This window comes from Muscardinus avellanarius (genome assembly GCF_963383645.1).
Source record: "Muscardinus avellanarius genome assembly, chromosome: 1".
NCBI lineage: Eukaryota > Metazoa > Chordata > Mammalia > Rodentia > Gliridae > Muscardinus > Muscardinus avellanarius.
The window spans coordinates 174,200,531-174,271,064 of NC_137786.1; the positions used below are offsets into that span (position 1 = coordinate 174,200,531).

A 70,534-nucleotide genomic window follows, 5' to 3' on the forward strand; every position below is an offset into this window, starting at 1 on the left:
TGCAGAGGGAGAAATTGAGGCACAGGAGGTTTAAGTGAAGTCGCTCCTGATCACATGCAGAGTCCCAGTCCCAGGTCCAGGTCCTGGAGGAGAAATCCTAATTTGCAGTTCGCATGAAGGCATCCTCTTGTCTTTCAATTCCTGGTGCTTCCCATCACCCCCAGCCAGCCCCAGAGCAGAGCCAGCCTCAGAGCTGGGCGGCAAAGTCAGAGAATCCAGCACCTCCAGGCAGGACCACGGAGCGCATGGCCGGCCCTGGAGCTGAAGCTTCAGGTTCCCAAAAGGAACGGCTGCGCTTTCCATTTGCTCTGCACGGAGGAAGCCCGAGGAGGGCACAGGGGAGTCCCCGAGTGGGTCAGGTGCCAGTTCTTCACAAGAGTCTTCCGGAACCCGGCCAGCGCCAGCCTTCAGACACCCGTCCCAGCGTCCTCTCCCTCACCCTCTCGCCTCCTCTGAGGTCTGCCTTCACCCACAGCCCTCCCCAGGTGGAACCTCAGGACAGTCAGATGACCAGCACACTGGAGCGCAAGAAGAAAAGTGGGGGTTCAGGCTTTCCTCTAAACACCCCTGATTAAAACGGAGATCTTTTAAAACAAGCAAGAATACAAAAGGTTGAGTGCTAAAAGGAACATTTTGGTCCAGGCAGCAAGAGGAGCTCTGTGGCTTCCTCTGTTTTTCTGTTTTTTTTTTTTTTTTTTTGGGGGGGGGGATGTCCATAAAGGTACCTCTGATCAGGCAGCAGTTCTTGACCTCCTGGCACCACCTGCCTCAGAGTCCCTCCCAGGAAAAGCCGGGGTCTCGCAGCAGAGAGGAGCCTGTGCCTCCCCCAACTCCCCACGGCCCCTCGGCCCCCCGGCCCCTTCTTGGCCCCCTCCCTCCAACATCAGGCAGTGGAGGCAGGGAGGCACCCTCTCCTCACACATGACCACCACCTCTCAAACCAGGCCTGGGAATGAAGTCAGAGCCTTATCTGGGTATCTGCCTCTTAGAGACCTGAATATAGAGGCCCGAGGCAGAGGCCGGTGGGTCTCCGCCGCACCTGGAGCTCAGGCGCATGGCCCAGTCACTTGGCAAGCCTCTGCTGGATGAGGAGAGAGACGGGGGAGTGGACAGGGTCAGGGGATGATCAAATGCCACCTACACATTTCCCAGGCAGGACTCCAGCAGGTGCCCAGCAAGAGTCCTTTCAAGGTGGTCTGAAAACCAAGTACAGGTGGCAGAGAGGGTGAAGTCTGAGAGCCTGGGGTGGCCCAGGAGTGGGGCTCGGGGACATGGCAGTTCCTGTGTAAACAAGTGACATCGTGGCCCTCCTTGGCAGACAGCAGGGCCTTGGGAAATGTTTTCAATAGATAGAGTCCTTTTGCAGTCGTGCCAGCTGGGGTGGGGAGGAATACTTTAACTCTTATTGGAGAAGACTCCACCATGAGAAAGGAATGCCCTCGGGACACTGAGGCTCAGAGAGGGGCATAGCTCTCCCAAGGTCACACAGCAAGTCAGTGAAAGAACAGGAAAAGGACCCCAGCCTCTGGCTCCCAGGCTGGTCACAGGCCTGGAGGGGACATGCAGGTGATGGTGAAAACTGTTGGGGCCAGGTAGACGGGCAGGTGTCAGACGGCCGTGAGGGAGGCACTGCTGAGGATGCGCACAGCCACGGTGCCCGGCAAGTCGCTGGGCTGCCGGCTGCCACGGTCTTGGAGGTGGAGGGTGTGCAGGGCCTGGAGGTCATCAGGGTCAGCCTTCAGCTGCACCTGGCCCAGGAATTCATCCTTCAGGACTCGGTGGTTCCAGACCTGGGAAGAGAAAGAGGATGGTGGGAGGGGCTGAATCCAAGATCAGGACTCTAGTCTATGGTGGACGTTGGTGATGGCAGCAGGGGTTTGAACCCGCTGCCCATGGTGAAAGGTGGCTGAGACAAATGAGCCCTGGGTGATCTACCTCTCTGTGAGCCTTGGGTAAGGAGGTGCCCCTCCAGAGCCTGGGCTCCCCATCTATCAAAATTCTCTCCCACTTACAAAGTTAAATCTGTTATGACTAGTTCTGCAACTAACCAGGAATGTGCTTGGACAAAAGGGACACCCCTCGCCATAGCTTCCCCATCTTTAATATGAGGGTTAGATTAATGGCCCCCAGGGGTCCTTCCAAACCCAAATCTATAGATCTTTGATTTGATCCAGTGGGACCCAGTGTTAAGAAAGCTTGGAAAATCTACAGTGGCTTCCCTAGGGCACCCAGGTATTTGTTTACAGAGGTTTCTCACCCACAGAGATGCTGCTCTGCGCCTAGGGGACAGAGAGCTTCCTGCTGGTGCGCTAACAATCATGGTGCGCCAGCCAGCCTGGCCTGAGAGGAGGAGGAAGGCTGTGTCCAAGGACATGGGCTTTCCAGTCCCCCGCTCAAGGCTTCTGGGAAATAGCCTCCTCCAATCCCCCGCCACTGTCCAGTTGGATCTACCTTCGGGGGACACTGGCCCTGCTGGGTCTCAGAATCACACTGGCTAGTCCAACTCGCCCACTTACAGAGGGGGCCCTCAAGCGGCCAAAGGCACAGGCAAAAGAACTCCAAGAGAAGCTGGGCACGGTGGCAGCAGGCGTGGTGGTGCGCACCTGGAATCCCAGTACTTGGGAGGCTGAGAGAGGAGGATCGCAGGTTTGAGGACAGTGTCAGCCATTTAGTAAGACCCTCAACAACTTAACATGACCTTATCTCAAAATTAAAATGAATAGGGCTGGTGGTGTAGCTCAGAGGTAGAATGTCCCTGGATTCAATCTGTAGTACAAAACTAAAACAAAACAAAAAACTCCAATGGAGTTAAGGGTCAGGGACAGATTGAGGAGCAGAACCTGGCCACTGTGGGTCCCCACCAAAGGCTCTTCTGCCCTGGGGCCCAGGCAGCATCTCACCTGCACAGTGATGGGCTGTCCGGGCTTCTTGCGGTAGAAGATGCCTTTCACATTGTATTCAGGAGTCGAGGTCCCCTTCTGCACAGCCGAGCGGACCTTGTCCCCCTCACACTTGATGATCACGTAAGAGTTAGCCCCTAGGGAGAGGAAGGGGGAGGAGAGGAAGGGGAGCTGGGGTGAGGGCAGTGGCTGGAGCAGGGCCTGGAAGGGACAGATGTCTAGGAGGTGAGACACCTACCTGGGCTCAGTCATTAATGATACAGGGAGACCGGAGCGGGTCCCACCTCAGGGCCCATTAACTTCCAGGGACAGGCAAGTGGCAGGGTCATATTAGTAAATCCTGGCCTTGTGCCAGTATTGGAAAATTGCTCCGGTATTAATTTCCAAAATGTAAAAAGCAGCTGGGCATGGTGGCGCATGCTTGTAATCCCAGTACTTGGGAGGCTAAGACAGGAGAATCACATAAGTTCCAAGTCAGCCTCAGCTACTTAGTGAGGCTCTCAGTGACTTAGTGAAACCCTGTTTTCAAATATAAAATAGAAGCTGGGTGTGGTGGCGCACGCTTGTAATCCCAGCATTCGGGAGGCTGAGACTAGAGGATCGGGGTTCACGGACAGCCTCAGCTACTTAATGAGGCTTCCTGCAACTTAGTGAGACCCTGTTTCAAAATAAAAGAATAAAAAATGGGCAGGGGGTGTAGCTCGGAGCTCAAATGCCCCTGGGTCCCAACCCCCCCCACACACAAATATATATATGTATGTATATATATATGCATGTATGCATGTATATGTGTGTGTATATGTATACATATACATATACATATACATATACATATACATATATATATATATTAGTTCTGTGGGCTGTGGGTATAGCCCAGAGGTAGAAAAGCCCCTGGGTTCCATCCCCAGTACCACACACACACACACACACACACACACACACACACACACAAAAGCAGTGAGAGCCTGGGTGCTGTGCAGGCGATCAGGCAGGGAGGGGTGGCAGCTGTTACCCTGCAGACTCCCTTCTCTCTGCCCTTTGTTCTAATGACTAACCTGTAGTGAGAATGTAAAGGAAATTAAGGCCTTTAACCTTAGAAGCCCTAGAGATGATTGAAGCTTTTCGCCCTAAAAATACATATAAGCAATCAGTGCCTCTGTTTGCCTCCTCTCCTCTGTGACCTGGCTTGGGTGTAAGAAAGGTAAACTCCCTGTGCTGCTTCCAAGCACCCATCGCTGATGAGCAGCTAACACTGCCCAGTACAACAGAGGCAAAGGCCAGGGAGATTCTTGACCCCTGCGCTTAGTAAGAGCACTATCCGGAGACAAAGAGGCTCCACCTGGCTAAGGAATAAGTTACTAGCCCATTGCCTTGGTAACGCTGATAAGAACATACCAATACAAAATCTACTTAAAGGCTGGGGATGGAGAGGGGGCAGGATTCCATTTTGGGGCTCTCCAGTATGCCCCAGGCATGCTGCCTTTTCTTCTCTTCCCTTTCTATTTCCTACTGATTTTGTAAAAAAAAAAAAGAATTGTTAAAGCTGTGCCAAACTATTAGTTTTAATTTCCCTATTCAACAAATCCTAGTTGAATAGAGGAAAAAGAGCCCGCAGCATCATTACAACTGTAACAGCCTCACTCACTCCGGATGTACTCTGCCCAGACCAACTTCTCACTTAATCTCTCCTCAGCCTGGGGGATGGCCACCTCCTCCAGGAAGCCTTCCTTGAGTCCTCCCCACCAGCTGTCTGCTGGAGGAGCTGAAGTCCCTACAGTGCAAGGAGCTCCCTGGGAGTAGGAGGTAGACCCATGCCTCTCTGTGTGCCCTGCATTACCCCAGGGACAGCTGGTCCTACAGTGGCTGGGGTCTGCACCGGCAGGGAAGGGGCCTTTCCCCAAATGAGCTCACCTGTCGGGGAGTCCTTTAGGCCAGCAGCCCCCAGGACATGTACCTGGGTCACCTGCTGGGGATAGCCACACAGGGAGCTCCAGCAGGTGCGGGAAGGCTCGTCCAGGCGCAGCTCCCTGATCCAGGGACAGAGGAGGGAAAGGAACAAATTGGTGCCAGGAAGAGAGAAGATGGGAGGAGGGTAATTAGTCCTGAGCCGTGCCCATGGGCGGCCCCCAGCCACCCCACCCTGGGCTTCCTGCCTCCTCTACCCCATCCTTCCTCACAGTCCTAACTTCCTGAGCAGCTGACTATAATCTGGTCCATTTTACAGAGAGGAGGCATCACTCCCCATCCCAGGGGAAGGCCTCCGCCCACAGAGCTGGAATGCAGCTGGGATTGGCAGGGTCTCTCTCCTGGGAACGTCCAGTCAGTCCAGGCTGCATAACAAGGTGGGAAGGCCAGTATAGGACACCCAGGTCTGCACCCAGCAAGGTTGGGAACGGCGTTAGCCGCTCTTGGTCCCAGAGCCAGCTCCCAGGCCTGCAAATCAGGCTGGGCGGGGAGGGCAGCCGGACACTACCATGGCTGCATGGCCTTGGGCAGCCTTTCTGACTTCCATCCCTACTTCATCTGTCCACTGGAGTGGCCAGGCCTCCCGCTCAGGGCTGTGGGAGGATCAGTGAGGTGAGTAAAATTTCTTGTGAGCCATGTACCACAGGGCACTCGTGAGCCGTGATTCCTAGTGGCGCCCGTGAGAAAGGAAGGAGACGGGTACGTGGCCAGCCCAGGAGCCTGGAGGCCTGGCTCCATCCCTGGGAGCCTCCAGTGCCTTGGGCGGGCACTGAGCACCGCTGGGGCTGCAGATCCTGCCGCGCCCAGCATGGATGGTGCCCCCCAGCCCGGCCCGCGCAGCCCCGGGTGTCCCCGGGCACCTGCAGTTGGAGGGCACATCGGTGAAGACTCGGAGCAGGAACTCGCCAGTGTGGCCGGGCTCGAAGGTGGTGGGGATGATGACGTAGCGGCCCTCGGCCTGGTCCGTGCGCAGGAAGACGCTGCGCGAGTTGATGTAGATGGAGCTGGCGGCCTTGTGCTGCAGGCTGTGCATGCGGTACTGGCGGTTCTCCTCCACCTGGGGACATGGCAGGGCTGGAACACAGAGCTCCCCCACCCGCCTGCCCGCCGCAGCACCTGCCCTGTCCCCACAGAGGAGGCGCAGCGATGGAACCCATGCATGGGACATTCCAGAACTGCCTTTGTGTTTGCTCAGGGCCAGGAGGAGAGGGCGCTGGGACTATGCGGTGAGTACATCCCATGACAGGGACCCAGGGAGTGGGTCTCTGTGGAGTGATGAAAATTGTTCTCAACTTGTAGGATTCTAAATAAGTCACTAGGTAGTTGAGCGTGGTGGCGCACACTTGTAATCCCAGCATTTGGGAGGCTGAGACAGGAGGACTGCGGTTTGAGGACAGCCTCAGCTATTTAGTGAGGCTTTTTGCAGCTCAGTGAGACCTGTTTCAAAATAAAGAGTGAAAAAATAGGGCTGGGGGTACAGCTAGAAGGTAAAATACCCCTGGGTTCCATCCCCAGTATCGCAAAAATAAATAAATAAATAATAAGTCACTAGGTTATAACTTAAATGGGTTAACTGGATGGCCCGTGAATTATAATTATCTTAATAAAATCCTTTATTTTTTATTTTTTATATTTTGGTGGTACTGGGGTTCCTGGAAACCCTTCTAACGCCGGGATACACTCCTAGACCTATTTTTTTTAACATAATTTTATTTGGAAACAGGGTCTCTTAAGCCAGTGAGGCTGGCTTCGAACCTGTGCAGTCCTTCCATCTCTGCCTCCCAAGTGCGGGGATTACAAGCGTGTACCACCACGCCCGGCTTAAAATCTTATTTTAAAAGCTTTTAATAGCCAGGCATGGTGGCGCACACTTGTAATCCCAGTACTTGGGAGGCTGAGACAAGAGGATCGCGGTTTGCGGGCCAGCCTTAGCTACTTAGTGAGGCCCTCGGCAACTGAGTGAGACCCTGTTTCAAAATAAAGACTAAAAATAGGGCTGGAGGTTAAGCCTGTAGAATTCCCCTGGGTTCAATCCCCAGTACCACAAAAAGCAAAAAAAAAAAAATGAAATGCATACTGATGTGAACCGGTAGTGTTGCCATGACTGAACACATCGAATGCCGGGGACCCAGCCTGGACCAAGCACCTAGTTGAACTTCATCCAGTTCTCAGGGTCCAACAAGTACGAGGGGCCCCACTGGGCCCACTCTCACCACACACCGGGTGTCACTCGGGGAAGACCTCAGTGCCAGGTCAGGGGCGTGGCCTGGGGTGAGCCTCCAGCACATGGAGACAGCCAGATGTAAGAGGCAGGGACAGCAGGGGCCCATCCCACACCCAGGGCCTCCCAGAGCTCACTCCCAAACCAGCAGACACCAGGGTGAGTGCTCCCACAGAAGCCGAGTCCAGGCAGGCCCTCTGTGACCCCGCCTCCCTGGACGTCAGCGGATGCGGCCAGGGCGGCTGGGGTGATGTTGGTGATCAGGGAATTTTACTATGCTCTCCCCAGGCATGGTGCTCCTCACCCCACTCAGCCTCGCTGGTGTAGTTAGATACAGCATGGCCCTGGAGGCACACACTGGTGTTTGGGGTTGAGGTAACGGAGTCAAGAGGGTTGTAATCCCAAGAGTAGGTAACCCATTGTAATGGATGTTTCTGGGTGGTGACCCAGGCCAGTAGGGTGTGGGTGGAGAAGGTGGGTCCCTGGGGTACAGCCTTGGGGACTATATATGGTTTATCTTCTCTCTCCTCTCTCTCTCTCTCTCTTTCTCTATCTCTATCTCTCTCGGCTTTCCATGGTATAAAGAGCACAGTCTTATGCTCTCCCCTCCCTCTCTCTCTTCCTCTCTCTCTCTTCTCTCTCTCCCCTCTCCTCTCTTTCTCTCTGTCTCTTTCTCTCTCTCCTCTCTCTCCTCTTTTTCTTCCTCTTTCTGTCTCTCTTTCTCTCTCTCTCCTCTCTTTCTCTTCCTTTCTCATTCTGTCTCTCTCTTTCTCCTCTCTTTCTCTCTCTTCCTCTCTCTTTCTCTTTCTCTCTTCCTTTCTCTTTCTCTCTTCCTCTCTCTCTCTCCTCTCTTTCTCTTCCTCTCTCTTTCCCTTTCTCTGTCTCTCTCTCTCTCCTCTCTCTCTCCCTCCCCCCCTCCTCTCTTCCCTCCTCCCTCTCTCCCTGCCTCCTCCTCCCCTTCCTGCTGCCATGCTGAGACCCACCGTCCTCACATGGACTGAACCAAAAACTGGACAAGCAAATCTTCCTTCCTCTAAGGTCCCCGGTCAGTCTTTGGATCCCAGCAGTGAACACGCGGAAGAAGACACTCACCTTGTAGATGTCGAAGCCAATGGCCAGGTTCTCGCCCTTGCCCTCCCGGCGGGTAGAGCGCTTTGGCTGCTGCTGGATGCAGATCAGCACTTCATCTTCTGGCTTCTTGACCTCAAAGATGTACTGCAGGTACGACCAAGGAAAGACACTGCGGTGAGACAGTGCCGGAGACGGGCTCGCTGGCTCCAGGGAGCCTGGACGGCAGAGCCAGCCCCAGCCACTCTGGGCTGCATGAGCCTGGTCAGTCCCCTCACCCGAGCTGCAGTCCCTCCTCTGTGACACAAGCCTACCAATGCTTGCAATAGCCTCCCTGCACAAGGGTTGGGAGAACTGAGTCAACAGATGCTCAGCTGGGAGCCTGACACGCAGCTGGAGCTAGATAAAGGCACAGCAAGCGCAAGGGTGAAGCGGTTGCCAAGGGTTGAGACGGAGGAAGCTGCAGGGGAGAGGCCCGTCAGGAAGCCCAGCCGGGCTGAGTTCTCAGGAGCAGGTACAACTGTGCTGTTGTAGAAACCAGGGGTCTGATCCTTGGCTGGGCCTCGAAATGTTCCTGGGACTCTGGACAAGTCACCCTGAGTCCCCGAGAGTCACCATTTCCTCCTTTTACTGTCTGCAGGTCCCAAGATGGGACCCATGTGCCCAGCCAGGCCCGCCGTACAGACAGGAATGCTGAGGCCCAGGGTGGACAGGGAGACCTTGGCACGACAATGGGAAGAGTTCCCACCATCGCTGCAGAGGCCAGCCGAGGGTCCCCGAAAATCCCACCTGGGGGTTCTGGAAGAAGGTGTCCCTGTGGTTGACGCAGCCCCCGCTGCGGTTCTGCCGTGGGTCCTCGTGCCGGGTCCAGGCACCGCGCAGGCGCGCCTCCTCCCACGTCTTGTGGATGCTCAGGTAGGACGTGTTCAGCAGGCGACACTTGATGATATCGGTGAAGTACCGGCACACGTCCTCGAAGGTCATCCTGGAATGGGAAGGGCCCATCACCCCGCTGCGCAGGCCCTCCCTGCACCTCCCTCCTGGCCTCGGCTTCTTCCTTGGTAAGATGGGAGGAACCTGGCGCAGTTGCCTGGCTCATAGGGCTAGGGTAGGATTAAGTAAAGCATAAAAGCACTTAGTATGATTTCCAGCAGACAGCAAGGCTGGCTGAGGCTGAAGAGTATTAATAACTAATGGACGATGAATAGCTAATTAACATCTAATCAATGAATGGTATTGATAACTAGTATGAGCTGCCCTCTAGTTTATAAAGCCTGGGTCCAGCAACTGTCTTCCACACCTGCTATGATAAGCTGGCGGTGGGCACTGGTGGTGATCGTGTGACCCTGCCAGGGTGCTGTGTGCACCCCCAGGAGCCTGGGCAGGGCCAGGGCAGGTGCCCAGATGTGAACACACATGAGAAGGGTCTCAGGAGGAAGCCCTTTCCACAGACAAGAGGTTTTTGCTCTGTTTTTCTTCAACTGTCCCAAGCCAGACTGGACAAAGTGGATTGTGTACACTGGAGCTGACACGGGAGGACCTGGATGGCCTTCTGCTTGGCTGTCTGAGCACCTGCAGGAGGGGCTCTCCCCAGGGTTCAGGGTCACTGCCTGCTGCTCCGGGTCTGCCTGGGGGCCCTCGTGGTGAATGCTTCACACAGGGAAGCCCAAACCCCTCCAGGAAGCAGCTAGGTTTCCAAACCAGGTATTTTGCTGAAGAGGGACACGGAGCCCAGTGTAGAGCAGGCAGAACGCAGGTGGCCTAAGCGCAGGAGCAGCCAGCGGGCTTCTCCCAACCCACCCCCACCACTGCCCCTAGCTCCCCTCTCCTCTACACTCACTCTTTCCTGCTTGTGGGAGGTGTGCTCTCTTGTCTCTGGACTGGGGCTCCTTTGAACCCCAAGTCTCTGCTCAGGACCCAGATCCTCCCTGAGGCCTCTCCTCTTCCTACCTGGGCATCAGACTGCCGGCATGCCCCACCCTCAGCTCAATCCCCACCTGCAGACATCCTGCCTGCTTGCCAAGAGCTCAGCCCGGGGTCCCCTCAGGTGGGCAGAGGGGACTGTGAGGTAAAAGGGCACATTACTGTCCAATTTGTCCCCCCCTCTTTTGGTACTAGAGATTGAACCCAGGGGTACTCATTCTATATTTATTGTTTATTTTGAAACAGAGCTTCCCTAAGTTGCCAAGGCTAGCCTTGAACCTGTGATCCTCTTGTCTCGGCCTCCCAAGTACTAGGATCATAAGTATGTCCCACTGTGTCCAGCTTGCCCAATTCTTTTCAGAAGAAAAGGAGGTTCCAAGAGATGGTGGGTGTGACTTGTCCAAAGCGACATAGCTGGCTGCTGATGGGGCCGTGCTGGAGCCCCGGCTGCTGCCCCCTACCCCTGCTCCCCGCCAGGCCCGGCCGGCTCACTCACCAGAACTCTCCATCGTCCTGCACCGTCACGCCCATCTTCTCCCGCTCACTCTTGCTCACCTTCTGCCACTCCTCTGAGCTGGGGTGTGCAGTTGGGGAAAGGGGTGCAGTGTAAGAGGCGGGGCCCACAAGGTCATCCAGGCCAGGGCAGCGCCTGAGGGACAGCTCAGCGCCAGGCCACCCGCAGGCAGCACAGTTAAGGACACTGGGCCATGCCTGCCCTGCTCCAGAGGCCCTGTCTGCCCTCCCACAGGGAACCAGGGGCAGGTCCGCGCTGGGGCCCAGGGTCTGGAAGCAGAGCTGCAGAGTGAGGGGCATGGTCCCCGGGGTTGGTGTGGGGAGATCCTTTATGAGGGGCTCCACTCCAGCGTGGAGCATCAGCCCCATCCACTCGCGGCTGTGGCCTGCCCACTGGACACTCTGATTACTATGCCCCTGCAGGCCAGCTCACCCCCAGCCTTGCCCAGGCTGGACCCAGTGCCCACACACCACTCTGACGCAAGCCTCCCTTCTTTCCTAATGCCCCCCACCCGAGCCCTCCACAGCCCCGTGTCACCAGCTCTGACGTGCCCGCCCCGTCCTTGCCCAAACCCTCGTGCCTTGGGCCCCCCAGGCCTCACGTGTCACTCCAGGGCCCGTTCCACTCCCGCTCGCCCCAGGGGTTGCGCAGGCGAATCATGTCCAGCTTCTCAGACTTGAAAAAGGCCAGCAGGCCGTGGCCCAGGCGCACCTTGCGCACATCCGTGACGGCGTACGCGTGGCCCTTCACCAGGCCACATGCCAGGCGGGCCTCCATGTCAGCGGCTGTAACGGCCTGCAGGAGGACACAGTGCTCACACAGGTCGGGCCAGAGCCAGAGCGAAGGGGCCACAGTGCCCCTCCAGGACAGGACGGGGAACTGTAGCCCCACAGAGGCCGACCTTGTTCCAGGGGACAGTGCTGTGATCCCCCACCTTTACAACCCCAAGGGCAGGAGTCTGTGGTGAAGAAAAGGACTTGCAGTGGGTCAGCCCATTTACCCTGGTTCAGCTCAATGTCAGCTATTCAGGCTATTCAGGAATCCCCTCTGCCCAGTACTGGGGATTGAACCCAGGGCCACTCCACCACTGAGCTATACCCTGTGCTCTCTTTTCTTTTCCTTCCTTATTTCCTTCCTTATTTCCTTCCTTATTTCCTTCCTTCCTTCCTTCCTTTGTGTGTTACCAGGGGTTGAACCGAGGGGCATTCTACCTCTGAGATATACCCCTATCCCTATTTTATTTTTTGTTTTGAAACAAGGTCTTGCTACATTGCTGAGGCTGTCCTCAAACCTGAGATCCTTCTGTCCCAGCCTTGCAAGTAGCTGGGATCATAGGCCTGCACCACCACACCCAGCAATATTCAGGAATTTTGAGAGCTGGTTGTTAAAACATTGATAACTGGAAATTAACTGTGGTGAGGGTGTTTACACAACTAAATCAGTGAATGCTAAAAATTAGGGTTTTGTGTGTTTCTAGAGAGCCAGTTCATGAGGCACCACACAGGTTCAGCTAAACCTGGGTCAAAGGCCGCCTTCCCTAGGGGGCCCAGCTTCTTCCTCCAGGTCCAAGAAGTTACTGAAATTGCACAATCATCTCCAGCCTAGCACAGGGCCCCTGAGCTCTGGCGCCTCACAGCTTGATGAAAGGGCCCTAAGAGGGACAGACACCAGAGCCCACGAGGGTCAGAGAGGGTCCTGGGTGAGCAGAATGTAAGGGCGTTGTCTGGATTTGAAGCTGAGATGGGTCTGGGCTTTGCCCAGGACCTCATGGCCGCCTCCCTTCCCCGAGCAGGTCAGCAAAGCAGAGGGGCTGCTTCTGGGGCCCACCCTAAGTTCCTACCTTGATGGAGGCGCTGATGAGGCCTCCCCGGCTGTGCACCTTTAACACACGCTCAAAGAGCTGGTTCCTCTTGGCCTCGTCACTGGCAAAGTCCCCCTCGGTCAGGTCGATGGGCTCAGAAACGCCACCCGTGAAGTCCACCAGCGCGTCTGCTGTGTTGCCCCCGTCCAGGGCTTGATAACATCCCGCCAGCCTGGGGAGTGGCGTGCACGGATCCCAGCTCATGCTCCCCGGCAGGACTAAAGCCTTCGCCGTGCAGGGGAGGTGTCTGACACCCAGAGAGCTCATGCAACCTGCTGAGCTCACACAGCAGGCACAGCACCGCCACACCGGAGTCCGGGTCCCCATTCCCAGGCCCAATATTCTCAAGAGCCAAAAGAATCCATCTACAGACAAGTGGATACACAAAATGTGATCTCTACACGTGATGGAATACTATTCAGCTGCAAAGAGAGGCAATTTGGATATGTGTCGCACCATAGATTAACCTTGAAAACACCATCTAAGCAAAAGAAGCCCGACACAGAGGGACAAATATTGTAGGATTCCACTCACACGAGGTACCTAGAATAGGCAAATTCTTTTTTTTTTTTTTTTTTTTTTGGGTCTGGGGATGGAACCCAGGGACATCTGACCTCCAAGCTACACCCCCTGCCTTATTTTTTATTCTTTATTTTGAAACTAGGTCTCACTGAGTTGCAGAGGACCTCACTAAGTAGCTGAGGCTGTCCGCAAATCGCAATCCTCCAAGTCTCGGCCTCCCAAATGCTGGGATTACAAGCGTGTGCCACCACGCCCGGCTAGAATAGGCAAATTCAAAGAGATACAAGCAGAATAGAGGTTCCTTGGGACTGCGAGGAGGGGAAAGAGAGAGTTGGTGTTTAATGGGTATGGTTATGAAAAAGGTTTTGGTGCACAGGTGGGGACGAGACACAGCAGTATGCGTGTTAAGTACACGCCACTGAATTTTGGTTACACTTGATTAAAATGAGAAATAACCATGTTGGGTGCGGCGTGGCATGCCTATGGTCTCAGCTGCCTGAGAGGCTGAGGCAGGGGGATCGCTGGAACCCAAGAGTTCGAGATCAGCCTGGGCAACATAGTAAGACCTTGTCGCAAAAAGAAAAAAATAAGAGAGGCGGAAAAAGGACCAAAAAGCAAGATGGGAGAGAGTGGGCTCTCAGCGAGGAGCCAGACGGGTTCGTGGGGACTCGGCGGCCACCAGGGGGCGGGCTTTGCTTTCTTAAGATTAAAAATGGAACCTGCCAGTGTTTCTCTGGGTTTGTTTTTGCTGTTAGCTTTTGTTTTCTTTTTCCTCCCTTCTTCCTTTTCTAGGTACCTTCCTCCCACTTCCCTTCTCTCTCCAAGAAGATAATGAACAGTTCTGGGAAGAGAGACCTGGGAGCTGGCTGGTCTCTGACCCCCGGGGTATTCCTGCCCCAGGCGCACCCCAGCCCAGCCAAAGCCTGGAAAAGCCACTCTGTCCCCCAATCCTCCGTAACTCAGCGAGTCCATGCCAGGCCCTGTGCTGTGAACACAGCTGGCACAAAGGAGGAAGGGGGTCAGCGAAGACAGAACGGACGCCCAGCAGCCGTGCAGACAGGTGGGCAGACAGACAGGGTGAAGCATTTGCACACAGGCTGGATGCAGCTACTCAGCGCCCGCCCCTGTGCCTGGTGGAAGGAATGCCGTGGAGCCCGTCCTGGGCGCCACCCCGCCAGCACCTACTTGGCGTAGGCCTTCTCCACCAGGGCGCACCAGAACTCATTGCGGGAGTTGGAGTGGCAGTAGATGAGCTGGTTGTTGACCGTGGGCAGCCGGTCGTCGATGACCACATCCACCCAGTCCCCGAAGCGCCAGAAGTGGAAGTGGAAGATGCCGGCATAGGTGTCGGGCTTCTCGGGGTCCCACTCCTGCTCCTTCCAGTTGGGGATGACCTGGGGAGGCAGGACAGGGACATGTGAGCGGGCACACCTGGTTCCTGGAGGCAATGGGGCGCGCACCTCCAGGGAACCAGAATGAAGGGAACGCTGGGTCTTGTCCCATCGGCACCACAAAGGATGGGTGACGCCCCACGTCTCCGGCCCCACCTTCCCCAGGTCTGCGGGGTCTGGGCCTCCCTTGGGCTCAGCCTCCCCCTGCACCTTGCCCCATCTCTCCATGACGTCACCCACCCCCAGCCCAGCCCAGGCCGTGAGGGGCTCTGCTGTGAGCTCCTGCTTTCTTCTGAAGCCACCTCCCTGCTCCATCCTGCGGCACACTCTGGCCAGAGAAACCCACCTCGCCTCACTCCAGAAAACTGATGGTTACTAGCCACTTCTGTCCTGGTCCACAGCAGCAGACCAGCCTGATGGTGTCGCTTCCCTGGTGTGCTCTGCCCCCAGCTCACCCCCAGCTGACTTCAGTGTCCACCTTCCTGCAGGAAGCCCTCCCGACTCACACTCCCCGGGACCCCTATCCATCACACTCATGGCCTTGGTGATTCTCTGAGATACATATGTTTACTGTGTTAAAAACATTAAATACCCATGTGACATTGTATTCAATATCTGATGCTATCCCTGGACCATCTTTAGAGGCATGGTCATACTGGTTGGTAACTGCTATACATCCAGCACCTAGCTAGGACCTGGCCCAGAGAGTAAACTTAATACAGAGCTGTTGACTGAATGAATACATTCACATATATGATCAGTACTCTAGTAATAATCTCTTACATATGCAACATCTTGCAAATGCCACCTCTTGTGCCTGCCATGGAGCATCTCAATTTAATTATCACAAAAATCTGAGAGGGCAAGTAATTTGCCCAGTCACACAGTCAGAAAATACATACTTTCTTTTTGTGTGTGTGTGTGCATGTGTGTGGTTTGGGGACTGAACCCAGGAGGTTCTACCTCTGAACCGCACCCCTCAGCTCTCTTAATTTAAAATTTTTTTTTTACAATGAGGTCTTGCTAAGTTACCATGTAGTAGCCTCGAACCTGTGATCCTCTTGTCTCACTCTCTCAGGAATTGGGATTTTAAGTGTGTACCACCATGCCCAACAATGCATACATTCTTTGTAAGCAGCCAGATCTGGGTTTGAAAACAGGATTCCAACCCGGGTCTGTCTCTAAAGAATAAGCTCTTCATCGGTATGCCCCACTGTGTGCCCAGCCCCATGCTGGACAGATGAACCGTGCTGGCCAGTCAAGAGTGCAGAGGCTAGCACAGGGTGCGTGCGGGGCCGAGAGGGGAAGGAGTGGGGCCCTGTCCTGGACCCTGGCAGCAGCTCTGAGCTGACAGAGGCTGTCCCCCAAGCACACGAGGTCAAGTAGAGGCAGCAGGAGGCTGGCAGGAGAGGGCAAACCCCTCGCCCCTCTCTCGAGTCAGAGTGACAGGCTGTCTGGCCAGGTGGGGGACCAAGTGTGGCTGAGCCCATCCAGACCATAAGCAACTTCTTCTAGAAGAACACTACCTCAAGTATAGAGAAGAGGCACCCGGGCACGCAGGCTGAGTGGGACACACACCAGGAGCCATGCGTGCAGCCATCCCCCATCACCAAGGATGCTTTGACAGGGATACTGGCAGAGAGAAATTCTCCCTGGTGGGACCTGTGAGACCAAGAAAATGAATGAACATGCTCACTGCCTGGGGAGAGGCACCACCACTGATGGAGCCTCACACCCAGCTGTGCGCAGCGCTCTGGGAAGTGGCTCACGTCTCACTCCTAGGGGACGGAAGCAGGATCAGACTCAGGGCAGCATCCAGAGGCCAGCGAGGCTCAAGGCACTGCTTCCTCCCTTCCCTTCATTTTTATTCAGCTCCGGGTTCTTTTTAAATTAAAAACACCCCAGGCCGGGCTCCTTCCTCAGTGGCCTTCCACTTTGCATCAAGACTGAAAGCTCTAACAAAAATGGACCGTGCCAAGAACTGGGGCGCACACCTGTGGTCCCAGCTACCAGGGAAGCTGAGACCAGAGGATCACTGAGCCCAGGGATTTGGGACAACCTGGGTAATGCAGCGAGACAATGAAAAGGGGTGGGGCCTGTGCAAGGCAGGAGCTATCTTCTCCAGGGCCCAGGAGAGAAGGCCGAGGTCCAGAGAGACATCCCCAGAGCTGCAGAGGGCACAGAGCAAGGAGAGCCCTGCGCAGGAACGCAGCCAGCTGCCTTCCTCCCCTGCTCCCTCCTTCCGTGGCCCACTGGAGTGCTGGGGAGGGAGGAGCAGGAGCCCTCCCAGGGCGCAGAGGTATGCTGGGACTGGGGCCTCGGAAGGATCATTAGCTAAACTCCGGGCTTGGCCCTGAGCCCTCTGTGGCTCAAGAAACAGCTAATGAGGCTCCAGGGCCTGAGGAGCCAGAGTCAGGGGTCCCTGGGGGCCTCAACTTCCCCTCCTGCATCGCAGCCAGTGAGCTGGTGTGGGTGGACGCCAGAACAGGCTTCTTGCCCTCAGCCCTCTGTAGCCAGAGCTGGGCAGGAGGAGAACTCTGAACATTGTGTGATCGCACAACCCCCCCCCACACACACACACACACTACAACGGCCATGTTCCAAGATGAAGAAGCCACCAAAGACACCTGGACCATGTCAAAGAATTCAGGAAGCAGCCTGAGGATGTTCCCACTGGCCCAGGCTACTAGGTTCAGTGAATTAAAATACAGCAAACCCAGTCAAGTTCACGAGGTCATGATGACACAAAACAAATGACTGTCATTATTGGAGGAAGATAGAAAAATCAGTTATTTTTTTTAGAACTGGAAAATTAAGGAGAAGAATCAAGCACTAATCTAGCCTCTGCTCCATATGAATTCCAACTAAGAAATGAGGAAGAAAACCTCTAACTGCACATATAGTGACTATGTTCTGAATAAAGTCAGAGTGGCAAGCAGCCCTCTCCTGTGTGTGAATTTCTCAATTGCAGATCACCCATCCCTAAGAAGATGGACAAAGTATAATGGACCATAACACCACACACACACAAAAAAAAAACCCAAACTGAAAAAACAATAAATCCAGACAGTGGGAAACGAGAATCAAGATGGTACAGTATCTTCAGCAAATAAATTGCAAGGAAAGATTAAAAGATAACAGGGCAATCAACCACCTGCAAATATGGGCCTCATTCAAACAAAAAATTGGTAAAATATATACATAGTTGTGGCACAAATTGGAAACTACAATACTTCTTCAGTATTTGATGATACAAGTTGAGCCTCCATGCTATAGTCTGGATCTGAAATGTTTCCAAAGGCTCCTTTGTTAAAGGCTTGATCCCCAGGTTGGCACTATTGGGAGGTGGTGGAAACTTTAAGAGTAGGGGCCTTGTGGGAGGTTTTAGGTCATTGGGTGCGTGCCTGTGCAGGTGACTGTGGGGTCCTGGTCTCTTCCTCTGTGTCGTTCATATCCTTGCCATGAGGTAAACAGTTTGCTTTGTCACAGGTCTTCACCATGATGTGCTATCCTCTCCCCAGAGGCCTTAAAGTAATGGGTCTGTCCAATCCTGAACTGAAAACTCCAAAACTGTGAGCCAAAGCAAACATTTTCCTCTAAGATGATTTTTTTCTTCAGATATTTGTTATAGTAACAGAAAGCTAACACATTCCCTAATTCATAATCTGAAATCTGAAATTTCTGAGCACTGACATAATACTCAAAAATTCTGGATTTTGAATTTTTGGATTTTCAGATTAGAAATCCTCAAGTAATATTCCAAAATCTGAAACACTTTTGGTCCCAAGGGTGTGTGGCACATGCCTATAATCCAAGTACTTGGGTAGCTGAGACAGGAGAATCACAGGTTTGAGGATAGCCTCAGCAGTTTAGTGAAGCTATCAGCAACGTAGTGAGACCCTATTTCAAAACAAATAATAAAAAGAACTGGGGAGCCGGGTGTGGTGGTGCACGCTTGTAATCCCCGCGCTTGGGAGGTGGAGACAGGAGGATTGCACAGGTTTGAAGCCAGCCTCAGCTGGCTTAAGAAACCCTGTTTCAAAATAAAATATAAAATAGGTCTGGGAGTGTATCCTGGAGGTAGAAAGGTTTCCAGGAACCTCAGTACCACCAAAAAAAAAAAAAAAAAAAAAGAGCTGGGGGGTGTAGCTCAGAGGTAGAATGTCTCTGAGTTCAATCCCTAGTAATACTAAATGGGGCAATGCTTCCCCTATATAAAGAAATTTTGGTTATTTAGGTAGTGGGCAGAGCACTTCCCTAGCATGCTTGAGGCCCTGGGTTCAGTCCTGCAAAAGAATTTTTTTTTTTTAGTTGTATATTGGTATTGTGGTTTTTATTTTTTTAATGAGCCCTTATCTTTCAGAGCTGTACAGTTGAAATGATATGCTGCCCAAGGGAACTGGATTGTGCAAGCAGCAGGACTGGCAATACTTGCTGATTCCTGATGCTAAGGGACAGGTAGAGTGGGCTCATTCGACTGCAGTCTCCACTCTTGTGGCGTCTGTACCTGAAACTCCCTGTCACCAGGACCCCATGACCTGGCCCAGCAATGGGAATGGGCTCTGCTGATCTTCTCAGCCCCATCCCTCAACACTCCTTCCTGTGGGTTCCAGGGAAATCTACTGCAACCAAGATGTCTCCTGCCATCTTCTCCTGCACTTGTCCCTCAGGGGCCAGCCCCGGGCACAGCTGGGCAGCTGTGCTCCTGGCTCCCCAGCATGGTTCCCTTTCCCTATCCACTGGGGGAAAAACTCGTAGATCCCTAACACCTGACCCAGCTCCAAAGCTGGATGGAGTCTTTCATGGAAGAAAAAATCCTCAACCAAGATCCTCAGCCCCTGGCCAGCTGGTGACCTTGTACACACTACTTAACCCCATGCCCCCAACCTTGTGCATGCCAGGGACTTAAATGTGGACCTTGAGGACTGTCATGAGAGCCCAAGAAGATGGTCTTGGTGGTATTCCACACCACAGAGTGCTATTTGTATTTGTGGCACCTGCATGTGCACTCACACTAGAATCTGAAGACCTCAGGGTAGGGAGAGCTGAGATCACCAGGTCAGCCTCTTTCCCCACGGGGAGGAGGAGAATCTCAGTGCTCTGTAGCAGGACAGGGGAGGCACTACCTACGGCTGACCTAACAGCCTCCCTCCCTGCCCTGGGGTGTGGTTTTAGGTACCAACCACAGAAGGGCCATGATGAGCCTGCCACAGTGTCCCCTGGCACCCTGGCTCCTGGGACTCCCCCACCACACACACACACACAAGAGGCTCGCCTTGACTACCCACACCCACACCCCGGGAAGGCAGCACTGCAGAACCCGTGTGTGTTAGAGTGTGTGTGTGTGCAGTCATGGGGGCACAGAGGGAGGCGTCCAGATTTCCACCTGGAACTCGGAAGCCTACACACAGCATTTCTGAGCCTCGCTGGCAGGGCTGCGGGGTGAGGGACTGCAGAGGGTTTTCCTGGTTCATACAAGTGGGGTAAGGTGGGCCTGGCCTCTGAGTCCTCAGACCTAGTGGGTTCCTGGCTCTGAACACTGGAGGTTCCTTGGTTCTGAGCTTCTGATTTCAAGGGTCTCAATCCCCCCGCTTCCAGATGCCAGGCCCGGAGGAGGCTGGGAAGGAGCATGCCCTCCCCATCGCCTTGGGAGCGCAGAGCCTGCTGCCCAGAGACCAGGCCAGTTGATACCACAGAGGGCCTACAGCCAACGGTTCCTGCCACCCCAAGGCTGCTTTCTGAAACCATGGAGCCAGGCCTGGTGCTGGCCCATCTCTCCTTCCCACACCACCTGCTGCCACAAGCAGGGGCCTGCTGGGTCACCTCAGGCAACTCCCCTCCCCTCTTGAACCTCGAGTTCCTGCTTGGTATCTCCTACCCCTCCCTTTAGACTATGCTTCCACGGTCACAGTAATAACTGGCAAGGTGAGACAGGGTGCCCCGGCCCAGCTTCAGCATGCCTGAATGTTTTGCTAACATTAACTCACTTGACCTCTACAGCAGCCTGGGAGGAAGGCATCGCCATTAGCCGGGCTGCCAGGGGAGAAACGGGCCCAGAGAGGCTGTCCGGGATAGTGCATGGCAGAGCCCGGCTCTTGGCATGCACTGCGCTGCTCCCCTGGGAGGCCGAGGATAAGGAAATGGCAGGTGTCCTCACTCTATGGTTTCTCATGGTTTCTATGGAAAATGGGTCCTTTCCCACTGCCTGCAGTCAGGGACAGAGCCAGGCCCCTGCGGCTCTCCAGGGCAGGAGGGCTGGATTCCTCTGACTGCATCTTCCTCCTCCAGGAGTGACTGGGAGGCAAACTTGGGGAGGCTATGCTGGAGACTTCTGGGGTGTGGGGGGATGGGGGTTCTTTGGATTCTATGAAGGGGGAATGGAAAAAGGAAATGAGGTGGCAGCCGCTGCTGAGGGAACTCGGGAAGGGGAGGAAAGGGGTCATGAGGTCCAGCTGGGGAGGTTCCCAAGCAGAGCCACAGAGCAGCCTCTGACCTCCGTCCCTGGGATGGAGCTGGCCAAGCTGGCCCTGGCTCTCAGGTGGGGGCAGAGGGACACATCTCTGGACCCATCCCTGGAGGTTGTGGGGCCAAAGGTCCACAGGCGCAGAGCCAGCTGTCCCACCCCATGCGGCCAGACCCTCCACACCCTCGGTGACCTGGGCAGAGGCCTCCTCCTCTGGGCCTCCTCTGTCTCTGTCCACTGCAACTGGGCGGGTTTGAGCAAGATGATGAGGGGACAGAGCCATGAAGGAGGCTCACTGGCTTCATCAGTGCCAATATCAGGCTTACGTGGTCGCGGATTTAGTGATCCCAGAAGGGCAACTGAAAGGACTTTCACAGAATCAAGCTGCTTCCTTGGGAAGGTCTGAGCCAGGGTCAGGGGCTGCCAGAAGATAAAGCCAATCAGAGACACAGGCCAGGCCCGGTGCCAGCCCAGCCCACTGCTCCAGGGTCCCATCTGTCCCTGCCCGGTGCCCAGCAGGGAGGAGACAGTGGGAGATAGACTGGAGACAGTGGGGACTTAGTTCTACTTCTCCAGCCCACACAGGGCCAGGCCAGGGCCAAGGGAGGGGGGCCGATAGGCTCAGGAGGCCCAGCCTGATGTGGGGCCTGGCCAGTCAGTGGCTACTCAGAGCCTCCTCCCTGAAAGCCATTGTGGAGGGCTGCTAAGGGCTGGGAGGATGTGGGCAGGAGGAAGGAGCTGGGACCCACACCCCACAGGGAAGCAGTGCTCCAGGGTCAGACGCACACCACCAAGAACAGGGCACACAGCCTTTATTGGGGACACGCGGCGGCCAGAGCAGAAGCACTGGGACCCCATGGGGAAGGTGCGGGAGGTCAAGCAAAGAGGCAGAAGGGCCAGGCCCAACCAAGGGCCTGCCAACCCCACCTCTGTGAGGTGAGCCGTGGTCACTGGCAAGGCGGGCACTTCCCCAAGCACATTCCAGAACAGACCCAGAGCCATAAATTACGGAGGACCAGGCCTCACACCACAGCACATCTCCACCCGTAAAACCCCAGCTCCATAGCCCAGTTGCCACCTATGAGATGGGCTCACCCCCCAGTGGCCCCAGCCACGGCGACGGCTGTGACCCCCAGGGCCTTGGCTCATCTGTTCCAGAGCCAGACACCCCCAGGGCTCAGCTTCAGGAGGGCAGTGTCATGCACCCTTGGCAGCCACCCCCTCCTTGACCAGGTGCTCTCTGGGCCTGTGTTGTGTGAAGGAGAACGAGGCTTGGGGTTGGAATTGAATCTGCTAATTGTGCATCAGTTTCCCTGTTCAGTGAATGGGCCCCTGATGACTTCAGAGCCAGCGCTCTGTGTCACACCACAGACCTCCAGCCTACTTCAGAGCATCAGCCGCCATAACTGCCCCCTCTGAGGGCATCCTCCCTCTGCCCCACTGAAGCAGCCAGGGAGATGCCAGGAGCGGCTGTGTCAGGGCAGTACCCACTTCCCTCACCACGGCCACCACCGCCTCTAGCTCCAGGGCCTGGGTCCCTCCCTTCATTAAACTTCTCTCCTCCACTGCATGAACCTCGGTCCCCCTCAGCTCAGGAAGCACCCCCAGGTCATGTCAGCCAAGCCCCTGCTGAGAGCCACCCGAAGCAGCAAGTACTCAACAGATGCTCTAAACTCAGACTTGCCCACAGGCCGGCAGAGACACACCCTCATTAATACAGTACGCTCTCTCAGTATACACGCGTGTGTACAAGTAGACAGAGCTCTGTGTGACTTCATATATTTCTCCTTCACTTCTCCACTCTGCAGTCACCCCAAAGAAACCAGAGCTGGGTGCCAGCCACCACTCCCCACCGCCAAGCCAGCCCAGCAGCCCGCCCACCCCAGGTCCTGAGGGCCTTGAGGTCGTGGGTCACAGGTCATGGGGTCACAGCAGGCAGATACAGGAGCAGCGGTGCTTTCCTAAGGCCTCAGGTCGGTGTTCTCTTGACAAGGGCTTCAGCAAAGGGTGCGATGGCCCGGGGAGCAAGCGCCCTCTGGCATTTCCCCCAGGAGCCTCTGCTGTCATCCTGTCTCTAGCCGCTGGAGGAAGCCGCAAGGCTGGCTGTTTGGGTCTCTGTCTGTTTGGGTCTCTGTCTGTCGGTCTTGGTCTTTGTCAGTCTTTTTTTCTCTCTCGCACACAATGAAGCAGCAAGAAAGCAGGTGCCCGGGGCCTCTCCATTTGCCCACAGCAGCTCCTGCCAAGCCCCTATCATCTACAGCAAGCGGCAGCAGCTTCTAACTACAGAGCCACGGTGTCTTCCTGTGAGCGGGAGCGCCGGCACCAGGGGAGAGTAGCAGAAGGCTGGAGGATTCAGGAGGCCTCCTGCCAAGCCAAGGACGGGCCGAGCAGCTAGAAGGATGTCCTCAAAAATGCAAGTGGGGGAAGAGGTCTGGGCAGGGGGGCGGCAGAGAAGGGACAGCAGAAGGCGCCACCATCAGAGCTGGTTGAACACCACGGAGGCCTTGAGGTTGGCGGGCTCCACCCCCTCGCCGAAGGTGATGAGGAAGTACATGACCTTGCGGATCTTGGCCAGGTCCGACAGGCGCTCCCCAAACTCCAGGGCGTCCGCTTCGTTCCAATCCATGGCGTCAGAGTCCTCCTTGCGCCAGAAGATGGCCGCAGGGTCCAGCAGCTGGCGCGTCATGAGGTTGGTGAGGTCGGGCGTCCAGTTCTGCGAGGTGCCCGTGATGGTGACCTTGCCCGCCTTATCCAGCACGACGTTCCAGCGTTCAAACTGCAGCTTCTGCTGCTGGGTGAAGTCGAGGCGGTACACGGACTCGGCCGGCCGCAGCAGCTTCTCTCCGTCCTGCCGCTTCTCCCCGCGCTGCTTCAGGCTCTCCACGCGCAGCCGCATCTGTTTGGTCAGGTCCTGGTCCAGGACCAGGGGCATTTCCAGCTGCTGCTGCTGCGGTCCGTCCTCCGCCATGGCCCAGGCGCTGCTGCTGGCGCTGCTGCTCCCGCCAACGTCAAGGAGCCCAGTGGGCTGTGGCCTCCAAGGGGCAGAGAAGAGGCCTCAGAGGCCCCGCCTCTCCACTCCCTCCCGGCCCCCGGCCCTTCCCAGTTCAAAACGGGGTGTACATGAGGGGCGGGAGTCCCCAACTGCCTCTTCTCCACTCCTGGAAGCGGTAACGCAGGCACTGCAGACAGCAGAGGGTGACGGGCTCCTCCGGGACCCGGGCACTGATGTCAACTGCTGTGGCAACCACCTTGACTACCATGGATGGGCTGGGAGCTGGCTTGTTTGTGAAGAAGGAAGCAGGGGAGGGAGGGAGGAGTGGTTGCCTGAGGTGCAGAGGAGAGGCCCGAAGACCCCTGTGGGGGGCACGGATAGGACAAGAGAGGGTCACCTCACTGGAAATCCGGAGTCACCGGAGCCACTCTGAAGCCACCCTGGATGCCTCCCACCCTCACTTTTCTACACCTAACCGCCAAGGCCTACTGGTTCTACTTCCCAAAGGACTGGGAACCTTTTCCTCCATTCCTGCTGCCAGGACCCCAGCTGCCATCCTCTCCCATCTAGACCCAAAGCTCTCAAGCTCCGGTGAGCATCAGAATCACCTGAGGACTTGGAAACAGACTGCAGGGCCCCAGGGACCTTGACTTAACCATCATCTGATGTGCCTGAGAATTTGTATTTCTAAGCACTTTCTCAGCTGCTGGTCCAAGGAGTGTGCTTTGAGAGTCAGTGGCCCAACCTGGTCTGGGCCTGTTGGCTCTGCCTCAACACGGTGCCACCGCGGTTACACCACCAGGTTTCACTTCTACCCATTAAAATCCTACCACCTATTCCACCTGCTGACCCACAGTTTCCCCTGGGAGACTTGAGGCCCAGGAGGGATCTGGCAAACATCTATATCCCCAGTCCCTAATCGGAGGCAGGAGCTCAACTATTAAAATCAGACAAGGGCTGGAAGCGTAGCACAGTGGTAGAGAGCTGGCCTAGAATGTGCGAGGCCCTGGGTTTGAGCCCTAGCAACACACATACACACACACACACACACACACACACACACACACACACACATGAAAGAGCTGGAATATGAGTGTAGTTGGGACGGGGTGAGAGGGGTGGGCCACTGTCATGTCACACACAGCAGAGGCACAGGCCAGCGTGCAAGCGCTGAGAACAATACGGAGTCTGGTGGACCACAAGTCCATTGCTAGATGGAGGCTAAGGCAATTGGTGATATTTGGGCCACATAAACTGCAGGAGGTGCCAGGGGACACAGTATCTGGTTCTAGTAAAACGCCTGACACTATGGGGTCAGATCTAGAGGCTGCTGATAGTGATCCCCAAAGATATTTGAAAGAACCATACAGTGGGAGTGCTAAAACACTTCATCACAGAAAATTTTACTTTGTGTCTGGAGAACAGGGGTGGGGGCTAAGGCTGGGGGCATCTTTTTCCTGCAAAAAGGAACAGTTTCGCCCTTCCCAGCACTATATCTCGCTTTTTTATGTGTGTGGTGCTGGGGATTGTAGTGCAAGGGCATTCTACCTCTACACCCGCAGCCCGATTTTATTTTTTTATTTTAAAACAGGGTGTCATTAGATTGCTGAGAGTCTTGCTACATTGCTGAGGTTGTCCTCAAACCTGTGACCCTTCTGTCTCAGCCTCCCAAGCTTTGGGACTATATAGGCATGCACCACCCACCATGCCTCGCTACATTTCTTGTTTACTTGTATGCTTTGCTTAGTTTGAGCCTGTGATGTCCCGCCATTAGACCCTAAGCCCGGAGAGGGCGAGGCCTGTGCCTGTCTTGTTCATCACTCTAAGCCAGCACCCAGAGTAGGGAATTGCTGCATGCGTAACACTGATAAGAGACGTGCTGGCGTGAGGGATGGGGCCAAGGCGCAGAGGAAGAGGGGCCAATGGGGAGAGCTCAGGGAGGGCACTGGCCAAGACCAAAATGGGGATCAGGGACAGGTTTGTGCCGGCTTGGGGGTGAGCAGGAGGAAGGCCAGGGAGCAATGCCAGCCCAGGCTGTGGTTGAGGCTGCTGAAGATGGAGGCTGATGAGATGAAACCAAGAACTAAGAGCAGGGTGGTGGGGAGGGGGCTGGGGCAAAGGGCGGGTATTAGCTACATAGATCAGTAGCCCCCAGAATACAACAGTTATCAGGGTACAAAAGGCTGTGAAACTGGAGGTGCCAAGCATATGCAGAGGCTCACAGCTGAGGAGACAGGAGGCTGCAGCTGGGGTCTGACCCACTGGTGCCCACAGACCTGTGCTCCACCACCAGACACTCAGGCTGGACGTGGGGACGAATTCAGTGGAGAAAAACCAGCTCCAAAGTGGCATAAGTGAATGCAAAGATGTGTACGAAAGCAAACAGCCAAAACCTCCTTCACCCCAAATGGAAGAGAAGACTAGAAGGAGATGCAGAAGCCCCTCCAGTGCCTGTTGCTGGGTGGTGATAGTCACTTTACTTGCCAGCCTTCTGTTCCCAGCACCTACTTCAGGGCGTGAGTCATAGCTGGGCTCCACTAACAGGCATCGAACGAAGCTCTCTACAACTGAGAGCATGAATCACTCCTATCACAGGCCAGGGACAACTGGAGCCAGAACAGAGCCTGACCTGCGCCCTCGGGCTCCCCTGGCCCCGCCAGGCTCTTGCCCTGGATTCCTGCCACGTCTACACTTCTTTCCAGCCAGGCCTCCATGGCCCAGGCCGGCCCAGAACTGGTAGCGGGCAGCCCCAAGCAGACAGCAGGCCGAGCCTGTGCTGCAGTGGCGCCAGGCCCCAGGGAGGCTGGCTCGCAGGACCTCCGTCCAGCCCCCGTGCTACAGCCTGAACTCACATCCACACAGCCTGGTCACCAGAGTCCACGCCTGTTTTGTGTGTGTGTGTGTGTGTGTGTGTGTGTGTGTGTGTGTGTGTGTGTGAGAGAGATACTGGGGGTAGAACCCAGGGGCTTTCTACCCCCGGGCTATACTTCCAGATCTATTTTATATTTTATTTGGAAACAGGGTCTTACTAAGTTGCTGAGAGCCTCACTAAGTAGCTGAAGCTGGCTTCAAACCTGTGTGATCCTCCTGTCTCAGCCTCCCAAGTGCGGGGATTACAAGCATGCACCACCACGCTGGGTTTGCACATGAGTCAGGGGGGTCATGATGCTCTGCCAGGGAGCCCACGGGAGGGGAGGCTGCCCAGAGGTGACTGGCAGAAGAGAGAAGCAGTAGGAGTCTGAGGGGGCAGGAGGGGAGCTCCGTGTGCACAGCTGCTAAATGCCAAGGGCCATGAGCCCCTCTCCCCCGCCTATCGCCCCACCCCCCAAAGACCAGGAGTAAAGGGTCCTTCCTGGAGAAAGGTACCTGTGTCAGGCAGCCCAACATCACAGAGTATGCAGCTAGGGAGAGTGACGCAGGCCAAGGACCACCCTAGACCTCCACTGCCCTTCCTGGAGGAAAGCAGGGTGGGGCAGGGAAGGCCCTGCAGGGCAACAGCCCAGAAGCCAGGGGTAACAACAAACAGGGCCCAGTCCACAGGGACAGGAGGGAGCGTAAGGCACAGTAATGAGCTCCCCAGGGCCTCGGTCTGGGACCCAGGGCCATCACCACAGCAGCGTCTGGAAGCAAAGTACAGTCACCAAGAGCACCCAGCCTCTCCAGCTACTGGGAGTGGAGAGTAGCTACTGAGCTACTGGGGCTCAGCCTCAGAGACCACCCAGGCTGGTGCACACCCTCTACAGGAGAAACCTTCAGCCCTGAGATGAATGGGCCATCTTGGCCGGCATCAATGACAGGCCTCCTGCACTGTTTCAGCCTCGTCCTCACCAGCTGGGCTGGGGGCTACACGGAAGACCTGCGGAGTGCACCGGGCTGTCCGAATGAATGTGCGAAGGGCTCCCATCAGGCGGCTGCCCACGACTGGAGCTGGAAGGGAGGGGTGTGGCTGTGGAGCAGCCAGTCTATAGCCACAGAGCTTGGTGCAACAATTTGGGGGGACTTGCCTGCCCCAAACTCTCCCAGCCTTCTCTATGCCACCCTCACAAGGCCAGCTCTGCCTGTGGGTAACTCACCTCCAGGAGAGAGACAGCAGATAAACAGGCAGTTACAGGGTGGTGGGGTTGGGCAGCCCTAAGGACTCCCGGGGTCACCTCTGCGGCAGCCTGCTGGGGTTGGGGCTCAGGAGCAGGGATCTGGTTCTGGCTTAGAGAAGGGGCTAGGGCTGGAAGCTGCAGAGTGGGCACCAGGCCTTTATCCAGAGAATTGCTGCAGGCCAGACCCTCTTTGGACCTTGACGCCTACAACTGGCAGGACACTGAGTGCCTCGGGCTTGGAGGTCCAGGGCCTGTAGCTGTCGGACCCCTAGGGCAGCATCACAATGACAAGGTGGCTTTGAGTCACACCCTGTTCAGTGACACCTGTCGGCCGAGGACACAGCTCCCTCTGATGGCTCAGATGCCTGGGCGGAAAAGGAAAAATACACCCTCCTGCATGGGAAGATCCTGTTCTAGGAATGTTAATTACTGCAATACCGTGTTCACCGAGCGCCACACTGAGGAGTAGTAAGTAAGTACAGCATCTCCGTTCACCCTCTCGCCTGGAGAGAGGCAGCTGCTCTGATTTGACACAAGTGTAATCTGAGCCTGAGACTCTTACTGCCAGCCTTTCATAAGTGGAGGAAGAAGAGGGAGCCAGGAAAGAGACAATGACTTATGTATGTGCAGCCGTGTTCAAACTGGGCTCCTGTGCAATCTCTGCCAGGAATTTTATTCTGGCCTCCACTCCAGCCTTCCCACCAAGGGGGCTCTGAGTGCTGGATCTAAGGGCCCCACTGCCAGGTAAAGACAAGGACCCACTCTTTCCAACCCCGGACCTTTGGCCTCGCTCTTGAACACCAGCAGTGTGGAAACAGCAATCAAGAGGCTAGAGATCTGGGCCAGTTAGCTGAACAACTGGGAAAAAGCAAGGACGGCCACTGGCCGGTCACACAGCGGCTGCTGGCAGAGTCCCCGAGCCCCGCTGGAGGTGCGTCCACACTGAACATGTGAGTGGCCTCCACACTTCACAGGGGAAGCTCTGAAGTGGCTGTCCTCTCCCACAGGGGGAGGGGACACGTCAGAGTCACCTCAGGAGGTACAGAGACTCCCAGCACCCCCCCTGGGGAGCCACAGCTAAAAAGTGAGGGAAGGAATCAGACCCGCAGCCAGTACTGAGGGGCCCAGGGTGGGTCCACTGGCCCTGGCGTGATCCCACCCGCCACACTAAGGCGGTGGCTGCTGGAGAGCGAGTCCCTGGCTGCCTTAGCACGCCCAGCAGCACCCCTGCGCCTCACCTTTTGCCACAGCGACTCACGGGAGGCGAGCGACGAGCAGGCCGCCACAAACCAGCAGTTGCCCACCTGGCCCTGGTGCAGGTCGTGGGAGCTGATGCCGTCCACAAAGAGGCGGGGGTCCTCGCAGATGTCCTATAGAGAGGGCCGGACAACATGAGGGCTGGGAGCAGAGCCAGGGCCTCCCTGCCAGTGCGGAGGGTCGCCTGCCTGCTCCCCAAGCCCAGTCCCCCAGTCCTGCCTGGAGCGGCCCCCCCTTCCCTGGCCAGCACGTTCTTCTGCTGAACGTGTGATAATGAACACAGACTGCGGAAGGACGGCAGGGTGTGGGGTCCTGTGCCACCCCCTGCCCTGCCCTCTGTGGCCTCTGACTGAGTGCCCCATGGCACCTGCCCCAGCCCACTCTTAGGGACACCGCCAAATGACACGTGATACACATGAAGGCATGGATGGGGGCTGTCGGGCATGACCAGGGGGCATGACCCTTGAGCTGTCCGCTGACCGTCATGCCACCTGAGCAGCATGGGTCTGCGATTCCACTTGACAGGGGCAGCGACTTGTCAAAGGTACCAGCACACAAATGCCCAAGTGGGGCAGAAAGTCCTTTTTTCTGGTGTTGAGGACTGAACGCAGGGCCTAGTGCATGCCAGGCAATTGCTCCACTACTGAGCTACACACCCAGCCCTTTTTTAAACTTTATTTTGAGACAATGTCTAGTTAAGGCTGGCCTTGAATTGGCAAACCTCCTGCCTCAGCTTTCCAAATAGCCAGAAAGCCACCAAGCCAAACTTTGCTTTTTCCTAGGATAGGGGCAGGTATGGCCACAGGGACTAGCTCCGTGGTTTATGCCAGGGAGCCAGGTCTGTGCAGCGCTGCGCAGTGAAGCGACACACCCAGCCCTTCCCTCTTCCTGGAAGCCCTGGCTCTGCCTGCAGGAGAGAGCAGGGATGGGTCCAGGAGCAGCTGCCCGCTGCGCTGGACACTGCCCAAAGGACTCAGCCCGGACTCCCACCTCTCAATGCTTCAGAGTTTCCTTGAAAGCCCCCTGGGGCCGTATTGGAAAGCAGGGGGGACACAGACTTTGGCTCAGCACCAAGAGATAACAACCCAAAAGTGCTGGCTCCCCACACCCACAGCGGCCAACACGCCACCCAGGCCTGGGCTGGGCACCTGGGCAGACATCTGCAAGGCAGCACAGATGTGCCTTACAGTCCCAGCCCTGGCCAGGCCCTGAGCAGCTCTGGAGCTCCAGAGCACCTGCCTGTGCCCGATGGTGCCCGTGCGCCAAGCTGCAGGGGGTGCACAGAGGGTCCATGCCCCCTCCCTGGCCAGGTGTCCAGCTGGGGCTGCCTGTGCCACCTGGTCCAGCAGGCCCCCTCCTCCTCCCTCATCAGCATCTTCACTTCCCTGAGCTGACAGGGAGATTCCCAAGGTGCTCCCCAAGGTGGGGGACCGTGGGGGAGATGCCGAGTCATCTCCTCCATGCCCCATGCATCCTGCCAGCACCAGGACCAATCCTCGCTCTGGACCGAGAGCTGGGCAAGGTGCCCATTTTACATATGAGAAGTTGAGTTACATGTCCCAACCACCCTGTGGGGCAGAGCAGCAGCAGGTGGTCGCCATGTTGGTGCTAGAGCATCAGACCAGAGCTGCCGAGGCTGTGCTGCAGGCGGCCAGCAGAGGGCAGCAGCACCAAGAAGGCAGAACTCCCGGTGCTGCTGTCCATTGACTCTGCATCTTTGGGCTAGTGGCTCAGCCTCTCTGCGCCCCATTTCCTCACTTGTGCAAAGGATGAGGATTGTCCCTGCAGGGATTTTTTTTTGGGGGGGAAGTACTGAGGATGGAACCCAGGGGCATTCTACTTCCGAACTATCCCAGCCCTATTTTGAATTATTTTGAAATAGAGTTGCAAAGGGCTCACTAAGTGATCCTCCTGTCTCAGCCTCTGAAAATGCTAGGATTACAATCGTGTGCCCTGCTCTGCAGGGCTCTTTGAGGCCTCCACCAACCATGGTGGCAGAGTCCTCAGCAGGGGGAAACAGGCAAAGTACTCTCAGTTCCCATAGGTGTGTGGGACTCCTCTGCCTCAATCAGGGAAAAGGCTGTAATCCAGGGGGCATGCGGCTCCTGAGGTCTGGCCCCTCCTTCCAGGAGGGGCTCCTGGGCGAGCCAGGGCCAAGCTGCTTCCCTGGAGCGCAGGGCTGGGCGCCATCACCCCAGCATAGGAAACCTGAGGCTGCCTCCCCATCCTGTCCCCAGGCCAGCCATTCTGGGGCAGGCAGGAGGCCCTGGCCCCACCTACTGCCCTCCTCTTATCTCCCAGCCCAGCTGGGTCCCTAGGCCAAAAGGGCCACAGGCGGGGGTATCTGGAGGGCCCAGGCACTGCCTGGAGTCACCAGGGCCTGCAGAAGGAGGTGACTTCAAGCGCCCTCCACCTCGGATGCTGACAGACACAGAGGGGCGGCTGTGCCTAGCGGGGCAGTGACCTTCAAGGTCACGAGCAAGTGAGTGGACAGACAAACAAAATAAGTCCGCTGGGCTCCCGTCCTGGTGTGCACCGCTGCAGGTGGACCTGAGGTGCAGGCTCTGGCACCCCAGAACAGGGCATGGGCCCCTGGGAAGGGACACCGGGCTGGGGAGTCAAGCTCCAGGTCCACAGCCCTGATTCTGCAGGAGAGCTGGGACTGGGAGCCATCGAGCAGCCTGGAGAGAGGCCTGGGTGCACGCCTCCTGCCAAGAGAGGCCCTGGTCACCGGCTCTTCCTGGAGGAACTACAGGAGGTGGTGGTGCCGTGGAGCACCTCTAAGGGAAGACGCACAGGAACACTTCCGAGGACTGGCCCTGGCTGTGAGGCAGGCACGGTGCGTCCCCCTTCTATAGACAAGCACAGAGAGGTTAGGTCACTTGCCCAGAGCCACGGCAAGAGGTGAACTGAGAATCAAACTCAGGCAGCTGGCTCCAGACCTGCCAAGGAGGCTAGGTTTTTATGAGTGATAAGGCCACCTTCCTTCAGCTGTCCTGTGCATCAGTCCTAAGCCCAGTTTAAAGGCTCTCGCTGTAAAGCAATGAAACTGAGGTCCAAGGAGGCTCAGCGCATCACCTGCCGCCAGGGGCAGGCTGCCCAAGGCCAGCATCTGTCCTTCCACCTTTCCTGGGCCATCAGCTGGACACAGGCCATAGACTGAGTTGGGGACGGTCCCTGCACTCAGGCAGGGCCCTTGAGGAGGAGGAGCCAGGGGAGCTCCTGTGAGCAGAGGCGACAGCAGGGGTGGTGAGGAGGGCTGGTGCACAAGAGGCTCCGAGGGGAACGAGGCCCCCATATGCCCACTAAGGCAGCCTGGACTGCTGCACGCTGATGGGGCCCTGCCCGGGCCAGCCACCTGCCCCTTCCCTCGCTGTCCACCAGCTGGAGCGTGGGTGGCAGAGCAGGCAGGACCAGCCTGGCAGGGCTGAGCTTTCCCTGGGGCTGCAGCTCCTCTGGTCAACACACCTCTAGGGCACAGCTTCGGCCCTGCGGTCACCTGTGCCTCCTCTGTCCCCCAGCCTGTTAGACTAGTTTGACCAGATGTGGGTCTTAGCCCCAAGCCGCCTCCCTCCTGACACGACCAGAAATTCAGGTTCTCAGTCAGTGTGCAAGCAGAAGAGTGTGGGCAGCGGCCCAGGCCCAGGGTGCACCTGTGGGGACCCTGCTCACTCATCCCACCTCTGTCCATCCACCATACCCAAGGGTCACAGAAGGACCAACCACAAGGGAAAGCCAGAGTGGGGCCCCTGCCTGGGCGGGAAAGGAGTCACACCCTCTGTAACAGCTCAGCTCCCATGTCCTTCCCCCACGGCTTCCCTTGGCAGTCCCCACCACGAGGGCCACCTCCTCCGACCACACTGATCCCTGTCTCAGGGAGCGTGCCCAGAAGGCACGGTGTCTGCCCACTCAGCCACACAGCCTCTGAGCCCCTGTGGCCCTTCATGGTCACGCAGCTGAGGCACAGAGCCTTCCCCAGAGAGACAGGGGCAGGAGCCCCAGGGATAGGGGACAAGGACCACCGTCCGCCCTGGGAGAGTTCTGGAAGGTTCCAAGATGGACATCTGTCTGTGGGACCCCTGTCTGTGTTTATGTTCTACCAAACACCCCCAGGCTGATGTCAGGTGTGGAAGAAGCAGAGAGAGGTGGGGTGACTATACCCCACAGGGATGGCAGCCCCCGGCCTGGGACTGGGAGAAGGAAACTGGCTCCTGCACACTCCTGGGATCCAGCTCCCGGGCCTTGCGGGCAGCCCCCGCGCGGCCTCCTCTCCCCGCCCAGCCCGTGAGGGAGGCCGGTGATGTTCACTGGACTGGAAAAAAACAAGCAAACAATGAGCTGCAGCAGGTGCCCAGGCAGAGTCAGCGTGAGGGGGGCCCCAGGCAGGACCAGCTCTGGGTCCCCAACGCAGGCCAAGGGAAGGTGGGCGGAGGGGGGCGAGAGCTGTGGCTGCCGCCTGGCCCCTGATACCCACGTCGTCCCCACCTCAGAAACCATCATCAAGGATTATTCTCCCCACCTCAGACGAGGAAGGGAAAGTGACAAGTTCAAGGCCTCGCCTCACACGGGTAAGTTAGGGCCCAGGCTGAAGCCAGGACTGGCTGGCTCGAACACGGAGCTCCTCGTTCATTTTGGGAGAAAGGGAGGCAGGGAGGAGAACTTTCTAGAACAGAGAGCACCAACTTAGGAAGGAGCTGGAAGAGAGACAGGAATGAAGAAGGGCTTCCCTGCACTGTAGACTAAGCTGGCTTTCTGCTGTTTGTAAACAGTCGGTCACAGGACCAGGAAGTAGGACTCCATAGAAACGCAGGGGCCTCAGACCAAAGTTCCACTTAGCTGGCCAAAGTTTCAAGCCACGGAGATAAATGGTCAGGAGCCGCAGGCCCCAGCCCTGACCAGGACAGAGGGTTTCCTGTTCACAAACCTCTCCTCTCCACCCGTGGGCGGCGCGATGGTGGGGCCCACTCGCTCAGCCCCTTGCAGGCACTGGCTTGCACACAGGGTAGCTTTTGAATTCATGCTGTTTCCCTCCACAACTTAGTGAGACTTACCTTTCTTTCTTTCTTTCTTTCTTTCTTTCTTTCTTTCTTTCTTTTTTTTTTTTTTTTTTTTTTTGCAGGTCTGGGGATGGAACTCAGGGCATTCAACCTCTGAGCTACACTCTTGCCCTATTTTTTATTCTTTATTTTGAAACAGGGTCTCACGAAGTTGCAGAGGGCCTCACTAAGTAGCTGAGGCTGTCTGTGAACTGCGATCCTCTGGTCTCAGCCTCCCGAATGCTAGGATTACAAGCGTGTGCCACCATGCCTGGCTTGAGACCCTACTTCAAAATAAAAAATAGAGGCAGACATAGTGGCGCATGCTTGTATTCCCAGCATTTGGGAGGCTGAGACAGGTGGATCATCATATGCGGACAGCCTCAGCTACTTAGTGAGACCCTGCAACTTAGTGAGACCTTTGCAACTCAGTGAGACCCTGTTTCAAAATAAAGAATAAAAATAAAAGGGCTGGGGGGGTATAGCTCAGAGGTAGAATGCCCCTGGGTTCCATTCCTAGAACCGCAAAAAAAAATAAATAAAGTAGGGCCGGGGTGTTGTTCAGAGGTGGAAATCCCCTGGGTTCAATCCCCAGTACTACTACTACTACTACTACTACTACTAATAATAATAATAATAATAATAATAATAAATAAAAATAAAGCCGGGCATGGTGGTGCACACTTATAATCCCTGCACTTGGGAGGTGGAGACAGGAGGATCGCGCTGGTTCGGAGCCAGCCTTGCTGACTTAAGAGACCCTGTTTCCAAATAAAAATATATAAAATAGGTCTGGGAATGTAGCTCAGAGGTAGAAGGGCTTCCAGGAACCCCAGTACCACCAATAAATAAATAAATAAAAATAAAAATAAAAATAAAAAAGTAGGGCCACGGTGTAGCTCAGTGGTGGAAAAACCCTGGGTTTAATCCCCAATACCAAAGAAAAGAAAAGAAAAGAAAAAAGGAATCCATGCACATCACACTACCCTTGTAGTCTCACCTCCATCTACCACATTCGCCCAGTGGGGCTCAGGCCTTAAGTTGCCTCCAGACCCAGAGCTAAGCCCCCAATTCCTGCCCCTGAGTCCACTCAGACATCTCCCTTGGGGCCCTCCATCCCCCCACACGGTGGCCACCGTCTATGGGCAAGGGCAGTGCTGCTCCCCCTCCTCAGCCAGCGGGAGGCCTGGTGGACTCCACAGAGGATGGTGCCCCCAGCAGGCTGCCCAGCACAGGCATGCAGAGCCACCAGCCTGGCCCTCGCCCAGCGCGGCCCTGCTGGCCTCCTGTGGGGGCCAGGGAGCACAGATGTCCCTGTGTGACAGACCAGAGCTGCCGAGAGTCAGGATGAGGGCGCTGAGGGTGGGGCAAAAAGGCCAAAGAGCTCAAGTGCTGCCCCTCCCTGCACCCAGCCTCACAAAGGCCCTTTGAAGCTGGCCTCCTTCTCCACCCACGAGGCACAGGAGGGGAGTGTGGCCAGGAGACTGGGCGGGGTCTGAGGTTCTGGAGCAGCTTGTGGGGCCGAGGACCAAGGACCCGCTGCCTGGTGTAAGGCAAGGTGCCAAGGCAGGAGGACGATGGGGGACTAGTCTACCTCTGCCAGCAGCTCACTGGGTGATCTAGGGAAGGGCCCTCCCCTCCCAGCCTCAGCTTCCTCCCTCTCAAGAGCCCCACTGCAAGAAGATGCGCAGGACGTGTGAATCCAAAGGGATTTGAGACCTAGCTGAGGACAGAGACTCAAACACTGAATTTCACTTTCCTAAAGTCTAGGGGGCCAGAGGGACTTTGTAAAATGCAAATCTGACCCCACTGCATGCTGCTAAAAGCCTGGTTTTTGTGGCTCCCAGACCTGGGAGCAAGGGCCCAGCACCTCAGCCTGGCACACAAGCCCCGACCCAGATCTGCAGCCCTGCTCGTCGGCCTCCCTCTAGATGCCCTGGCCCAAGCCAGCCTAGGCCTGCCTGTCCAACTAGCTGTGCATGCTGGGCACAGTGCTTCCTGGAAGGCTTCCTGGCTCCCCTGCCCTGGGACCTTATCTCAGAACTGAGCAGGGCTGCCACTGTCCTCTCCCGGCCCCAGGGCTGGTTCCCCGCACTCAAGTCCCTTCTGTGTCGCTCCTGTCTGTGGCCCTGGAGCCTGGGGAGGGGCCTGGGCCCGTGGCCTCCCCTTCACTCAGAAGCCTGGGGTGCTCACTCTGGGGACCCCACCCGAGCCCAGCTTCCCACCCGAGTGGAAGTCAGGAGGGTGTGGTAACTCCTCGAGCAGCATTTCTGTTTAGCACACGGGCGCCTCGGGGCCCACGGCCAGGAGAGTGAGAGTTGCCCGCTAATTCACCAGGATCGATATTCCTGGGAAAGGCTCCCTGTGCGGGTGCCAGGCTCTGCTTTAAACCTCACAAGAACCCTATGAGGGAGACACAATTACTTACTGCCATTATTATTACTGAAGAAGCACCATAAACATACTTTTCATTTGTACAAGCATGTGGTCATTTCAAAATCATAATTGATAAGAATCAGGAAAGTAAATTCCTTACACTTGAACATCACTCTAGATTTCGCTAACAAAGGTCACCCACATCACTTCATTTTTATGCCAGAAACAACCCAGGGAGGGAGGGTGTCAGGATGAGGCTACTGCCTCGCTCTGGGCGAGGGCGTGGAGGGCCATTTACCAGGTATTAGAACCAAATCCCAGGCTGGGCCCCTCCACCCGTCCAGGCACTGACCTTGGGCCGCTTCCACCTGACGGTGGGCCCCGGGGCACCCTTGTAGTAAAGTGAGTCGTCAGTGGCCGGGAAGAGTGGGTCCTCGAAGAGCACCTTCTTACGCAGGCAGGCCCGCCTCAGAGCCGAGTAGTTTTGGTCCTCGTAGGGCTTCACACACGAGAACATGGTGGCCGCTGCCCCGGGGAGGAGGGCAGGAGCACCTACAGGACAGGAAGGCAGGAAGACCATCACTGCAGGGTAGCCAGAGCCTCATGATGACCCCCATGCCTGTGCCTTCCCACCCCCCCACAGAGGTTCCCATCACCAGCCCATCATACAGGCCAAGGAAGGAGGCTGAGGGCAGGGCCCACGGTCAGAGCAGACAAGAGTTGAGCGCCTGACTCTGTGCTGGATTCTCTGCTTCTGATATCTGGAGGTGATACAAGGCCCTCGGGCCACCAGCACGGTGCTCAGGACCAGCCCAGGCCACACCCTCCTCCCTGCTTCCTGTGTTTAACCAGCCTTCCCTCAACCTCCCAGGGTTGAATCAGACAAGGGCCAGCCCTAAAGCACCATGGCTGGCGGGCACACCCAGGGGAAAGCAGACATGTGTACCTCTGCCCAGGAAACCATGCCGCTGCTGCCCCTCCGCCCTTGTTCACCCCGGCCTCTGCCCTCCCTGGGCACCTAGGAGCCAGTGTCCCTGCCTGTAGGGAGCAGCTCCCTTCACAGCCCAGATCACCAGGGCCCAGCTGGCACCTTGCCGCGTACCCATGTGCTGACCAAATGCAAGAGACAGCCTGGACCTAGCGAGGGCCGGCCTCAGGTAAGGAGGGCCCCAGTGGGCAGATGCATCGGGTATGTCTGTCGGCAGCGGCTTGGAGGGCCACGCACCTGAGCCACTGTCCCGTCTATACCAGCCGATCGCTTACACATCACATAGGCTGCAAAAGACTCAAAACCACCCGGGTGCACTCATCCTGGGGCCTGCCCAGGATGACACCACAACCCACTGAGGCACAGTTTCCCAGCCCCACCTTGAGGGAAACTGAGGCCACATCCAACTGGAGTCTTGATGTGGGAGCCAATCCCAGCACCCTAGCTTCCTGGCCTCCCATGTGTGAGCCGCTCACTAGAGGCCTGGTTCTGCTACTTGCAGACAGCGCTGACCAGCAAGTTGTTACCGTCTTTCAGAAAGAGCCGAGCCTCGGGGCAGTGGGTGGCCGCCCGAGTCCCAGGAACAAGTTGGATGCAAACCCAAGTCCTCAGGATTTGCTCTCTCTGATGGCTGGACGCTGCCTCTCAGGAGAGGGCTGAGCAGGGGCCAGCGGGTTTCCCCAAACGCCTCACAGGACAGGAAGAAAGAACACAGGAAGGGAGGTGGGAGGCCGGAACTGCCTGGGTGGAGAAGGGCAGTGGGGAGGGCGGGAGGGCCCACTGACCACCAGCTGAGGGGGCCGAGTGCTGGCTCGTCCCCTGCTCTGTACCATAGACACTTCACCTTCCATCCCACAACCATCCAGGCTGCTGGGTGACTTCAGGCCAACCACTGAACCTCTCTGGCCTCCCCTCTGACCAGGGAGGCTGGTAGGCCCGCCTCAACACCCCACCCTACCCTGGAAGGGGAAAGGAGAAGGGGGAGCCTGACAGCCTTCTGGCCCACAGGCCCCGAGCCGCGTCATTAGTGCTGTGGGTTTCCAGCAGCCGCAGCTCAGGAAGCAATTTAAGCTGTAAGAATTAGATGAGACAAGCTGGAAGAGGAGCTGGCGATTCCAGTATTCCAGGGCTCAGCGGGCCCAGAGGTGGGCAGCAAGCTGGCTCAGGCCACACAGCCAGGCTGGTGGAGATGAGGGTCTGGCTGCCACCCAGGCCACAGAGAGCTCACAACCACTGGGAGGGGCTGCTCCTGGGGAGGAGCTGGGGTGGGGCGGGGTGAGCGTGGCCAGCAGGGCCTAGGGGAACTGCCCCCCCCCCCGCCCCGCCGCAGCTCACCATGCTCCATGCCACCTGCCAGCCAGGCTGACCCCACCTACTTATCCCAGGCTCTTCTGGGCCCTGGTCTTTGCGATCCCCCCTCCCCACGAGGCACTGGCTGCCCCCTCCCCAGGTCAGAGCCACAGCAGCTCCTGGTGAGTGGCTCCAGGCCTGCTGTCCTGGAGAGCCATGGAGGAGCCAGGAGGCAGGAAGGTGGCTTCCTCTGGGGCCTGAGCTTCTGGTAGGGCCTTTCTCCTCCTCTAAGCGATTTCACACTGTGTTCAGCCAGCAGGAGCCCAGTGAGGCCTCTGAGACACTGTGAGCCTCCAGCTGCCTCAAGCAGGCCTTTTGCTGCTGATCTCAGCCCGGCCCCTCCTCTGCCTGGATCTGAGCTCCAGTGCTATGAACTCCTTGCGGTGCCTCTAAAGCCATCCACTCGGGGCCTTTGCACGTGCATTCCTGCCACAGTCCAGCCCTGCCCTGGCTTCCTGGAGCCCCTCAGAGGACAGCACCCTTGCATTGTGCCCATCTGCTCACTCGGTATCTGTCTCCCCAGTCTTCCCCATAACCCACCTAAGCAGAGTCTGTGTCCGGCTCACATGCGGGGGCTGGAGATTCAGAAACTGTGCTCAAGGGACCATCCAAGGTGAGGTAGGAGGAACCCTGCACAGGTGGCAGAGCCAGCTGGGGGCAGGCGCAGAGGAAAGGCCACTTTCCCAGCTCGGCTCAGCACTGGGTCTGCAGAAGCTGGGCCTGGCTCTTCACCATGCCAGGCCTCTGAACTCTGCCTCTTCCCCAGGGCTGGAGCCAGCCGGTGCCCACGCCCTGCTGGCCAGGCTGAGGTGTGGCTGCCCCCGGTGATCTTGGCTGTGGCCCTGCCCTCTCCAGTTCAAACTGAGCCTCACTATAGCTCCCCAATGCCTACCTGAGCTGTGAGGCCTGGACAGGCCCAGAGGCCTCTCTGGTCAGCACGGTCCTGGTTTGGAAGGAGGAGGGAAGGTGCCAGGACTCTGTCCCTTTGTGAGGACCAAGTGAGGAGCAGCATGCTGGGCTTCACTGTGCTGTGCCCGGGAATTGTGGATCCCAGCAACCAGCACCTGGGAGCAGGACCCAGCGACCAGCACCTGGGAGCAGGACGCAGGGACCAGGCCACGAAGAGCTGAAGGAGTGGCTGTGGTGGTGCACACCTGTGACCATAGCTGCTTGGGAAACTGAGACAGGAGGATCACAAGTTCAAGGCCACCCTGGCCAACTTAGTGAGATCCCACCCTTCCATCTCAAATTAAGTAAAAAGGGCCTAGCATGTGTGAAACCTTGGGTTTAATCCCCAGCACTGCTCAAAGAGAGGAATACGCCGGGCGTGGTGGCTCACGCTTGTAATCCCAGCATTTGGGAGGCTGAGACCCGAGGATTGTGGTTCTTGGACAGCCTCAGCTACTTAGTGAGGCCCTCTGCAACTCAGTGAGACCCGGTTTCAAAATAAAGAATAAAAAACAGGGCAGGGGGTGTAGCTCGGAGGTAAAATGCCCCTGGGTTCCAATCCCAGACCTGCAAAAGAAAAAAAGAAACGGAGTGAAGAAAAATATGAAGTTGTCATAGGTGTGTGTGTGTGTGTGTGTGTGTGTGTGTGTGAGAGAGAGAGAGAGAGAGAGAGTGTGTGTGTGTGTGTGTGTGTGTGTGAGAGAGAGAGAGAGAGAGAGAGTGTGTGTGTGTGTGTGTGTGTGTGTGTGTGTGTGTGTAGGGGGGCTCTCAGTGTTACACCAAACCAGCAGGGAAGTGTGCTCTTTGGCAGGACAGAGACCGGCTTCCCGAGCTGGGAGCAGGACCAGTGCCCTCTCTGATCCTGTGAGAGGAGGAGTAATGGGATCAGGTCAGGTTCATCAGAACCAGAGGACACAGCCGAGCCCCAGCCCAGCAGCAAGACGGCCACAAATCAGCCAGGGCATCTGCAGAGGGCAAGTTAACTCATGGCACCAGTTAACCAGCCCAGGCCGGAAGCTCTAGTCATGAGAGTGAGCGGAGAGGCGCTCAGGCCAGTGGCAGAGAGCAGAGAGCCCGAGGGGCCACGAGTCCAGGGCCACCCGAGGAGCAGCCACCAGCACCCGGGGACAGGAAGCAGGCCAAGAGGAAGGATCATTCTAGTAACAAGCGGTGCTGGGTCCCCTGACTGTTCACATGGAGAAGGACTGATCTTGACCCCTTCACACCTCACAATATACATAAAATGAATTCCAAGTGGATTCACATCCAGTGGCAAGGTAAAATACTAATGCTTTCAAAAGAAAACACTTTTTAAAGGGGCATAGTGTGTGTGTGTGTGTGTGTGTGTGTGTGTGTGTTACTGGGGATGAAATCCAGGGGCCTTCTACCTCTGGGCTATAATTCCAGACCTATTTTATTTTTTTATTTGGAAACAGGGTCTCACTAAGTTGCTGAGAGCCTCACTGAGTTGCTGAGGCTGGCTTTGAATTTGCAATCCTCCAGTCTCAGCCTCCCAAATACTGGAATTATAAATGTGCGTGCATCACCGGGCCTAGCTTAAAGGGAGCATATTCTTTTTTTTTTTTTTTTTTGGTGGTACTGGGGTTCCTGGAAGCCTTTCTACCTCCGGGCTACACTCCCAGACCTATTTTTACATTTTTATTTGGAAACAGGGTCTCCTAAGCCAGCGCGCGCGGCTGGCTTCGAACCTGCGTGATCCTCCTGTCTCTGCCTCCCAAGCGTGGGAATCACAAGCGTGCACCACCATGCCCGGCAAAGGGAGCATATTCAAAGGGCTAATGAGTAGAAGAAAAAGTGCTCAAGTTCACTAATCAAAGAAATGCAAATTAAAACCACAAGGAGACAACAGTGTACCCACTAGGATGGCTGAAGTAGAAAGCATCACAAATACAGAGCCCGAGCAGGGGTGTCGCTCAGCGAGAGAGGGCTTGACGAGCATACACAAGGCCCTGGCTTCAATCCCCAGGAACAACAACAATAACAAAACAAAAATCCAAGTAGAGCCCTTATATGCTGGTGGTGGGAACGCAAATTGGTACAGTCACTTTGCAAAGCTGTTTGACTATATCTACAGCAGCTGAACAAACCTTACTTTATTACCCAATAATTCTACTCCTAAGAATATGTCTAACAGAAATACAAGCACACTGCCAGGCCCAGTGACACATGTCTGTAATCCCAGCTCCGGAGGCTGAGGCAGAAGAATTGCAAGGTTAAGACCATCCTGAACAAATTAGAGAGCCCCTGTCTCAAAAAATAAGAGCCAGGCGTGGTGGTGCACGCTTTTAATCCCAGGATTTGGGAGGCTGAGACAGGAGGATGCAGTTCAGAGATGGCCTCAGCTACTTAGTGAGGCCCTCTGCAACTTGGTGAGACCCTGTTTCAATTTTAAAAATAAAAAATTGGGCTGGGGGTGTAGCTTGGAGGTAGAATGCCCCTAGAACCACTATAAAAAAATAAATAGATAAATAAATAAATAAATCCGGGCATGGTGGTACACACTTGGAATCCCAGTACTTTGGAGGCTAAGACAGGATTGCAGGTTTAAAGCTGGCTTTACCAATTTAGCAAGTCTCTGTTTCCCAATAAAAATAAAAAGGGCTGGGGGTATAAGTCAGAGGTAGAATGCCTCTTAACTTAGGGTTAATGCCTTTTAACCCCCAGTACTAGAATATTAAAAAACAAGAAATAAAGGGTTGGGGGTATAGTTCAGTGGTAGAGCATCCCTGGGGTTCAATTCCCAGCATAGCAAAACCAGAAACAAACTGATGAAAGAAACTGAGGAAGACACAAAAATGGAAGGAAATTTTGTTTTTATAGATTGAAAGAGTTAGTGTTGAGCTGGGCATGGTCGCGCATGCATATAATCCCAGTACTTGGAAGGCTGAGATCAGAGGATCACAGGTTTGAGGCCAGCCTCAGCGACTTAGTGAGATACAAATAAAAAGTAAAAAGGACTAGCCGGGCGTGGGGCGCACGCTTGCAATCCCCGCACTTGGGAGGCAGAGACAGGAGGATCGCGCAGGTTCGAAGCCAGCCGCGCGCGATGGCTTAGGAGACCCTGTTTCCAAATAAAAATGTAAAAAAAAATAGGTCTGGGAGTGTAGCCCAGAGGTAGAAGGGCTTCCAGGAACCCCAGTACCACCACAAAAAAAAAAAAAAAAAGTAAAAAGGACTAGGGGTCTGGCTTGAAAGCAGAATGTCCCTGGATTCAATCCCCAGTACAATAAATAAATAAATAAATAAATAAATAAATAAATAGTATTGTTATATTCACCCATACTACCCAATTTCATATTTCAAATACTACTCAATTCAATTTCAAAGACATTTTTTTACAGATAGAAATAGAAAAAAAATCTAAAATTTGTATGGAAGCCGAGCATGATAGCATATGCCTGTACTCATAGTACTCCGGAGGCAAAGACAGGAGAATCACAGAATTGAGGCGAGCCTCGGCAATTTACTGAGCCTCTCAGCAACCTGAGAGTCAAATCTGCATTTTAAAATAAAAAAATAAAAAGGGCTGGGGGTGTAGCTCAGCGGTAGAATGCCCCTAGGTTCAATCCCCAGTACCTCACACACAAAATAATAACAATAATAAAATTAATATGAAACTAGAAAAGGGCTTGAATAGCCAAAAAGAACTTGAGCAGAAGGGGAAGCCAGAAGCAGTGGCACACACCTGCAATCCCTGTACCTGGGAGGCTGAGACAGGAGGGCTGCAGGTCCAAGGCCAGCCTCAACAACCTAGACCCTCAACAACTTAGCAAGACCCTGTTTCAAAATAAAAAGAAAATCCCCAGTACCATTGAAAAAAAAAAAAAAAAGGATGAAGACCGAACATGGTGGCACACACTTGTAATCCCAGTACTTGGGAGGCTGAGACAGGAGGATTGTGGTTTGCAGACCTGCCTCAGCTACTTAGTGAGGCCCTCGGCAACTTAGTAAGAACCTGTTTCAAAATAAAGAACAAAAAATAGGGCTGGGTATGTAGCTCAGTGGAGACAGCATGATACCTACCTTCAAAATATACTACAGAGCCGGGCATGGTGGTGCAAGCTTGTAATCCCATCACTTGGGAGGCTGAGACAAGAAGATCGCAGGTTCAAAGCCAGCCTCAGCTACTTAGTGAGGCTCTCAGCAACTTAGTGAGACCCTGTTTCCAAATTAAAAAAAAAAATAGGTCTGGGAGTGTAGCCCAAAGATAGAAAGCCCCTGGGTTTTGTTCCTGGTATCACACACACACAAAAAAAATACACACACACACACACACACACACACACACACACACACAGAGCTATGGGACTTGCATAAAAACAGACACAGACCAAAGGAACAGAACAGACAGCCCAGAACTAAATCCATACTTTTATGACCAATTCATGTGTGTGTGTGTGTGTGTGTGTATGTGTGTTGCTGGTGATTAAAACCAGGGGCATTTTACCTCCAAGCTACACCCCCAGCCCTCTTTTATTTTTATTTCAAAACAAAACAGGGTCTTGCTAGGTTGGTGAGAGTGTCCCTACTTGCTGAGGCCGTCCTGGAACCTACAGTCCTTCTGTCTGAGCCTCCTAAGTACTGGGATTACAGGTGTGCACAACCATACCCAGCTGGCCAATTGACTTTCAACATAGGTGCCACAGCCCCTGACGGGGGAGACGACAGTATCTTCAATAAAGAGTGTGAGAAAACTACATCCAATACAAAAGACAGGTGACTCAAATAGATTAAAAACTTAAATGTAAGCTAGGTGTGCTGGTGCACACTCGTAATCCCAGCATTCAGGAGGCTGAGAAAGGAGGATCGCGGTTCGCAGACAGCCTCAGCTACTTAGTGAGGCCCACTGCAACTCAGTGAGACCCTGTTTCAAAAAATAAAGAATAAAAATTAGGGCAGGGGTGTAGCTTGGAGGTCAAATGCCTCTGGATTTCATCCCCAGACCTGCAAAAGACACACACACACACACACACACACACACACACACACACACACTACTTAAATGTAAGACCTAAAACTATAAAACTACTAGAAGAAAACACAGGAAACTCCACTGGCCTGGTTAATGATTTTTTTTTAACCTGACCCCAAAGTGCATGCAACAGAAGCAAAAATGTCATCATACCAAACTAAAAGGCTTCTACAAAGCAAAAGAAACAACTACACTGACAAGATAATACACAGAACGGAAGAAAATATTTGCAAACTGTATTTTTTTTTTCTTTTGAGATACCAGGGACTGAACCTAGGAGCATTTTACCTCTGGGACACACTCCAGCCCTATTTTATTTTAATTTTGAAACAGGGTTAAGTTGCTGAGGGCATTGCTAAATTGCTGAAGCTGGCTTCAAACCTGTGATCCTCCTGTCTCATCCTCCCAAGTACTGGGATTACAGGCATGTGCCACCACACCTGCCACAAACCATACATTTGACAAGAGATTAATATCCAAAATATGTAAAATACTTTAAAAAAATCAACAGGAACGAAACAATCCAGTTTAAAAATGGACCAAGGCCCAAAATAGATATTTCTCAAAAGAAGGCATACAAATAGCCTACAGGTATATGAGGAAATACCCAACTTCAGGGAAATACAAAGCAAAACAGGCCACATTATCTCACACCTGGCAGAACAGCCCTGAACAAAAAGACGGAAGATAACAAGCTCTGGTGAGGATGTAGAGAAAAGGAAACCCATGCACACCGGCGGCGGGGGTGTAAATGAGTGTAACAGTGTGCGGGTTCCCCAAAAAGTTAAAAACAGAACCGCCTCAGGCTCCAGCAATCCCACTACCGGGCACATTTGCAGAGGAATGAAATGAGCACGGTGGAGAGACATCTCCATTCCTGTGTTCACTGCAGCCTTAGTCAAGACGTGGAGACAACGAGCGTCCACCCCGGGTGAACAAAGACTAGGTACTGTTCATGATGGAATACTATTTGGCCTTAATAAAGAACAAAATGTCATCCTTTGGGACAACCTGGATGAACCCGGAGGGCATTATGCTAAGTAATATTTTATTAGCCAGGCACAGAAAAACAAATACTGCATCTTCTAGCTTTTATGTGGAGTCTAAAAGAGTTGGCCACATAGAAGCAGAGAGTAACCGATGGCTGCCAGGAGCTGTGGGGTTAGGGGAGGGCCGGGGAGCTGGTGGACAAGGGATACAAAGTTTTAGTTAGACAGGGGCAAGAGACCTATTCTACAACACAGTATCTGTGATTAATAACTACAAGGTATTATATTCTTTTTGTTTGTTTTTGCAGTACTTGGATGGGAACCCAGGGGGGCTCTACTACCAAGCTACATTCTCAACCCTTTGTGTGTTTGGGGGGGTGAGTGGGTTCTGAGGATTGAACCCAGAGGTGTTCTACCTCTGAGATATACCTTCAACCCTATTTTTAAATGCTGTATTCTTTATTTCATTTTTGCAGTACTGGGGATGGAACCCAGGGGCATTATACCTCTGAGCTACATCCCCAGCCCCATTTTTTGTCATCTTATTTTTGAAACAGGGTCTCACTGAGTTGCATAGGGCCTCACTAAGTAGCTGAGGCTGTCTGAGAACCACGATCCTCCAGTCTCAGGCTGCCAGATGCTGGGATTATAAGCGTGCGCCACCACCGGCAAGTGCTGTATTTTGAAAGAAGTTCTCACTAAGTTGCTGAGGGCCTCCCTAAATTGCTGAGGCTGGTCTCAAACCTGCAATCCTCCTTTCTAAGTCTCTCTAAAGCACTAGAATTATAGGTGTGTGTGACCACACCTGGCCTCAACTTTTGTGTGTGTGTGGTGCTGGGGGTTGAACCCAGGGGCATTCAACCTCCGAGCTGTACCCCCCAGCCCTATTTTTCATTCTTTATTTGGAAACAAGGTCTCACTAAGTTGCAGAGGGCCTAAGTAGCTGAGGCTGTCCGAGAACCCAGCTCCTCCTGTAAGAGGAGGCCCTGTGTAGAATGGCCCCTGAAGAACTTGTAAGTTGGTGTCTGGAGTTGCTGTAATTGAGTCATGAGAGCTGCGATCCCAGCGCTGGATAAATCCATTCCAAGGCATTTATCTGGATGTTGATCCAGACAGGTAGGGTGGCTGGAGAGGACAGTCCCTGGGCGGGCGGCTTTGGGGATTATCTGTGTTCCTCCCGTGCTCTCTCCTGCTTCCGGCCGCCATGATGTGAGGAGCACGGCCGCACTCCCCCTCGCTCCACTTCCCACCTCTATGCCCTGAGGCCCAGGTCCCTGGCCTCACAGATTGAACCCAAACCATGAACTAACAAATCTTCCTCTAGGCTACGTGGCCATTTAGAGTGTGGCTGTGAGGATGCGGGTGAATACAGGTGCTGAGGGCTTTCTGCGTGTGGCTTTGTGCCAGGCTCCAGCTCTCTGACCCCCAGCCTCCTCCTCTGACTCCCAGGACACGGGCAGGTTTGACAATGGGAGTCCAAGAGAGGACCAAAGAGGTGTGGCTTGTGCCCCAACTGAGCCCTTCCCTGCATCTGGGAAGGGTGCAGCCAGCCTTACAGTCCACCAGGGGGCCTGCAGAGAAGGGGAGGGGGAGGAACACAGAGGAAACTACAGCAGGCCTGGCCAGAAAGACCCAGCTGGCACACGCAGTGGCGTGGATACGGTTTGTCCCCGCCAAAACTCATGGTGAAGTTTAACTCCTCTCCAGGTGGTGTGGGGGCGGGTCCTGGTGGGAAGGGTCCTGGGCGGAGCCCCTGAGCGTGGGAATGGGCCTTACCAAGCAGGCTCCGCCCCTTTCTCTCTTCCACAAGCCTGATTCCCTCCCGCTTTCCTCCAAGGTCCTTACAGAGGTCCTGATGGACACAGCTGTCCAATCCTGGACTGCAGCTTCCAGACCGGGAGCCAAAATAAACTGTTCTTTACCAACCACCAAGTCTCAGGCGTTCTGTTATAGCAGCAACAGAACAAGGACTAAGCCACAGCCACAGGGAGGAGGATCCGGGAGGACAAGGCCAGGGCAGGGACACCAGAAGGGCGGCCACAGAGTCTCAGCCACGGGCGCGCACGTGGCTGGGCGAAGCCGCTCCAGGGCCATGTGGGGGACAGACCCGGTCCTGCGGTGTGGCCAGCGGGCGGAGAGGGTGAGAGGCAGGACAGGCGTGCTGCCCACAGTGGTGCCCAGCGCAGCCCAGGCCAGCAGGTGGGTGAGCCCCAGCGCCAGCTGAAGGAGTCAGTGAGCCCACGCCCATAACATGGCAACCAGAGCCCTCACGTCCTCGACCTCCCAATACCCCACTCCAGGACACACACACAAACACACACACACACACACACACACACCCCGCCACCACCTTTTGCCATATGAACAGGGAAGGGCCACAAGCTGAGCCCTCACAACACCAGGGATAGTGTCTTATTCCAACATGCACATCTTCACTAACCCCCATTTGTGCTGGCCCTGAGATGCTCAGCAGAGGCCAGACTCCCGCACAGGGTGACATGCCGCCGCCAGCACTCCCCGGGACCAGGGCAGGTTATGGGGTAGGGTTCCGGGGTGGGAGGAATACTGGTGGCTTTTCAAGATGGAGTCTGAGCGGAGCTTGAAGCCTGCACTGGGGTCAGCAAGGAAAGAGCGGGCAGGTGCTACAGGGCGAGGGGAAGGACAGGCAGCAAGGGCCCACGCTGGGCTGGGGATGAAAGCTGCAGGTGTCAGAGGTGTTTCTGTGAAGGTATTTATTTCCTCCTATCCCCTATCCTGGGCCATTCCCCATCTGCTCCATCGACCATAAAATAAAATTATTTTTTTCCAGTACCAGGATGGAATCCAGGGGCATCCTATCTCCGAGCTATACTCCCAGCTCTATTTTTTATTCTTTATTTTGAAACAGGGTCTCAGGAAGTTGCAGAGGGCCTCACTAAGTAGCTGAGGCTGCCCGTGAACCACGATCCTCCTGTCTCAGCCTCCCAAATGCTATGATTACAAGTGTGTGCCACCATGGCTGGCCAAAATAAAATTATTTTAATAATTTTCTTTCTTTCTTTTCTGGTACTGGGGATTGAACCCAGGGGCATCTTACCTCCAAACTGTACCCCCAGCCCTTTTTATTTTTTTTATTTTTAAAGAAGGTCCCACTAAGTTGCTGAGAGCCTAAGTTTCTAAAGCTGGCCTGGAACCTGCGATCCTCCTATCTCAGCCTCTCAAGTATTGGGATTACAGGTGTGCACCACCATGAATGAGTTAATGATATTCTTAATGTGTGCCACTGTCCCATTGTGGGAGTATTCTAACCCACCTCTGTGTATCTGCCACCCAGATGGCAGGACAGGGAGAGAGGGATTGGTGGAGGGAGAGCTGGCTCAGAACACTTCAGTCTCTGGCTCCTGGGCCACCCAGGGTTCCGGGTTCCGGGTTCCGGGTTCCTCAGCTCTGGGCAGAGGCAGCCAGACTCCGTGAGTCACTGCAGCCAACGCCAGGCAGGCTGGCACCAGGGCTGGGAAATCCTGTCTTTCTTCTCCCTCCTCTCCCCTTCCCTTATCTTTTCTGTCTGTGTCCAATCCGCCTGGCTGCAGAGTGATTCTTCTGACACATAAATCCAAGCAGTTGGGGGCTGGGGCTGTAGCTGTAGCTCATGGGTAGAACACTTGCCTTACATTTTCCAAGTCCCAAGTTCCATCCCAGGCCCCATAAAAAAAAGAAAAACAACCAAGAACAAAAACAAACCAGCTAGCTTTCCTGCCAGGAGAGAGCGTGCCAGAGGGCAGGGCCAGGCCGTGAGGCACAGGGTCACTGGCTGCTCTGCTCCTGGTGGGTGGTGGACTGACCGGGAGCTCTGATGTCACCCACAGCATGAGGAAAGCCCCCACCCCTGGCTGTGTGACCCTGGCTGAGTCAGAAGCCTGACCCCACAGCTGTTCTTGCCCAGGGTGTGCAGAGGAGGATGGAGCTGGGAAGGAGGAGGAAGCAGGATGCACTAGGCAGGGAACCTCGAAAAGAGTGCTCCCGCTTGCGGGCCTTGGCCAGGGACAGAAAGAAGCCAAGAAGCTGAAGGCCCAGGGCTTCTCGCCCAGGCTCAGCCTCCAGAGACCAGCTCGCCATGGTATCAGCACTCGAAGATCCACATGCCAGGAAAGCTGTCTTCACAGGCAGCCCAGGAGCATGGGTCACCCTGCACGGGCCTCCCAGCCCAGCACCACGTCCAGCACAGAAGGTGCTGGGCCAAGGAGCAGAGGCAGAGAGTAAGGGCGCTCTCTCTCTCCTACCAGGTGGGGTGAGGTTGTGATGCTTGAAGCCCAGGGCACACATGCAACTCCCTCCCCTACAGGGGACACGGTCTGATACTGGTCAGATCACAGAAGCCACTTCTCCACTGCACCATGTGACCCCAAGCAAGTCCCTGCCCTCTCTGGCTTGCAGGCTCTTCCTGTGGAATGCCGGAGTCCAATCTGATGGGTCTGTCACCAGGACAGGCCCTCTACCCACTTCCTGCAGAGGCAGTCAGTGCCCTAGCACACCTGTCTCAAGCCTCTGAAACCTATTGAGTAATAAAACCCATTTCTCAGATGAGCAAACAGAGGTACCATTCCTCAGCTCAAGTTTCTGCACAACTTTAGAAGTAAAATGCGCTGTTCTAACTGTACAGAAGAGAGAGGGAGAGGGGGAGGGGAGGGAAGGGGAGGGGGAGGGGGAGAGAGGGAGAGATGAACGCACTCAGAGAGCAAAGAGGAGCATGTAGGGCAGAGGCAGGAGCCTGTCTCGTGTCACAGTCCTGCTCTGCGCTGGGTGTGGTGGCACACACCTGTAATCTCTGTACTTGGGAGGCTGAGACAAGAGGATCACGGGTTCAAGGCCCACCTCAGCAACTTAGTGAGACCCTGTTTCAAAATAAAAGAATAAAAGGGGCTGAAGTGTAGCTCAGAAGTAGAATGCCCCCTGCTGTCCTGCTCTGTCTGACCCACCAAAGATAGCAAGCAAAGACAAAGACCCAAACAAAGATAGCAGGCCCCTTCGCCAGGCTTTGGGAGTCTTATTCGGTGTCCACCACACCCTCCCCTTTCCCCACACCAGCTCTGGCCAAGGGATCAAACTGGCAAGGAATCAAACAGGGTTCTGTCCTGGAGGTCAGTCTGGCCGAAGAGAGGCAGAGGCCCCAGCAAGGCAGAGGACCTGCGGTAGGAACGAGGGAGTCACTCAGACAGGGCCAGGAGGGCTGCGCAGAGGAGGCTGCATTTGAGCAGGATCTCAAGGAGTAGACCGCGATCTCCAGAGCTCAAGATGGGAGGCTCAGGGGCTGGACAGCAAGGTGCCTGGGAGAAGGAAGAAGGAAGTAGGGGCCAGCACAGAAACCTCACCACAGCTGGGTGGGGGTGGGCCCCGCAAGCAGAGTAAGAGCTAAGAACTCGGCAGTGTGACAGTTCACAAGAAGGTTGAAGGAAAAGGAGGCCTAGGCGGTACTGGGACTGATAATATCCACAGGCGTTGGTATTATCAAGGGCAAGGGAACCAGGCTGCAGAAACAGCCCCAAGACTATAACCCCAGCTACTCAGGAGGCTGAAGCAGGAGGGCAGCACGTGTGAGGCCAGCCTGGGCAACTTAGGAGACCCTGTCCCAAAATTTTAAAAAGGGAGGCTTTAGCTCAATGGTAGATCACTTGCTTTGCATATGGGATTGATCCCCAGTGCTCAGGGAAATTAAATAAAATAGCTCCTTAGGAATAGCAGGGTCTGGCCTGGCCTGGCTGTGGGGCACGCTGGAGACCATGCAGGGGCAGGGCCATGCATGCGGGCCCGGGGCTCTCTGGGCTTGGCTGGGCTCCTCCCTTGGAGGCTCGCCTTGTCTCGGGGTCTGTGTTGCCCTGAGCTCGGTCCTTTCCCACCACATGCCCAGGCTGGGACCAATCAGAGCCTCAGAACATCAGCTGGGCCAGAGATGCCCGTCCACATGCCCATCCTCTGACGGGGAGAGTGAGGTCTGGGGAGGGCGAAGCAGTTACTTCTCCTGCCTCCGATCTCTCCTCTGTCCAAGGAAGGGGCTTCTCCTCCGCTGCCCACCTGCCCTCCAGCCGCACAGCTGTTCCGGCAGGCCTTGCCTCAACAGGTCCTGGTATTCTCATTTGCAAAGCAGGCACACTTCCCACTTCTTGTAGGTGGATCAGTGACCCTGCATGGCACTGGCCTTATGGAATGAACATCTGAAATGAACTGCACTTCACCCTAAAAGGCCGAGCACACCATCAGATGCAGGATGAGCCCAATCCCTGAGACAACCCTGGGACATACCAGCACATCCCCCCTCTGAGCATCCCTGAGCTCTGGTTACCAGGGGGCTCCGCTGGGCGCCAGGTCAGAGGTGCAGCGGCCCCAGACCCTGCCTGCAAGCCTCCCAGGCTGGGGCAGGAGACAGATGCCCAGACACTGCGAGTGACCTCATGGGGGGACCAGGGCTCTTGGGAAGCCAGCAGCTGTGGGCACCAGGGTGGTGAGGGGAGCTGGGCATGGAGCCAACAGTGACACCACAGCTGGTACCTCTGGCAGACTGAGGAATGGCCCCAGAGATGTCCACACCGAACCCCAAGAACCTGTGACTGTGCCTGAGGTGGAACTAGGGACTGGCAGATGTGATTCGGGATGTGGAGATGGGGAGATTATCCTGCCTTATCTGGATGGGCCCTAAATGTAATCACAAGTGTCCTTTTAAGAAGGAGGCAGGAAACTGGATATGGTGGCACCTGCTTGTAATCCTTATACTTGGGAAACTGAGACAGGAGGATCACAGGTTCAAGGACAGCCTTAGCAACTCAGAAAAAGAAAGAAAAGAAAAGGAAGAAAGAATGAAAGAAAGAAAATAGGGCCGGGAGTATAGTTCAGAGGTAGGAAGCTCCTGGGTTAAATGAATAGAGGGACGCAGGGCTAGGGATGTATCTCAGTGGTAGGCTGTGTGCTTAGCATGTGCAAGGCCCTGGGTTCTAACCACAGCAGGAGAGAGACAGACAGACAGACAGAGGGAGGAGAGAGAAGAGAGAGAGAAGAGGGAAACTGCTACCAGAAGCTGGAAAAGACAGAAACAGATTCTCCCCTAAAGAAGCTTCTGGATTTCAGTCCAAGACTCAAGCCAGACTGCCGACCTCCAGAGCTCTAATAGCTCCGTGTTGTTTCAAGCCAATGGTCCTTTGTCGCAGCAGCGATGGCAGGGACCCCAGTGGGTGAGAGCGGGTGCGTGGTGACGGAGCTGCACCCTTCCGCCTCGCAGGCCAGTGAGGAGAAACCATTAGACCCCAAGCAATCGCTCCAGAGTAAAACAGTCACCCGTGATCACTAACAAACCCCTTGGTCCCACCTCACCTTGACCACGAGAGAAGCTCCCCAGCAGTGGGGTGCAGGGCAGGGCGGGCTGCGCAGAGGCGGTGGGTCAGGCCGCAGGCTCTCAGTTTCTATCCCTGTCCCTGAGCACACCCTGACAGCGATGGGCAGCTGGGTGCCCATGGGTGGGCTTTGGTCTGTTCTGGTGACAGCTGACCTCATGCCCCACTGCAGTAGACAACCATGAGCCATACCAACAGGCCACCCTGGCCTCAGCCCTGGGAAAGCCGGCGTCCCTAGAATGCCGTGTGGACAGTGAGAGTGAGGAGCGGTAACCCAGTTACTACAGACCAGCAAACCCGCTCCTGTGTCCACGCCCAAGGACTGGCTCCCTAAGACATCTGGATTAGAGTCCCTAAGGGACTGGCCCACTTTGCCTTAAGAGAGCAGAGAAAGAGAGGCCTGAGGCCAAGGGAAGGCGGCAGCTCGCTCCACCTAGACCCAGGCCTAGGCTGGCCACTCCAGGCAGCCCAGCAACCCCAGGGGTCCTCGAGGTGGGGGAGCGCGGGGGAGGGAGGGGCAGAAGAGGTGTCTGGGACTTGAGCCTGGCTGGGAGGGCTCGCGCGGCTGGGGTGACAAGACCAGCTGTGGACTGACTGCTGGCCAATGCCTAGGATGCAGAGCTGATGGGGAAGGGGTTGCAGACCCTGCCATCTGCAGCTGGGGCTCACATGACAATCTCTGGGGGGTGCTCTCAGTGACCTGGCCCTGCCGCTCCCCAAGGGATAGGAAGACTTGGTCAGGTAGAAAGAGACCACCATGTGGGGGTGTAAAGGATCAGCCATTCCCATTCCCCTCACCCATTAAAGCCCAGAGGGGCTCCCACTTCAGCGAGAGACCCCACTCCCTTCCATTCTTGTCCCCACGTGAGCCCCTTCTTCAGCTCTCCTCTAGGGAAGGACAACATGATGCTGATTGCCAATTCCTATTAATAATAACAGCTACCAAACACTTCGTGCTTGGAAAAGTGCTTCTCGGAGACCAGATCTGATGTCTTCACCATCATCCCCACCCCTGTGAGTAGGCAGCATTCACCCCCACTCTGCAAAGGGGAAACTGAGACCCACAGGAGATGTCCTCTGCCTCAAGGTCACAGGCAGGCAGGAAGAGTCTCAGGAAGAGCCAGGCTCAGGGAGAAAGAAGATGGCCCTGCAGGCAGGAGGGGTGGTGGACAGTGGCCTCCCCATGCCCACTGCAGGTGCCAGGGCTTCAGGACCATCCTGGGAGCCTGCAGAGAGAGAGCTGAGGGAGAGGCAGACAGTGTGCCTTCACAGCAATGTCCAGATGCCCCCAGAGCCCAGGCCTCTCACAATTACTGGGTCCAGCCCTCTCCTCACCAGCTTCCCCAGGCCTGATCTGCCTACAGTGGTGGTCTCCATCTCAGAGAGGAACCCCGACCCACCCTTCCTCAGCACTGGAGCCCTGAATATAGGAGCCCCATGGGGTCCCCTCTTCCTCTGCCAAGCCTAGCCCAGGCAGAATGCTGGGGAGACAGGGGGGGGGGTCTCTCCTTGCTGCGGCCTCCTCCTCACTGGACAGTGCCCCCCATGTGCTATAGTAGCCAAAGATGGCCCTCACCAGACACACAGCTGACCTATGAAACCCAACCCTCGGCGAGCACTGTACTCTGCACCTCCAAGCCTTTGGTCTCTTGGTTCCCTGGCCCTGTGATGTCCCACCCTTGCTCTCCCACTTGGTGAACTTCCTCAAGACCCCGTTCTGATGACTTTGCAAGCAAGCTGGTCCCCAGCTCCCAAGCGAGGAGCAGCCCCTGCCTAGGACTCCTCTGCTGACCCACCTGTCTGTGCAGCCTGAAGCCGGTGCCTCAGGGCAGCCCCAGCAGGAGCACCTCTTGGTGCAGGCATGCATGAAGCTCTGGCCTGGCCCGGGCAGCAGCAGCTGGGCTCACCTGACCCAACCAGTTCCTCCCCACCCCCGCTCCAGAGATCTGGGACAGGAGCAAGGACCCTGGGGGTCTCATCCTTGCAGGGCAAAGCAGTTCCGCAGGAGGCCCTGCCATCTCCCTCAGCACAGCTGCCCTCAGTTCTTGACTTGATTGCACTGGTACAGGGAGGATGTCCTGGTTTGAGCCAGGTGCACCCGGGTTCCAATGCCAGCCCCACCACGGGGCTCATTTCACCCCTCTGTGCCAGATTCGCATCGGTGTGGGGTCTGAGGCTCAATGGCCCCTCCCTAAAACACCAGGAGAAAACCTGGCACCTGTTAGGGGTTCTTTGGTCCTATTTCACCTCTGGTCCCCTAGGCCAGTCTCCCTAGACCCCCGACCCTGAGGATGGAGATGGGAACCAGGACCAGAGAAGAGCCGTTCTCCCCAGATCCCACCCACCCCGCCCCCAACACCACACACCCAGTTTGCAGCTAGAGAGGCCCCCAAGCCACGGGGGCTATAGGAGGAGCAGGAAAGGAGACTTCTAAGGAGAAGAAACAGTCAAGCCCCGGGTGTTGTGCGCGCCCCAGAGTCTGCACTAGGGAAGCGTGCCCCCCCACCCGGAACACCCCCGGGGGCGTGTGTGACACGACGGGCTGGGGTGGACCGGGTTGAGCCGGGGTGGCCGAGGCTGATCTCCAATCCCCCGCCCCCGCTCCCTAGGCCTCCAGCCGGCGTTGTCCCCCCCCCCCCCGGGGGACCCGCCGGACCTGCGGCCCCTACTGCTCCGGGGGCACGCTCGGGCCGGCGCCGCACCTGCACACACACCCCTGAGCCGCACACACCCATCTCCGCGCTCGCACACGCCTCCCTGGGCGCAGCGCCTCCTACCTGCCGCGCCGCGCCGGCCGGGCCGACTCCGGGCTGCAGAGCGCAGCGCCGGCTCGAGCCCAGGCTACACCACCCCGCGCGGCGCCCCCGGGCTCGGCCGAGCTGCGGCGGGGCGGCCCTGGGCGGGGGCTGAGCTCGGACCCCGGGGTTCTGCAGCCTCCGCCCCTGGGAGGCCAGAGGCGTGGTCTCCAGCAGGGCGCGCGGGGCTGTGCGCATGCGAACTGCCGCCGCCCAGGGGCTGGCGCACCCCGGATGGATGCAGACTTCTCCCCGAGCTCCGGGCGGGCGGCCCGGCCCGCGTCGCCCCGCTCACCCTTCTCCTCTCCGGGGTCCCTGCCCGGCTCCTTCCTACCCTAGCACTGTTCTCCGCAGGGCGGCATCGCGCAGCCCTCCAGGGCCCAGCCCCGCGCGGCGGCTGCCCGGGGGCTGGGGCACAGCTCGGAATCTGCCCCGGCTGACTTGGGGCACGCACCTTGTACGGTGTGCCCGCAAGGGCCGAGGCAAGGTGGCTGCGAAAAGGACCTGCGGAGGCCAGCGCCGCTCCCTTCCCCGCCTCCATCTTCGCACCCTTCCTCAAGTTTTGGGTAGAGGAGGGGGAATCCGGGCCCTGGTGCAACGCAGAGAGGGGGCCATCGCCAGAGATGGAAAGCTGGCTCCCTGTTCGCACTGAGCACTTACCTGTGCGGCAGAGGGGCCGGGGTCCTGGGCTCTCTCTCTCTCTCTCTCTGACTGGCTCAGAAGGCCCTGGAAGGCACCAAGCCTTGGTTTCCTAATCAGAGAAGTGAGAATGTAATCCCACCCACAGCCGGCTGTTTGGGGAATATGGCAGGGACCATTTACAGCTGGCCCTGTCCTCCGTGCAGTAGGGCTGGGCTGCCGCTGTCCTCTCCAGCGCTCTAAGGCAGCAGAACCCACGCCCATCCAACCTGACCATCCAGCCTCCTAGGAGCCCACCTTCAGGGGGAGAAACGCCACCTCCTCCACTCAGCCTCCTCCAGTTTCCCAGTCTCGGTGGTTAACAACTCATCAGCCTCTCGGTCACCCAGACTTCCCCCTCCTTCCCCCTTCACCCCTCTGTCTCTGGTCACCTGTGTCCCCTAGGTGTAGCTCTGGCCGCCTTGGGAGCCACCTGTCCAGCTAAAGAGAACTTATCAAATGTGTAGTAGTTACCCTGCACCCAAAAACAATGTTCCAAGACCACACACACCTTTTCTCTCTCTCCCATTTCCCCTAACTCCAAACACTGCTTGCAATGGGGAAGTCCTTGACCACTCATCTCAGGGCTCTGCTCTCTCACAAACCAATAAAAGTCCTCAGAGGGTCAGTTGCTGGCTTTGTGATCTGGAGAAGCCCACCCTCTCACACCTCGTTGTCCTTGTGTGTAAGGTGGGCTTTGGCAGAAGCATGTGGTCACCAGGCACTGGCAAGTTGTGGGGCTCAGTAAAAATCCCACCTGTAGGGCAGTGGGCAGCACTGCCTCTGGGCAGGGTCACACCCATGCGTCCTAAAGTGGAGCTGGAATCCCGTCTGTCAAAGTGGGTCGCAAAGACGGTGGCCCGTGGCAGATGCCGAGGCTTCTGCACCTCGGAGCCTTGGAGCCACAGGGCATCATGGGATCATTATAGCAAGGGATCTGCCTGGACTCATATTAGCTGTGTGGCCTCGGCCAAGTGACCCAACCTCTCTGTAGAACCAGCACAGCAGCACCTGTGGGCATGGACTGCATGGGTCCATGTGGAGCTTCACAGTGGCCCCTGGACCTCATTTACATCTAGCCCAAACCCCCATTTCATTGAAGACCCTGGGTCCCCAGCAGCAGTCATGTATGTGGCTAGAGGCCCAGGCACCCTAGACTGTTAGGTGGGAAGGGCCTGCCTCAGAACCCATCTCTGGCAGCTTCCACCTTCTCTAACAGATGAGAAAAAAGGCTTAGAGAGACCATGACCTGCCCAGGTACCCAGCCTGGTGTGTGAGGGTCAGGCATTGGTTCTGCTCTTGGGGGGAGGACAAGCCAGGAAGAGCCACCTACCCAACAAGTTCAGGGAAGGGGTGGGGCCCGATGATGCTCTGGCTAGGACCCCGCGGGTCGGTTTTCATAAGCTTAGTCATCTAATGAGCCATTAAAAGGCCCCATGTGTAGGTGCTTACCCATTTGTTCTCACAACCACTCTGTGTAGGAGCCATTAGTAGCCCCATTTTGCAGATGACAGAGCTGAGCCACAGGGAGATGCCCCAGGTCACGCAATTAGTAACCAGCAGAGCTGGAGTCCAGCGGATGGAGTCCTGGCTCCGTCCACTCTGTGCCCTCCCTTCCCCCCCTCTCCTGGCCTCCTGGGAAAGGCCAGCTCTGCAGGCTCCCTGGCAGCCATCAAAGCCTCTGCTTGAATCCCCCTCTAGTGGGAACCTAGCTGGGGAGTCTTTTTTCTTCCAGAGCCGATCGACCCCTCTCTTCCTGATTCTGCAGGACTCCATACCCCTTACCCTGCCAGTGCCCAGAGATGGAAACATCTATACTGCAGAGGGCCCTATCCTTTTGAGATCACATCCCCTATCCTTGAGATGGGGACTCACTATGTTGCCCAGGCTGACCTCAAACTCCTGGGCTTGAGTGATCCTCCTGTCTCAGCCTCTCCAGAAGCTGGGACTATAGGCAGGGATACTGGACGAGGCCAAATAATTTTTTTGTTCTTCTTTCTTTGATTTATTTTCAGTCACTGAACTGCCAAGCTATTATTTGGGAGCTCTGCAGAAAGTCCCCCCTTGGCCTGGGGAGTAGAGATTCCCAATGTCCCAGGTATTGAGGGGGAACAGTAAGAAAATCATGTTAAAGCCTGGCTTGGAATCACATGTCTGTAATCTCAGTACTTGGGAGACTGAGACAGGAAGAGCACAGGATTGAGGCCAGCCTCGGCAATGTAGAGAGACTCCCAGCAACCTAATGAGACCCACTTTTGTAATTGTAGTTGTTGTTGTTGTGGTGGTGGTGGGTGGTGGTGGTACTGAGGATTGAAACCAGGGGCATTCTATCCCTGAGTTACATCCCCCAGTCCTTTATTGTTTTTGTTGTTGTTGTTTTGAAACAGGGTCTCACTAGGTTGCTGAGAATCTCACTCCTTGCTGAGGCTGACCTTAAAACTGAGATCCTTCTGTCTCAGCTTCCTATATTAGGATTGCAAGTGTGTGTCACTCTGCTTGGCTGAGACCCTATTTCAAAATAAAAAAGTAAAAAGGGCTAGCGGTGGAGCTCAGAAGTAGGATGCCCTTGGGTTCAGTCCTCAGTATAAAAAAGAAAAAAAAAAGCTAAGCATGTTACCAGCCCCAACTAGCAGCTCAGGCAAGGGCTCCAGACTGCAGGAGAGGGTCCTGTCGGATACACGGGTCTTGCATCTGGGAATGGTTGCTGGCAATATGCCCCAGTGGCCAGAACTGGGAGGGTCCTGTTGGACTCCAGGGCAGAGCAAATGTCATATAAAAAGAGCATTGAGGGGGACTTCCGGGAAGATGGCGACCGAGAAAAGCGGGGCTTAAGAGCCCCGCTAACAACCAATCTCTATTACCACAAAATCAGCGCCTTTCATAACCAGAAAGCACCATCACCAGAGAAACAAAAAAATCACCAGCTCCAGAGAGGAGAGGGTCTCAGAACAGAGCTCAGAGCCACAGAGGAGATACGCCGGCCTCATGCCTGAGGACGCGGCAGCAGCACCTTACTGCCCGTGGCAGCGGTGAGTTCACTGGACGGCTCCAGACCAACGCACTCAACAGCCCACCAGGCTCCAGAGAGGAGCGGCGGGCAGCGAGCTGAGGTGAGCCGTTGCGGATCAGCTGGGTGGGATTCAGCAGATTTTTCGGCGCAGGGAGCATCTAAAGCTCCCAGTGGCTGGGCTCAGCACACGCTGCAGGGACTCAGAGTGGAGCTCAAAACCAGAGAAGAAATACGCCAGCCTCACGGCCGAGGGCGTGGCAGCAGCACCATATTGCCACCGGCGGCAGCAGCAGTGAATTCACCGAGTCCACTACAGCTCCATCTGCGTACTCAACAACAGTGAGTCGAATTGCGGGCCCGAGAGGAGAAATCCCAGTACTGCATTCCCAGGGACTTGACCCAGTGGGGGAATGGCGGTGGCAGAGATATCACACCATAGGAGAATGCCCAACCTGGCATCCCCCATAGTCTAAAGCAGCCTCTATTGACTCCCTGGGTCTGAGACTCTGCGATACAACCCAGTAAAGGAGTAGTGGGGACTGAGATACCACAGACTCGAGATCCAGAGCACCTTAAAGTGAAGTCGTAGTGACCCAAGGGAAGAACCCAGAGAAGGCACAAACTTCCGAAATCATGGGAAAGAGGAATAACAATGGAGCAATGAATGCCCACAACCCCACAACATCAGAACCCGATAAAACAGAAATTCAGAGATTTCTAGAAGATCAAATCAGGAAAATAACTGTATAAATAATAGAGGTGTTTCAAAAAGAATTCAGAGAGAGCCAAAAAGAGATAAAGGATGCAATTAATGAAGTAAAGGCCTCAATTCAAAGTACAAACAACCGATTAGACCACATGGAGAATAGAATCTCGCTCTTAGAAGATGAGCAATCCAAAAATGAACGCATAGTTTCTAATCTAGAAAAAATTATCCGACAGCAGGAATCTGACATTGAAGACATATGGGCCCATATAAGAGAGCTAACCTAAGAATAATTGGAATAGAGGAGGGAAAAGAAGGTGAAACCAAAGGGATCAACAATATCTTCAAGGAAGTAATAGCAGAAAATTTTCCAAACATAGAGCAAGAGGTCGATACACAGGTCCAGGAAACTTATAGAACTCCCTTTAGACAGGATCAGAGAAGAGGATCCCCACGCCACATAATTGTCAAAATGACCAATGTGGAAGCCAAGCAGAGAATCTTAAAGGCAACAAAAACAAAGGGCCAAGTGACATTCAGAGGCAAACCAATTAGAATCACTCCAGACTTCCCAAACCAAGTCATGAGAGCCAGAAGGGCTTGGAGTAACATATTCCAAACTCTGAAAGAAAACAACTTCCAGCCAAAAATTTCCTACCCAGCAAAACTTTCTATCAAATTAGATGGAGAAATAAGAAGCTTCCATGACAAACAGAAACTGAAGGAATTTATGTCTTCAAAACCAGCGCTAGAGAAAATACTCAAAGAGATTAACCACAAAGAAGAAATAGGTAACACACACCAGAACCAGAGAAACAAGATTTTCCATCCAACAGACAACTAAAATTAGTTATCTGTGGAGATTCATTATTTATGTTAGTCTTATACCTATCTCTAAATTGTATTGTTTGCTTTTATTGTTTTATTTTTAGGATGTCTAGTTGGAATATTAATATACCTTCAGATATAGCATTTGGAAATATTTTATCCCATTCTATCAGTAACTTTTAACTCTGTTTACATTGTCTTTGGATATACAATATTTTATTTTTTAGGGAGTTTGTATACCTTTCTGTTGCCTGAGCCATTGAAATCATATCCAAGAAATCATTGCCAATTTCAATGTTGTGAGGTTTTATGACCCAGATTTTCTTCTAAAAGTTTATAGTCTTAAGATTTATATTTAGGTCTTTTATCTATTTTGAGTTAATATTTGTATATGGGATTAGGTAAGGGTCCAACTTTATTCTTTTCCATGTAATTATTATTTTTCAACAATATTTAGTTAAAAGATTATTATTTCCTCCACCAAATGTTCGTGGAAACCTTGTCAAAAATAACTTGCCAGTATATGGAAGAATTTATCTCTAGGCTTTTATTTAACTCCAATGGTTTATATATCTTCCTTTAGAACAGTACTACACTGTTTCAATTATTGTAGCTTTATATGGTTTGAAATCAGAAAATATATATCTTCTAGCTTTGTTCTTTTTCGAGATTTTTTTTGTATCTAGAGTCCATATTCCATATTAAGATAGATTTTTTCTGAAAAATAAATATATAAATATATGATAGTTTCACCTAAAAAAGAAAAAGAAAAAAATATTCTCTGTTAAGAAAGAAAGCAGAGCCGGGCGTGGTGGCGCACGCTTTTAATCCCAGCATTTGGGAGGCTGAGACCGGAGGATCGCGGTTCGCGGACAGCCTCAGCCACTAAGTGAGGCCCTCTGCAACTCAGTGAGACCCGGTTTCAAAATAAAAAATAAAAAAAAAAGGGCAGGGGGTGTAGCTCGGAGGTCGAATGCCCCTGGGTTCCACCCCCAGACCCGCAAAAAAAAAAAGAAAAAAAGAAAGAAAGAAAGCAAAAAGAAATATTGAAATGTTATCTTTAAGTTATCAAAAGCTTGGTATCAGACAAATGAAACTGTTATGTGAGATTATCATTTTTACTTTTTGATAAATTGCTATAATACTAGATGTCAACCACTAAGCCAAGCATGGGAAGGAGGGATGGGGAGGGAATGGGGTGGGATCGGGTGGGGGCTGACTGGGTGATGTGTGCATGTATGTCTACAAAAGTTTTTTTGTATCCCACTATGATGTATGAATACAGTGCAGCAATAAAAAAATTTAAAAAAGAAGAGCATTGAGGACAAAGTGACTTCTGAATGGCTCTCAATCTATCCTTTTCTGAAATGCTGATTATATTTTGTTACTATTATGGCTGGGTGTGATGGCACACACCTGTTATCCCAGCAACATGGGGGGGCTGAGGCAGGAGGATCTCAAGATCCAGGCCAGCCTAGGCAGTTTAGGGATAGCCTGTCTCAAAATAACAACTAAAGCCAGACACGGTGGTACATACCGGTAACCTCAGTATTTAGAAGGCTGAGAAGGAAGGATTGAGGGTTCAAAGCCAGCCTCAGAAACTTAGCAAAATAAAAAATAAAAAACGTTTCAAAATAAAAAATAAAAAAGGGCTAGGGGTATAGCTCAGGAGTAGAATGCTTCTGAGTTCAATCCCTAGCAATACACTTACACGTCCGTGAGCTCACATGCGCGCGCGCGCACACACACACACACACACACACACACACACACACACCTGCTCATCTATATAAAGGAAATACAGGAAGGATGGATCAGAACTAAAGAGACTGGCTATCTATTAGGTAGGTAAAAAGAAAGGAAGGACTGGATGAGATTGCAGGGAAGAGGAGGAAGGGTCACATCTCTGACTATATGCTTTCTTTTTACTTTTATCATTGAGATATAATTAACATACCATGAAATTCATCCTTTAGAGGCTGGGGCATAGCTTAGTGATAGAGCACATGCTTAGCATGCATGAAGCCCTGGGTTAAACCCCAGCATCAAATAAATAAAAATAATAAATAAATAAACATTTTTATTTTCATTTTATGATACTAGGGGTTGAACCCAGGGGCATTCTACCTCTAACCTACATCCCCAGCCCTTTCTATTTTTTATTCTGAGATGGCTCTCACTAAGTTGCTGAGACTGGCCTTGAATCTGTGATCTACCTCTCTCAGCCGCCCAAGTACTGTGGTTATAGGTATGTACCCTCTCACTCAGCTAATAAGTAAATAATCCTTTAAAGCATACAATTCAGAGGCTTTTAAATATATTCACAAGATTGGACAACAGATTCTGGTATCTAATTTTAGAGCATTCATCCCCAAAGACACCCAGTATCCCTTGGGGGAATGTAGCTCAGTGGTAGAGTGTTTATCTGTATGTATAAAGTCCTGGGTTCCATCCCCAATATCACAAAAAATTAAAAAAAGGAAAGGAAAGGAAAAAAAGGAGAGAGAGGAAAGCAAGCAAGGCAGGATCCATTAGCGGTCACTCCAGTTCCTCTTCTCCTGAGCCCTCGGCCCATTCTCCTGGATTGGCCCATTCTGGAGGCTTCTTCCATGAAATCACACATGTGGCCTCTGTCATGTGGCCTCTGTTCTGCCTTCTTTCACTTTATATAATGTCTCCAAGGTTCATCCATGTTGTAGCATGAATCAGTACTTTATTCTTTTTTATGGATAATAGTCCATTGTGCGGACACTCCCATGTTGTTTGTCCTTTCATCTGTTGATGGCCGTTTGCTATTTTCCACTTTGGGACTACTATGAATACTGTTGCTCTGAACATCCACATACGTTTGCATCAATGTCGGCTTTCTTCTAAGTATATCCAGGGGTAGAATTGCTGGGTCCTAGAGTAATTTAATTCCATGTTTACCTTTTTTTGTTGTTGTTGCTGGGAATGGAACTGACTGCTGCTGCTCTGCCTTCCCAGCTGAGCAGGGAGGAGGCAATGGGGCTGGGGGCATAGATAAGTGGGGTACACAGGGGTCCTGGCCGGGCGTTCAGATCTGCAGGGCAGCTGGGGAGAGGTGGCCCCGTGTCCCTTGGGGCTTAGAGACAGGAGCTTATTTCCTAAGAAGCTTTTAGTTTCATGAAAGATTCTGGTGCTCAGGTACCTGGAGGCCCTGAGGTGAGGAAGCCCCTGCCCCTCCCTAGCTGGGCCTAGGACCCACTGGAGCTGGGATTGGGGGGGCTGCCAGCAGGAGCTTCAGCATCCAGGCCGCTCCCCGAGCCCTGAGAGTTTATGGAGGGGGTTCCTTCTTCTCGCCTCTGTGGACATCCCTGCATTGCTCAGATGGGGGGGGGGGCACGACCTGTCAGTCAGGCTCAGTGGAGAGGGTGGGACTGCTGCTGCCCAGGGCAGGAAGGGAGGGTATGGGGGAGGGGCAGGGAAGCCAGGGGCCTCTCACCTCAGGGGATAGGGGGGTGTGAATGTCAGAGACCCTCCAAGCCCTTCAGGTCTCTAAGGCTCCAGGCCCCTCACTCCAGCCACGGGGGGTGCTCAGATGTTCTCCCAGGTGCAGCTCACAGACCTCCTCTGGAGCCCTTCCACAAACCCATGGCTCCACACACAGAGGTCGCTTCCTCCCTGGCCGTAGGACCAAGGCCTCGCCCCACTTCCCCACCCCACCCCGCCCTCAGAATACCAAGCCTGCATCCCCCTCCAGCGGGTGACCTCTGGACCCCCACCTTTTTCTCTCTGGGTCCATCCCCTGGCTGGGCAGGGTGAAGATCAGGGCAGCTGTGTGTGTGTGTGTGTGTGTGTGTGTGTGTGTGTGTGTGTGTGTGTGTTAATGGGATCGAACCCAGGGGCATTCTACCTCTGAGCTACAGCCCCCAGCCCTATTTTTTATTCTTTATTTTGAAACGTGGTCTCACTGAGTTGCAAAGGGCCTCACTAAGTAGCTGAGGCTGTCTGCAAACCCAGATCCTGCTGTCTCAGCCTCCCAAATGCTGGGATTACAAGGGTACACCAATATACAACTAGCTAGCTTTTATTTTTTTTTAGGTCCTGGGGATTAAACCCAGGGACATTTTACTTCTAAGATACACTTTCAGCCCTTTTATTTTATTTTGAAACAGCATCTCCCTAGGTTGATGAGAGTCTCACCACTGGCTGAGGCTGTCCTGGAACCTGGACCCTCCTGTCTCAGTCTCCCAAGTACTGGCGTCATAGGCGTGTGCCACCACACCCGGCTCAAGGGCGGCATTTAAAGACCTGGTGTTATTATTTCTGCATTCTTGAGAGCATCAGAATTAATCTGTGTTAACTGCGCTGCTGCTGCTGCTGTCGTTCAAAGGCCAGCGGGGCATAGGCTGGGGAGGGGCTGGCCTTTACCAGGACAGAATTTCAGTAGATGACTGTCCCAGGGTGGAGAGGCCCCATCTAAAGAAATTGTTAGAATGTTGTCTTCCTGTGCTGTGGGCAAAGGGAGGAGTCAGGGTTGGCCCTTGGCAGCAGGTGGTGGTTTCTGATGTCTGCCTTGGGTGGCTTGGGCGGGGTGCCTGCTTTGTGAGGGAGGGTGGGGTGGCATCAGGGACAGAGGGGGCGGAGTCCTCACTGGGCGTGGCCATTGGAGGACCACCTGGCCACTGGGGAGGACTGGAGTCTGCGGGGCACTGCCATTGCTAACTTGAGAGGCATTTAAGGGGTCTATGCGACCCACCCCCAATATACTCACTATGATGGGTGTGACCAGCTTTCCCAGGGGAGGAAACAGGAGAGCTCCATCCCCGGAGTGTGGGATTGATTTTTCTGTATTGGCACCTCCCTCCTGTCCAATTACATTCATTCATTCATTCATTCATTCATTCATTCATTCATTCATTCATTTCGATACTGAGGCATTCTATCTTTGAGCTTCACCCCCAGCCCGTTATTCAGAATATTATTCTAATTAAATAGAATTATTATTTTTATTTATTCTGAAATAGGGTTTGCTAAGTGGCTGAGGCTATCCCTAAATTGAACCTGTGATGGGGTGCTCCTGTCTCAGCTTCCCAAGTGCTGGGATTATAGTCTGGTGCAAGAGTGCAGGCTCTGCCCCTAATTTTTTTTTTTTTTTTTTTTTTTTTTTGGTGGTACTGGGGTTCCTGGAAGCCCTTCTACTTCCGGGCTACACTCCCAGACCTATTTTTATATTTTTATTTGGAAACAGGGTCTCCTAAGCCAGCGTGCGCGGCTGGCTTCGAACCTGCGCGATCCTCCTGTCTCTGCCTCCCAAGCGCGGGGATTACAAGCGTGCGCCACCACGCCCGGCTCTGCCCCTAATTTTAGAAGAATCCAGCGCAAGGGGCCATCCACGCTTCCAAACGCCTTACATGTGAGAGGCTCTGGGTTTGATCTCCAGCAGGACACATACAAAAAGACTCTTCTTGCTGGGAGCAGTGGTGCACACCTGCAATACTGGCACTTGAGAAGCTGAGACAGGAGGATGGCAGGCCTGAAGCTAGCCTCCACGAGTAGCTAGGCCCTTAGCAATTTAGTGAGACACTGCTTCAAAATAAAAAAAATAAGCTGAACCTGGTGGCACAAGCCTGTAATTCCAGTACTTGAGAGGCTGAGACAGGAGGATTGCAGGTTCAAGGCCAGCCTCTGCAATTTATAGACCCTGTTTCCAAATAAAAAATAAAGGAGGGAGCCAGGTGTGGTGGCACATGCTTGTAATCCTAGTGCTTGGGAGGCTGAGACAGAAGGATTGCAGGTTCGAGGTCAGCCTCAGCTACTTAGTGAGGCCCTCTGCAACTTAGTGAAACCCTGTTTCAAAATAAAGAATTAAAAATTGGTCTGGAGATATAGCTCAGAGGTAGAATGCCCTTGGGTTCTATCCTCAGTACCACAAAAATAAATAAATAAATAAATAAATAAATAAATAAATAAATAAAGTAGGGCTGGGGTGTAGCTGGGAGGTAGAATGCCCCTGAGTTCAATCCCTAATACAAAAAGAAGAAAATAAAGAAAAGAAAAAAGTCAATCTTTTAAAAAATGGAAAGAACAGAATGATTAATATCCTTATACCATTAACTTGGATTAATATTATTAATATTTTGCCATATTTGCTTTATCTTCTTTCTTTCATATATATATATATATATATATATATATATATATATATATTCACAATGTTTTTTCTAAGCCATTGGAAAGTTGCAGATATCATGAGTACTGCCCTTTTTTTTTCTCTAGAAAAATATATTCAGCCAGGCATAGTGGCACATGTTTGTAATCCCAGCATCTGGGAGGCTGAGACAGGAGGATCAAGGATCGTGGACAGCCTCAGCTCCTTCTTAGTGAGGCCCTCTGCAAGTCAGTGAGACCCTGTTTCAAAATAAAGAATAAAAAAATAGGGCTGGGGGTGTAGCTCAGAGGTAGAATGCCTCTGGATTCTATCCCCAGTACCACACACACAAAAAAAGAAAGAAAAAAGAAAAAGAAAAGAAAAAGAATAAAGAAAAGTAAAGAAAGAAAAAGATATTTTCTAGTTATAGAAAAATAGCTGGAATAGAAAAAAAATGCCACTTTGGTTTTCCTCTTTGGTGATGGGGATTGAACCCAGGTCCTTGTACATGCTGGGCAAGTGTTCTATCACTGAGCCATATTCCCAATTCCTTTTCTTCTTTCAACTTTTACAATTTTATTTTGAGACAGGCTCTCAACTTTGTTGCCAAGGCTGGCTTCAAACTTGTGATCCTCCTGCCTCAGCCTCCTGACTAGCTGGGATTGAGGTAGGATAGAAGAAAAAAAAAAATATATATATATATATATATTTCTTGCTTCTCTCTATATATACATACACACACACACATATATATATACATATACACACATACATACACATATACATACATATATATGTATATATGTGTGTGTGTGTATATATATATATATGCAGGATATATATATATATATATATATATATATATATATATGCAGGATATAGAACAGAAGAACAAGGAAACATATTTTTAATTAAGAATTTCCTCATACTTTTTCAGGTCTGTCACTCCTCAACCCAGTCTTTCTCCCAGGGCGCTCACTCCCAGATTTCTGGGAAATCTGTAAAAACTTTTTGCACTGTTAAGTAGCTCCCCAACAAATAGATTAAGCAAAGAGGAATAAGACTTTATATGTGTGTGTAGCGGTGGGGATTGAGCTCCCTCTGAGCTACCCCCAGCCCTATTCTATTTATTTGAAAACAGTCTCACTAGGTTGCTGTGAACCTCACTAAGCTGTCGAGGCTGGCTTTGAACCTGCAATCCTCCTGTCTCAGCCTCCCAAGTACAGGGTTGTACCGCCACGCTCCAGCCACGCTCCAGCTCTGACACTTTAGAAACCTGTGATTTGGGGGACTTTCCGTCATTATCTGTTGATCAGACAATGAGGACCATGCCAGCTGAGGAGCCTGAGGATGACCAGAACACCACCCACAGTCTTGTGACCACTAGGTTGGTGTCCTCCCTGAGCGGCTTCCCATGCCACTCCCTCACCAAGTGCCCTTTATTTTACTTATTTACTTATTTGTTTGCTTATTTTGTGATATTGCAAATAATAATGCGGGGGCTTTATACCACTAAGCAACACCCTCGGCTCCTTTTCTGTTTTTATTTTTTATTTTTATTTTTTTGTGGTACTGGGGGTGGAACCCAGGGGCTTTTCTACTTCCAGGCTCTACTCCCAGACCTATTTTTTATACTTTATTTGGAAACAGAGTCTCACTAAGTTGCTGAGAACCTTACTAAGTAGTTGAGGCTGGCTTCAAACCTGTGCGATCCTTCTGTCTCAGCTGGGATTACACACGTGGGCCACCACGCCCGGCCACATCTGTTTCTATTTTGAAATGAGGTCTTGCTGAGTTACTGCGCGCTGGCCTTGAGCCTGTGATGCCCCCGCCTCCCAAGTATGGAGGATTACACGCATGTGCGCATGCTTGGCTATAGAGTTCCCTTTAAAAGAGGAACCAGGAACTCCCGAAACACATCGCTCCCTCTTGAGATCGCTCACGTTCTCCTAAGCAAATCTCAGTGCTTCTACTGACATGTGCTGAATAGAAGCCAAGCACCCCACTTGTCCTGAGTCAGTTCCCCTCTGTTTGGGAGCTCCTTGGGAGACCTGGTCTGCCACACCCCATCGCAGTGTGCAAAAGGCCTGGGATGTCTGCCTGCCCCAAGGGTGTCTTTTTTTTTTTTTTTTTGGTGGTACTGGGGGTGGAACCCAGAGGCTTTCTACCTCTGGGCTATACCCCCAGACCTATTTTATTTTTTTTTATTTGGAAACAGGGTCTCACTAAGTTGCTGAGAGCCTCACTAAGTAGCTGAGGCTGGCTTCAGACCTGTGCGATCCTCCTGTCTCAGCCTCCCAAGTGCGGGGATTACAATCATGCACCACCACACCTGGCTTAGCATGTCTTATTTTTAATAAGTTTTCATTGAAATTCGGACTCGGGGATATTGTGGGAGACAGAACCCTCAGGATGCCACAGATACTGACAGTCAAATTGCTGTCTGTTCTGGTGCCGGGTGTGGTGGCGCACGCTTGTAATCCCCGCTCTTGGGAGGCAGAGACAGGAGGATCGCGCAGGTTCGAAGCCAGCCGCCCGCGCTGGCTTAGGAGACCCTGTTTCCAAATTAAAAAATGTAAAAAATAGGTCTGGGAGTGTAGCCCGGAGGTAGAAGGGCTTCCAGGAACCCTAGTACCACCAAAAAAAAAAAAAAAAAAAAAACACAAACAAACAAAAAAAAACAAATTGCTGTCTGTTCTGAAACTTGAAGGCTGGCCTCTGGCCTCTGCAGCGCTAGCCTTGTGGCTTTAGGTGTGCTGGCTGGCACAGTGGGCAGGGCCCAGGAGCCACAGGCCCTAGGTCCAGAATACCCAGCAGACTCATGTGTCCTTGGGAATGTCACTCCCTTACTTGGGCCTCAGTCTCCACATCTGCCAAATGGGGATTAAAATAATCCCTCTTTTCTGGTTGTGGTGATTAGAAATTTTCTGTGACATGACATCTCTCTATATTATGGGAATTTTTTTTTCTTTTTTGGTATGGTACTAGGGAGTGAATCCAGGGACTTGTGCATACGAAGCAAGCCTTCTACTACTGAACTATACCCCAGCCTAATAGATTTATATATATTTTTTGGTGCAAGGGATTTGACCCAGGGGCATTCTACCTCCAAACTATATAACTATATTCCCAGCCTCCCCTTTTTAAAAAAATTTGAAACATGGTGTTTCTAAGTTGCTAAGGCTGGCCTCAA

General features: G+C 54.0%; 2 protein-coding genes across 3 annotated transcripts; both read right to left on the reverse strand.

The window, feature by feature from the left end:
• Positions 1-1,607: 1,607 nt before the first annotated feature.
• CAPN5 (calpain 5) lies at positions 1,608-37,103 on the reverse strand (the record flags this gene model as incomplete). 2 transcript variants are annotated; one of them, XM_080714400.1, is made up of 12 exons in its annotated part: positions 1,608-1,790; positions 2,901-3,037; positions 4,815-4,930; positions 5,729-5,925; positions 8,182-8,304; positions 8,947-9,142; positions 10,577-10,654; positions 11,196-11,389; positions 12,435-12,627; positions 14,163-14,371; positions 29,156-29,287; positions 36,939-37,103. In XM_080714400.1, 12 exons carry the CDS (start codon positions 37,101-37,103, stop codon positions 1,608-1,610), a joined length of 1,923 nt encoding a protein of 640 aa, XP_080570526.1. The 2 variants fall into 2 exon arrangements, with proteins under 2 accessions (XP_080570526.1, XP_080570527.1); XM_080714401.1 differs by lacking the exon at positions 29,156-29,287.
• Positions 23,308-23,799, reverse strand: OMP (olfactory marker protein; the record flags this gene model as incomplete). The annotated part of the gene is made up of 1 exon (XM_080688908.1): positions 23,308-23,799. One exon carries the CDS (start codon positions 23,797-23,799, stop codon positions 23,308-23,310), a length of 492 nt encoding a protein of 163 aa, XP_080545034.1.
• Positions 37,104-70,534: the final 33,431 nt, after the last annotated feature.